Raw genomic sequence first — 70,778 nt, 5'->3', positions numbered from 1 at the left:
CTCTGCAAGGCCTGTGGAAGTGAGTGACATCATAGCACTGTAGTTCTGAGGGTTCTAGATGGATGCAACAATCTCCTGTTGCTTCTATGAAGGCCATAATAGACGACATCACCAAACAGCTCCATAGTCACATACACAGCAAAGGAGAGATGTTGTTTACACCTAGTGATGTCAGTGGTATTGAGTGACATCACAGCACAGTGCTAAGGCTCCTGGGCCTGGACACAGCAGCGGCTGCAATATCTCAACGGAGAATACGTTTATATATATGTGTGTGTGTGCGCGTATATATATATATATATATATATATATATATATATATATATTTCTCCGCCGAAATCACTTTTAAACCCATTTCCACCTTTTTTTCCCTTCTCTTCCTCTTACTTTTTTTTCACGTTTTTTTTACGTTTTTCTCCTTTTCGCCTCTTTTCTGGGCGTATTATTCTTCTTTTTCTTCTTTTTTTTCGTCTAATGCATACCCCATCAGTGCAGCAATGCTTATTCAATACCGCCAGCAGATGGAGACACTGGGGGATAATTTTCTAAGGATTTATACTGATTTTTCCTGTCTGAATTTGTCGCACAGAAAGTTGCAGGCCAAATATGTGTGACATTTCTGCGACTTTAGCTTCTAGAGCATTTTTACAACATTATACATAGGTGCTGAATACATAAAAAGCGACTGTTCAGCGACAGACAAGTCGCATCGGCTGAAAGTAGGCCAGAATGTCAGTCCATGTTGGAGCAGGTTTAGATACAGTCTAAAGTATAGATCTCAAAGTCTGTGCACAGAATTTAGCAAGGGCCTCACACCTTCTGATGCATCAGGTAGGTGCACAATAGCATAGCCTAACCCTCTGTACTTTGGTCTATATTGATGCGGGACATAGACAGCCAGCTGATGACCAATCCATTAGTGCAATGGATGGCTGGAAGCATTTGTCTTTGCCTTTGCAATACCACAGAAGCAATGCATGGTCAATGTACAGCAATGACACACCTGTGTGAACAGCCAGGAGACCCCCCCCCCCCATGTTATGTTACATAGTTACATAGTTAGTACGGTCGAAAAAAGACATATGTCCATCAAGTTCAACCAGGGAATTAAGGGGTAGGGGTGTGGCGCGATATTGGGGAAGGGATGAGATTTTATATTTCTTCATAAGCATTAATCTTATTTTGTCAATTAGGAACATTCAGCACCCACCCGCTATCAAGGCAGCTGCCTATCATGTCATGCCCTACCTGCACAGGTGTGCTGGCTACTCAAATGATCCAATTAAGGAGGCCATTTAGTCAGCAGCAGCAGAAGTCCTGTGCCTGGACGCTCCAACAGCGGCCAGACACAAGCAGAAGCAGAAGCAGCAGAAGCAGCAGCAGCACCACCTTTTGTTTTTTGGCTGCAGCAGCAGCAAGGCCCACAGGGCTGGCTAGCTGGCTAGCCAGCAAGCAGGTAGCAATGAAAGTAGGAATCTTTCTTTTTAACCCTGTAAGGGGGTGGTGCACTGTACCCGAAGATACTGCCATATCGGGTCAATGCATAGGGCGACGGAAGCAAGCTTCGAAATCGGCCCCCGTTCTCAAAAATCCATTTAATATATGGTCCCCAGATAGGGGACGTATCAGATATTAAACTGATAAGAACAGATTTTTTGATTGAAAGAGCTTTATTTTCCGTTCAGTCATTACAAGTCGTACAATAAATTACAGTCACACAAAGCATGATAGTACAATACACAGCAAAGGTTCCCTAAGCTATACATCGCACACCATGCTACTCTAACATTCAGCTCAATCCTGCAATATAAAGGCACAAGAGATCAAACAAAAACCAAATAATACAATCTGTGATCGGGGTAGGGGTGTGGGCGACTATGTGGGGGTAGGGAGGGGGCGGATCACAGGGCCAAACTGTTGGGCTGTATCTTCAGGGAGACATGGGAGAAGGAGAGGGGTCTTCACTCCTCTTCTTCCTCATCAACGGCCGAGCTGTCCAAGATGGAATAGTCTCTAAGCAGGTTCTTGATGAACCTGCGGCAGTCCCGGACGGACATGTTTTCCCTGTTGATCACGAGGCGGTTCCTGGAGAGCCACACTGCGTCCTTAAAACAGTTCATAAGGCGCCAGGCCTCCTGGATGGCCTCCACGTCGTGGGTCCCAGGGAACAGGCCGTAAAGCACCGAATGGTACGATAGGCAGCTCCTGGGCACTGAGTCTCTGAGTTCCTGTTCTAGGGCGTCCAACAGACCCTGTGCAAAGGGGCACTGCCAAAACACGTGGAAAGATGTTTCCTCCACGTAGGGGCAACGGGGGCAGTACCGGGTCTTGCACAGGTTGCGGGCATGCATGAATGACCTGAGAGAGAGACCTCCCATGACGGCCATCCACGACAAGTCCTTGTGTCCATTGGTAAGCCGCTTTGAGGCCACATTGTTCCAAACTGTCTCTGCAGTGGCTGCGGGGAGTCCCGGAACCAGCTCGGTCGAGTCCTTAGCTCGGATGAGCTTGTGGATTGTCTTTGGCTTCCATAGGTCTGGTTTCAGTCCTTCCAGCTGGTGCTCCCTCACAAACCGGACAACATCCCCATAGAACCAGGGAGTGTTCCAGTTGTAAGGGATGGAGCTGTCCCACTTGTCCCAGCCCAGCTGTCTCCAGAGGGGCATGAGAAGCAAGCGAGACATGGACCTGCCCGCTGAGCCAGTCTTTTCTACAAGAGTCCGCTGCACCGTGACACATGCAAAGGAGGCCCTCAGCAGAGCGGGGATGTCGGGTATTCCCTTCCCACCCTTGCGGGGTTCCTTGTACATCACGGTCCTCTTGACTCTGTCCATTTTGCCCCAGACGAAGCCAAATACTGTCCGGGTGATGGCCTTGCAAACGGTGGTATGGGGAGGCCAGGCCTGTGCGGTATATTGGAGCACAGGCAAAACTTCACTCCGCAGGACAAGTGCCTTGCCTTCCATCGTGAGCTTTCTGGAGCTCCACAGTCCGATCTTTGAGTTTATCCTTCCTAGTCGGTCTTGCCAAGACTTAAGGGCCGCTCCTTCCTTCCCGAACCAGACTCCAAGAATTTGAATGAAGTCCGGCTTAATAGTAAAGGGGAAGGGGGCGGAAGAAGCCAGGTGCCACTCCCCGAAGAGCATGGCCTCCGACTTCCCGCAGTTGACTTTTGCCCCCGAAGCTCTGCCGAAGTCCTCGCAGGTCTGGACGAGTGCAGTCACCGAACGCTGGTCAGCGCAGAAGACGGTCACGTCGTCCATGTAGAGCGAGCACTTGACCTCGTGGCGATCTGGTCCTGGTGCGGTGATCCCTCTGATCTCTCCACTCTGCCGGATAGTCTCAGCGAAGAGCTCTATAACACAAACAAAAAGGAGAGGTGAAAGAGGGCAGCCTTGTCTAACCCCTGAAAGAATGGAAAAGGGGTCAGTCTTCCAGCCGTTCACCAACACCGTGCTGTAAATGTCAAAATACATAACGTTAACAAAAGAGCAAAACATCTTCCCCAGACCCAGCCTGCGCAAAACCCTGTCCATGAATGCGTGGGAGACACGGTCGAACGCCTTCTCCTGATCTAAGCTGACCAGGGCGGCGCGGCCCCCGCGGTCCTGGATGTAATGGACCGTGTCTCTCACAAGGGCAAGGCTGTCGGCAATCCTGCGGCCAGGAATGCTGCAGGTCTGGTCCGGATGGACGATCTGCCCCATGACAGGTTTCAGCCTGTTGGCCAGCACCTTGGCGAGGATCTTGTAGTCCACGTTCAGGAGAGAGATGGGACGCCAGTTTTTCAGGTCACATCTCTCCCCCTTCCGCTTATACAAGATCGTGATCATCCCTTCCCTCAACGACGGAGGCATTCTGCCCCCCACCACCATCTCCTCGTACACCTCCAACAGGTCCGGACAGGTCAGGTCACCCAGCGCTACGTAGAGCTCGGCCGGGAGACCGTCACTGCCCGGGGTCCTGCCGGGCTTAAAGGATTTAGCGGCAGAGAGCAGCTCCCCCACCGTCAAGGGATCGTCCATAGCCGCCGCACCTGCGGGATCAACAACGTTAGTGACACCTGACAGGAACCTCTCGGCGGCTTCGGGGTCGGATGACTTGGGGGCGTAGAGGTTGCTGTAGAAGTCGTGGACGACCCCCATCACTTCCTCCTTGCCGCTCCTCATGTGTCCGGTCTCATCTCGTAGCTCAGTCAGGGGCGTGTGGCCGGCATGGAGCTTCCTGAAAAAGAAAGAGTTACATTTCTCACCCTTCTCCAGGTTCTCCACCTTGGAACGAAAGACGATTCGCTTGGATTCCTCCTCAAAGTGCCTTTTCAAGCTCTTTTTGGTCTCCTCCAGCTCCTCCCTGACGTCCCAGCCACACTGGAGCAGGTCCTGCAGGGACCGCAGCTCGCGCTGCAGTTTCCTCAAGTCCCACTTCTTCGCACACGCCTGTTGTCTGCCTTTTGCCTGAAAGAAACAACGGAATTCGACTTTAACATATTCCCACCAGTCGCTGATGCACTTGAACAGACATTTGTCATTTCGCCATACAAGGTACGCATCCCTAAGTTCCTCCATGACCTCCCTCTGCTCCAACAGGGCACAATTCAACTTCCAGGAGCCTGGGCCAGGTGGGAATCCATGGCCCAGAGTCCCCCGGAATCGAATGGCCCTGTGGTCAGAGAAGAAGCAGGGGACCATAGAGTACGACACCTTTCTGACTGCTCTCGAAGTGAAGATGAAGTCTATCCGAGAACGGAGCGAGCCATCGGGGCGGCTCCACGTATAGTTTACGGAGCCGTTCCCGATGGACCCGACAACGTCCTGCAAGGATGCCTCCGTCACCATCTCAATCAGCAGTTTAGACGTCACGTCCAGGTTGGCGGATGTGCCAGAACTGCGCCCGTCCACCTCAATGGGGCAGTTGAAGTCACCACCCAACACTACTGCCCTAGTGGTGGCGAGTTCAGCCCGCAGGGCCTGGAGAACCTCCAGTCGGACATCCCTCTCAGGGGAGGCGTACACGTTGATGAGCCGCACGGGCTCACCCGCCCAGGAACCGTCTGCGACAAGAAGTCTGCCACAGACGAGCTCCCGGACGGAATCAAGTGCAAAGTTACCTCCCCTGATCAGGATGGCCACCCCCGCAGACCTATTGTCGCCCCCACCAGACCAGTAGGAAGGGCCGTGAGGCCACTGCCTGGCCAGATGGTTGTAAGACCTAGAAGCAGACAAAGCACATTCCTGCAACATGTAAACATCACACCTCTGGGAATCTAAGAACGTAAGAACAGTCTGGAATCTAAACCAAGCTCTAATACTCCTCACATTAATGCAGAAGATGTTGAGATCAGCCATGGGAATAAAAAAGAGAGGTTAGTTCTGATACTAGTTACCAGTCTGGTCGGACGGGTCCTCTTCTCTGGCGCCTGTCGGCTCGTGTGGCTTCTCGTAGCGCCCTTCCAAGAACTCGTCGTAGACCGTGTTGGACGGAGTGTCCAGGATTTTCTTAACCTCTGGGTCCTGCAGCAGCTCCTCCATAGATTGAGCTTGGACTGGCTCTGCTTGGACCTGCTCCACTTGGGCCTGCTCCATCACCTCCTCTCCTTCTGAAGCCTCAGGGCTCTCGCAGACCTGCTCCATCTCCTCCTCCTCATCTGAAGCTTGAGGGGTTTCGCAGGTCTCGATTATCTTTCTTTTGTGGGACTCTTCTGATACGTTGTCCCTTCCTTTCCTCTTCCTCTGTATGGTACCTGGGGGAGGAAGCACAGGAAAGTCCTCCGAAGGGCGGGCACCAGCAGCTGGAGGGGGGTTAGGTGCTGCTGGGCCAGGAGAGAAAGGAGGCTGGGTGGGGCGGGGGGCAGGAGAGAGTGCCCGGGCAGGGGAGGACGGGGCAGGGGTGGGCCGGGCAGGGGAGGACGGGGCAGGGGTGGGCCGGGCAGGGGAGGACGGGGCAGGGGTGGGCCGGGGTGGGGTACGGGGGGCAGGGGTGGGCCGGGGTGGGGTACGGGGGGCAGGGGTGGGGCGGGATGGGGCAGGAGGGGTGGGGGTGGGACGGGATGGGGCAGGAGGGGCAGGGGTGGGACGGGATGGGGCAGGAGGGGCAGGGGTGGGACGGGATGGGGCAGGGGTGGGACGGGATGGGGCAGGGGTGGGGCGGGGTGGGGCAGGAGATGGGGCGGGAGGGGCAGGGGATGGGGCGGGAGGTGCAGGGGAGGGGCGGGACGGGGCAGGGGTGGTGGCTTTCGCCTTCTTACCCTCCTTGGTCGGCTTGGCCATCCGTGGTGTTGGCTCCGGAGCTGGGGCTGGCTTCGGTGCTCTCGCTGCCACAGATGCCCATGTTCTCTCCCTCTGGGGGCAGTCCTTGTAGCTGTGGGCTGCCAGTCCGCAGAGGTTGCAGGTCTTGCTCTTGGGGCAGTCCTTGGTCGTGTGACCTGTCACACGGCAATACCTGCAGGCATCCTCCGTACAGTCCTTGCCCTCGTGGCCCATCTTGCCACATCTCCTGCAGGTCTGCGGCATGTCCGGGTAGAAGATAAGTCCTGTGGAGTTGCCCAAGGAAAATGTCGTTGGCAGGTGCTGTAGTCCGTCTGGAGAAGCAGGGTTCTTGTTGAGTCTGACGACCACAGACCACTTGCAGGTCCAGTATCCGAGTGAGTTCAGGATGCGGGTGGGCTCCCTCACCACGGTGCAGAAGCGCTTCAGGAAGGTCGAGATGTCCGTGCCTGGGGTGTGTGGGTTCCGCATTGAGACCGTCACCCGCCTCTCCTCTCTTTGAATAAGGCAGTTGCCCACAAAGCGAGAGAAAGGGGATTCGGGACTCGCCGCTTTCACCACCTCCCAGTATCTTCTACAGGTCCCAATGGTGGCAAAGGTGATGTAGAAGATTCCCGAAAAGAAGGTTGCTATTCCCAGGGTGTCAGCCGTGGGGAAGCCTTGATCCGCCAGCATCTTCTTGCAGAACACGTCGTGGGACATGTCCGGCACCCTTCCGTCCACGGGCTTGAGCTTCAAGGCAACAGTCTGCCTCATCCAGGGCTCCAGGGTTGGAGCTTCCAGGTTAGGAATTCTGCCGCCCTTCTGCCTTGCCGTGGTGGAGGTTGAAGCTTGCTGTGGTTGGGGCTGGACCTCCAGGCCTTGCCCTGCAGCCTCCTGGGTGGACTTGCTGGTTGAGGCCATGGCTTCTTCCAGCAGGCTCTTTTCCGCTTCCTTGCTTGCTTGTGGAGAGAGGCTTCGCAAAGTCTTCTTTCCCGGGTGGGAGGAGCTATGCAGATCCGGTCCCGGTGGGAGGAGCTATGCAAATCCTTCTCCAGAGGCAGCGAGTTTCTTCGAAAAGATTCTGCGCCGCCTTCCTCTTCGCCGCTGTTCCGGAATTCACCGCCGATTCCCTTCTTCCAGGTTCTTCGTCGGCTTCTTCCGGAGCTGCAGTCTTCAAGATCTTCTCCTTCTTCAGATGTTCCGAGGCAGGCAGGAGACGATCTTCAGGTGGTATGCTCTAGAGAAATGCGGTTCTAATAAGAACGAAAAGTACTGCAATCGTACTACGCAAAATCTCTACCACAATGCTTGGAGTTCTTCAGACCGTAGCGATCATGGTATCTCCCCTGCCAGGTAAGTATTAAATATTAAACTGATAAGAACAGATACTACACTTGATCTTAGCCAAAAGGCCGAGAAGCGATAACCGTGAAAGGGGCGGGCCCAACAAGGTGCCCTTCATGGGCACTATCACTGCTTGCTGTCAGGGAGGCTGCCAGACAATTTTCCATGCACACTCTGGGCTGGGGGGCAGTCAACCACCAGTACACACAGCAGAACCTAAACCCATACCATTATTGCTAAGCAGCAAGACAGGGGCCCATTGCACTCCCACGGGGCCTTTTTAAATGCAATCCATAACCCGGATTTGCCAGGAACCCTTCTTACTCCTCCTACTTGCATGTGACACTGGGCTTAGGATCTGCATAGGAAACACACACACAAGCACACACCTACCTTTGTTGCCTGCAGATGCCTCCTTGGCTGTCCCCAAACGGTATCAAACCAACACCCACGGGAAGCTGTAAGCATAGAGGACATGCCTGCACCCCATTGGACTTACCTGTGTGGGTTAAACCCGGGTTATTTGACAACCTATGGCGGTGATGGTTCTGCTCAGGCAGAGCAGTGCTGATGCTCCTCATAAAGCTGTCGCTGCTGTGAAGGTTCTAGGTGACATCACAAATCCCTATGGTTACATACACAACAAAGCTGGGTTGTTGTTGTTTACACTCTGCAAGGCCTGTGGAAGTGAGTGACATCATAGCACTGTAGTTCTGAGGGTTCTAGATGGATGCAACAATCTCCTGTTGCTTCTATGAAGGCCATAATAGACGACATCACCAAACAGCTCCATAGTCACATACACAGCAAAGGAGAGATGTTGTTTACACCTAGTGATGTCAGTGGTATTGAGTGACATCACAGCACAGTGCTAAGGCTCCTGGGCCTGGACACAGCAGCGGCTGCAATATCTCAACGGAGAATACGTTTATATATATGTGTGTGTGTGCGCGTATATATATATATATATATATATATATATTTCTCCGCCGAAATCACTTTTAAACCCATTTCCACCTTTTTTTCCATTCTCTTCCTCTTACTTTTTTTTCACGTTTTTTTACGTTTTTCTCCTTTTCGCCTCTTTTCTGGGCGTATTATTCTTCTTTTTCTTCTTTTTTTTCGTCTAATGCATACCCCATCAGTGCAGCAATGCTTATTCAATACCGCCAGCAGATGGAGACACTGGGGGATAATTTTCTAAGGATTTATACTGATTTTTCCTGTCTGAATTTGTCGCACAGAAAGTTGCAGGCCAAATATGTGTGACATTTCTGCGACTTTAGCTTCTAGAGCATTTTTACAACATTATACATAGGTGCTGAATACATAAAAAGCGACTGTTCAGCGACAGACAAGTCGCATCGGCTGAAAGTAGGCCAGAATGTCAGTCCATGTTGGAGCAGGTTTAGATACAGTCTAAAGTATAGATCTCAAAGTCTGTGCACAGAATTTAGCAAGGGCCTCGCACCTTCTGATGCATCAGGTAGGTGCACAATAGCATAGCCTAACCCTCTGTACTTTGGTCTATATTGATGCGGGACATAGACAGCCAGCTGATGACCAATCCATTAGTGCAATGGATGGCTGGAAGCATTTGTCTTTGCCTTTGCAATACCACAGAAGCAATGCATGGTCAATGTACAGCAATGACACACCTGTGTGAACAGCCAGGAGACCCCCCCCCCCCCATGTTATGTTACATAGTTACATAGTTAGTACGGTCGAAAAAAGACATATGTCCATCAAGTTCAACCAGGGAATTAAGGGGTAGGGGTGTGGCGCGATATTGGGGAAGGGATGAGATTTTATATTTCTTCATAAGCATTAATCTTATTTTGTCAATTAGGAACATTCAGCACCCACCCGCTATCAAGGCAGCTGCCTATCATGTCATGCCCTACCTGCACAGGTGTGCTGGCTACTCAAATGATCCAATTAAGGAGGCCATTTAGTCAGCAGCAGCAGAAGTCCTGTGCCTGGACGCTCCAACAGCGGCCAGACACAAGCAGAAGCAGAAGCAGCAGAAGCAGCAGCAGCACCACCTTTTGTTTTTTGGTTGCAGCAGCAGCAAGGCCCACAGGGCTGGCTAGCTGGCTAGCCAGCAAGCAGGTAGCAATGAAAGTAGGAATCTTTCTTTTTAACCCTGTAAGGGGGTGGTGCACTGTACCCGAAGATACTGCCGTATCGGGTCAATGCATAGGGCGACGGAAGCAAGCTTCGAAATCGGCCCCCGTTCTCAAAAATCCATTTAATATATGGTCCCCAGATAGGGGACGTATCAGATATTAAACTGATAAGAACAGATACTACACTTGATCTTAGCCAAAAGGCCGAGAAGCGATAACCGTGAAAGGGGCGGGCCCAACAAGGTGCCCTTCATGGGCACTATCACTGCTTGCTGTCAGGGAGGCTGCCAGACAATTTTCCATGCACACTCTGGGCTGGGGGGCAGTCAACCACCAGTACACACAGCAGAACCTAAACCCATACCATTATTGCTAAGCAGCAAGACAGGGGCCCATTGCACTCCCACGGGGCCTTTTTAAATGCAATCCATAACCCGGATTTGCCAGGAACCCTTCTTACTCCTCCTACTTGCATGTGACACTGGGCTTAGGATCTGCATAGGAAACACACACACAAGCACACACCTACCTTTGTTGCCTGCAGATGCCTCCTTGGCTGTCCCCAAACGGTATCAAACCAACACCCACGGGAAGCTGTAAGCATAGAGGACATGCCTGCACCCCATTGGACTTACCTGTGTGGGTTAAACCCGGGTTATTTGACAACCTATGGCGGTGATGGTTCTGCTCAGGCAGAGCAGTGCTGATGCTCCTCATAAAGCTGTCGCTGCTGTGAAGGTTCTAGGTGACATCACAAATCCCTATGGTTACATACACAACAAAGCTGGGTTGTTGTTGTTTACACTCTGCAAGGCCTGTGGAAGTGAGTGACATCATAGCCCTGTAGTTCTGAGGGTTCTAGATGGATGCAACAATCTCCTGTTGCTTCTATGAAGGCCATAATAGACGACATCACCAAACAGCTCCATAGTCACATACACAGCAAAGGAGAGATGTTGTTTACACCTAGTGATGTCAGTGGTATTGAGTGACATCACAGCACAGTGCTAAGGCTCCTGGGCCTGGACACAGCAGCGGCTGCAATATCTCAACGGAGAATACGTTTATATATATGTGTGTGTGTGCGCGTATATATATATATATATATATATATATATATATATATATATATATATATTTCTCCGCCGAAATCACTTTTAAACCCATTTCCACCTTTTTTTCCCTTCTCTTCCTCTTACTTTTTTTTCACGTTTTTTTACGTTTTTCTCCTTTTCGCCTCTTTTCTGGGCGTATTATTCTTCTTTTTCTTCTTTTTTTTCGTCTAATGCATACCCCATCAGTGCAGCAATGCTTATTCAATACCGCCAGCAGATGGAGACACTGGGGGATAATTTTCTAAGGATTTATACTGATTTTTCCTGTCTGAATTTGTCGCACAGAAAGTTGCAGGCCAAATATGTGTGACATTTCTGCGACTTTAGCTTCTAGAGCATTTTTTCAACATTATACATAGGTGCTGAATACATAAAAAGCGACTGTTCAGCGACAGACAAGTCGCATCGGCTGAAAGTAGGCCAGAATGTCAGTCCATGTTGGAGCAGGTTTAGATACAGTCTAAAGTATAGATCTCAAAGTCTGTGCACAGAATTTAGCAAGGGCCTCGCACCTTCTGATGCATCAGGTAGGTGCACAATAGCATAGCCTAACCCTCTGTACTTTGGTCTATATTGATGCGGGACATAGACAGCCAGCTGATGACCAATCCATTAGTGCAATGGATGGCTGGAAGCATTTGTCTTTGCCTTTGCAATACCACAGAAGCAATGCATGGTCAATGTACAGCAATGACACACCTGTGTGAACAGCCAGGAGACCCCCCCCCCCCCCATGTTATGTTACATAGTTACATAGTTAGTACGGTCGAAAAAAGACATATGTCCATCAAGTTCAACCAGGGAATTAAGGGGTAGGGGTGTGGCGCGATATTGGGGAAGGGATGAGATTTTATATTTCTTCATAAGCATTAATCTTATTTTGTCAATTAGGAACATTCAGCACCCACCCGCTATCAAGGCAGCTGCCTATCATGTCATGCCCTACCTGCACAGGTGTGCTGGCTACTCAAATGATCCAATTAAGGAGGCCATTTAGTCAGCAGCAGCAGAAGTCCTGTGCCTGGACGCTCCAACAGCGGCCAGACACAAGCAGAAGCAGAAGCAGCAGCAGCACCACCTTTTGTTTTTTGGCTGCAGCAGCAGCAAGGCCCACAGGGCTGGCTAGCTGGCTAGCCAGCAAGCAGGTAGCAATGAAAGTAGGAATCTTTCTTTTTAACCCTGTAAGGGGGTGGTGCACTGTACCCGAAGATACTGCCATATCGGGTCAATGCATAGGGCGACGGAAGCAAGCTTCGAAATCGGCCCCCGTTCTCAAAAATCCATTTAATATATGGTCCCCAGATAGGGGACGTATCAGATATTAAACTGATAAGAACAGATTTTTTTTTTTTTAACTTGACTACCCTTACGGGGGCAACTTTATTAAAAATTAAATAATGTTAACAAAGTTGTGCAAATATGTCAATAAATACAGTTACATATAAATAACATATTTACAACATATTAAAACATAAAATGGGCACTTTGTGGCTTTACAAGATAGAATTCCATTCTTTTAAAAACCATTTTCTAGATAAAAGCGGAAATCTCTTCTTGTCTAAAAGATAGTACTGGTACATTTCATAAAAACAGATAGATAAAATGTCCTTCACAGATAAAACCTCATGCTTGAACAATAAAATATTCCTGGCCTTCCACAGAGCTGCCTTCACACAGTTTATGATCTTCCATGCAATAGTCTCTTGAGTCCGTGTTGGGCATTCCAGGCAACCATAAAAAACCACTGCAATATTTAAGTCTTTTAGTCCAGTTATCCTTTTTACCAGAGGGAGTATCTTTGTCCATATTTTCTGCGAGTAAAAACAAGTCCATATTAGATGGTGCACGGTCTCCTCTTGTCGGCATCCCTCCCTCGGGCAGGTTGCAGAGTTGGATAATCCTCTTCGGTGCTGGAATGCCCGGCATGGAAGACACTCGTGTGCGCAGCTCCAGGCCAGGTCCTTCTGTGAATTAAAAAGATAATTAATACTCAACATCTTCCAAATCTGTATACACTTCTGTTCGTTAAAATTTTTGATGGGAGTCACGGTACTGGTTTCTTTTATTTCCTTTAGTAGTTTTTTGCTATTGCACAGATCCTGAACACTTTTACCTTTAAAATTATATAAGTTTAAAATTTTTCCTAAAATCATGTATTGAGGGGGTAAATTCAAAGAATAAGGGCAACTTAAAACTGTAGAAAACCAGCCGTTCCTCCGCATAAAATAACCAGTATTAAAACGAACAAAATAAGACCAGTAGCTATCTTTAAAAACAGTAGTAAAACACATGCTAAAAAACTTTATTAAAAGGAAAGCTTTAAAATCTGGAAAATCCTTACCGCCCCTGGAGTTCGGTTTTATCACAATTTGTCTCTTTAATTTTTCGCTCTTAGAACTCCAAAAGAAAGTAAAACAAGCTTTTGTTATTTTCTTTAGAACCATTTCGGGGGGTGGGAAAAACCAGACTTAAATACAATAAAATAGGTAAAAGCACCATTTTTGTAATTAAAACCTTCCCTTCCATTGTAAGTTCTCGCATGTTCCACATACATATTTTCTTATTTATTTTTTGAGCCACCAAGTCCCAGCTATTAAAACCATTATTAGACTCGTCAAAGGAGACACCTAAAATCTGCACCGACTCAGACACAGGGACGGGCACATCATACAAAGGCATTCCGCCTATGTTTAAAATGTTACTTTTGTTAAAATTGACTTTAAAACCGGAGGCACAATTAAAATATTGAATCTGTTTTAGCGTCTTCTGAAGCGATGGGGTGTCCCTGCAAAACACCGCAACATCGTCCATGTACCCCACTACCTTCGCCTCTAGTCCCCCTCCTCCTGGCAGGGGGACTCCATGGATCTGCTTATCCTTTCGTATTGTACATAAAAGAGGCTCTATTGCGCAAATGAAGAGTAGTGGGGACAAGGGACACCCCTGCTTCACTCCGGAATTTAAAATCACGCCCTGTGTCTTAAAACCATTTACTAAAATTTTACTAGTACAGTTATCATAAAAAGCTCTAAGAGACAATAAAAAGCCATCAGGTATACCCATTTTCTCTAAAACCTTAAAAAGATAAAAATGTGACACCCTGTCGAAAGCTTTTTCAAAATCTATGGATAAAACCGCCAGCTTTCCTTTTCTTAATTTGGTGTCGCTAATTACATCCTTTAAAAGGTTTAGGTTCTCCCATAAACTCCTCCCAGGCACCCCACAGACTTGGTTTGTATGAATTATTTTATGGATTACGTTCTTTAAGCGGTTAGCACACAGTTTCGCCATTATTTTATAGTCGCAGTTCAGAAGGGTGATTGGTCTCCAGTTTTTGAGTTCCGACCGGTCTCCCTTTTTGAATAGCAGGGAGACATCACCCTTCTTCCATGAGCCTGGGAGGATTTTAGACTTAAAGACTTCGGTAAAAAGGGAGAACAAATCTTCTTTTAAAATACCATAAAAAGTAACATAAAATTCAATGGGTATACCATCCGGCCCAGGCACTTTACCTGTTTTAAAACTCTTGACGGTCTCTAAAATCTCCTGCTCTGAAATATTCTGCAATAAAAAAGACTGTGAGACAGGATCTAAAAAATTGGTGATCTCCTTTAACGAATCATTCATAAAACATTCATCAATGTGTTTTACATTAAAAAGATCCGCATAAAACTCTTGCACCTTTTTTAAAATACCCTGTACATCATTCACTCCTTCAATGTTTTCTATTAACCTTCTATTTTCATGTATTTTCTTAAAAAAATACCTGGAGCAGGTCTCGTTTTCCTCAAGATGCTGTATTCGAGACCTAAAGATAATTTCTTTTCCTTTCTGCTCCAGGCACTTAGTTATTTCTTTTTTAAGATCATGTACCTCCTTCTCCACCTCCATCCCATGTGCTCTGAATTTGTACAGGGTTTGCAGACGAGTATTTAGGATATTATAAAATTCACGTTTTTCTTTAGCTTTCCTAACCCCAACACGGATAAAAAATTCTTTTATTTTTAGTTTCATTTTTTCCCACCAGATACTGGTGGGAGTGTTGGGGTCTTTTACTCGTCTGCATTCCTTGTAAAAGGTGATAAAATCTGATAAAACCTGCGAATCTTCTAAAAGGGACACGTTTAACTTCCAGGCATTCCTACCAGTTCTCCTTTTAAAATCACTTTTAACTTTAAAATACAATAATTTATGGTCAGAAAAAACATTGGTAAAAAGATCACAGTTAAAAGGCAGTACTTGATAAGAACAAAAAATAAAATCTATCCTGGAGCTACAGCTTGCATTGCTCCAGGTAACACCGTCTTCCTCTGGTACGTTAAAATTACATTTTTTAAAAACATCAGTGAGATTAAAATCTAAAATCAAGTTTTTTAACATAAAAGACGTCTTATCATAGTTCCTACTCCCTGCGTTCGAAAAACGGCGTTCTCCCCTTAAAATACAATTAAAATCACCTGATAAAACAAGAGGACTAGAATTGTTAATAAAAAGGGGTAAAATCTCCAACATTTTTATTCTTTCATTCTTATCAGGAGAACCATAAAAATTTAAAAACTGCCATTTAATACCATTAATAAAAGCGCTGACCAATAAAATTCTGCCTGGTAAAATTTCGTTAAAACTCTCAATTAAAACGTTCCCTTTAAAAAGTATGGCGACCCCTGCTGATCTGGACTCATTTGATCCAGACCAGACTGATGGACCGTGCACCCAATCATCTTCATATTCTTTATAATTTAATCTGTGCGGGATGCCACATTCCTGCAGGAAAAGGACGGAAGCAGCAAAAACCGACAAGTAATTAAATAGGGCAACCCTTCTTACTCTGGCGCTCACACTTCTCACGTTCAAGGACAGACCGGACAACTCAGCCATGGGAATGTACAAGAAAACGTCTTACACCTCTGATTCCCCCTCCGAAGCCTCATACCCCCCAAAATCTGACTCAACTGTACGCATAGAGGAAGCAGGAGAGGAGGCACCATCACTCAGCCGACCCCCCTCCTCCATCATGATTGAGGCATAGTTGTTCTCGGGCATCCTGGCAATCAGGGCTCCAGACTCATTGGGTTCTTCCACCTCTTGCCCCTCCATAGGGGTCGGGTGTTCACTTAGTTCCGTCTCTGGTACCTCAGAGACGGTCACCCCTGAAACCTCCTCCTGGCAGGGAGGAGGGGGGGTATCCCCTATGGGGACCTGTGGAGGAACGTCACTTGGGTTCCCTGCATCCGCAGGTACTTCCATCGGCTCCCCCTGGACCGCCTCCGAATAGAGTCTTCTGGAGCCCCTCCGCCTTTTAACCTTCACCTCTCCACCCGGATCATCGCTCTCAGGGGGACCCTGAGCCAGAGGTTGCTGAGGAGCGGATTCGGCCGCCGTCCGCTCCTCTCTTAACCCAGCATGCTCCTGGGGGCCAGTTTTTTCACCACTTGCACGTTTTTTGGCCATCCTCTGCTCTTTAGGGTCCCCTCCTTTTGCCTGAGGGGGGTCTTTCTCCTTCTCCATCTCACCGCTTACCTCTTGTGGGGGGTAATCACTGGCTCTGCTTGCCTCGGCTGGTGTCCCGGTTGCTGTCCTTGCTGCCTCCAGGGTTGCCACTGCTGCTCCGTCCTATGTCTGTGGGGACAAGAGGAGAAAAGGTGACCGAATTGTTGACAGAAATTGCACCTCCCTCCTCTTGTGCATTTCTCTGTCTCGTGCTGTGTGCTACCACATTTTTTGCATGTACTTTCACAGTTTTCTTTTGTGTGTCCATATCTGTGACACTTCCTGCAGTAGCTTGGCATCCCCGCATAAAAGAGGTCGCCATACATATTATTTATTTTAAAACGAGCTGGTGGTAGTTGTATTCCCCCTGGCAATCTGGCATCTTTTTTGCATGTAACCTGAAATCTCCACTTAGATGTCCAGATGCCACAGCTGTTCATTATTTTTCCTCTGCACTCAACCTTACTAAAATAGACTTGTAAAAACAACTCAACATCGTGTAGGTTGGCGAAAGGGGAATACATCTTTACTACCACCAGCTTAATATCGTCTAGAACATGCTCAATAATCCGGACACCCTGAAGCTTTTTGTCTTTACTCGCAGCAGCTCTGGTAACAAAATCTCTGTGGATGCCATTTTGTGTGAACGTCACATCAAAAATTTTACACTTCGGGTAGTCCTGGATTGCCAATATCTCGCCCTTCTGTATTCCGAAAACTCCTCCGAGTACGTCCTCTACTACGAATTTTAAATCGTCCGCCCTTTTGGTATCATCCGTGAGAATGACTCTCACGGTGTTTTTGATCCTTGCGTATGCCGGCACAGAACCTGGATCCGGATCATCATCCATGGTTCTAACCTCTCTCCACCCGAAGGTCTTGAGAGGCGATCGCTACTCGTTACCCTGGGACTAGGCCCTCTCCCCAATAGCAACAAGTGGGTGAAGCCCAGGCAATAAACCTGGGCGATCCCACAAGGCCGAGGAGAGGGGTACCCGAGTACCTTCTGACCAGATCTCCTGTATTACTACACTTGATCTTAGCCAAAAGGCCGAGAAGCGATAACCGTGAAAGGGGCGGGCCCAACAAGGTGCCCTTCATGGGCACTATCACTGCTTGCTGTCAGGGAGGCTGCCAGACAATTTTCCATGCACACTCTGGGCTGGGGGGCAGTCAACCACCAGTACACACAGCAGAACCTAAACCCATACCATTATTGCTAAGCAGCAAGACAGGGGCCCATTGCACTCCCACGGGGCCTTTTTAAATGCAATCCATAACCCGGATTTGCCAGGAACCCTTCTTACTCCTCCTACTTGCATGTGACACTGGGCTTAGGATCTGCATAGGAAACACACACACAAGCACACACCTACCTTTGTTGCCTGCAGATGCCTCCTTGGCTGTCCCCAAACGGTATCAAACCAACACCCACGGGAAGCTGTAAGCATAGAGGACATGCCTGCACCCCATTGGACTTACCTGTGTGGGTTAAACCCGGGTTATTTGACAACCTATGGCGGTGATGGTTCTGCTCAGGCAGAGCAGTGCTGATGCTCCTCATAAAGCTGTCGCTGCTGTGAAGGTTCTAGGTGACATCACAAATCCCTATGGTTACATACACAACAAAGCTGGGTTGTTGTTGTTTACACTCTGCAAGGCCTGTGGAAGTGAGTGACATCATAGCACTGTAGTTCTGAGGGTTCTAGATGGATGCAACAATCTCCTGTTGCTTCTATGAAGGCCATAATAGACGACATCACCAAACAGCTCCATAGTCACATACACAGCAAAGGAGAGATGTTGTTTACACCTAGTGATGTCAGTGGTATTGAGTGACATCACAGCACAGTGCTAAGGCTCCTGGGCCTGGACACAGCAGCGGCTGCAATATCTCAACGGAGAATACGTTTATATATATATGTGTGTGTGTGCGCGTATATATATATATATATATATATATATATATATATATATATATATATTTCTCCGCCGAAATCACTTTTAAACCCATTTCCACCTTTTTTTCCCTTCTCTTCCTCTTACTTTTTTTTCACGTTTTTTTTACGTTTTTCTCCTTTTCGCCTCTTTTCTGGGCGTATTATTCTTCTTTTTCTTCTTTTTTTTCGTCTAATGCATACCCCATCAGTGCAGCAATGCTTATTCAATACCGCCAGCAGATGGAGACACTGGGGGATAATTTTCTAAGGATTTATACAGATTTTTCCTGTCTGAATTTGTCGCACAGAAAGTTGCAGGCCAAATATGTGTGACATTTCTGCGACTTTAGCTTCTAGAGCATTTTTACAACATTATACATAGGTGCTGAATACATAAAAAGCGACTGTTCAGCGACAGACAAGTCGCATCGGCTGAAAGTAGGCCAGAATGTCAGTCCATGTTGGAGCAGGTTTAGATACAGTCTAAAGTATAGATCTCAAAGTCTGTGCACAGAATTTAGCAAGGGCCTCACACCTTCTGATGCATCAGGTAGGTGCACAATAGCATAGCCTAACCCTCTGTACTTTGGTCTATATTGATGCGGGACATAGACAGCCAGCTGATGACCAATCCATTAGTGCAATGGATGGCTGGAAGCATTTGTCTTTGCCTTTGCAATACCACAGAAGCAATGCATGGTCAATGTACAGCAATGACACACCTGTGTGAACAGCCAGGAGACCCCCCCCCCCCATGTTATGTTACATAGTTACATAGTTAGTACGGTCGAAAAAAGACATATGTCCATCAAGTTCAACCAGGGAATTAAGGGGTAGGGGTGTGGCGCGATATTGGGGAAGGGATGAGATTTTATATTTCTTCATAAGCATTAATCTTATTTTGTCAATTAGGAACATTCAGCACCCACCCGCTATCAAGGCAGCTGCCTATCATGTCATGCCCTACCTGCACAGGTGTGCTGGCTACTCAAATGATCCAATTAAGGAGGCCATTTAGTCAGCAGCAGCAGAAGTCCTGTGCCTGGACGCTCCAACAGCGGCCAGACACAAGCAGAAGCAGAAGCAGCAGAAGCAGCAGCAGCACCACCTTTTGTTTTTTGGCTGCAGCAGCAGCAAGGCCCACAGGGCTGGCTAGCTGGCTAGCCAGCAAGCAGGTAGCAATGAAAGTAGGAATCTTTCTTTTTAACCCTGTAAGGGGGTGGTGCACTGTACCCGAAGATACTGCCATATCGGGTCAATGCATAGGGCGACGGAAGCAAGCTTCGAAATCGGCCCCCGTTCTCAAAAATCCATTTAATATATGGTCCCCAGATAGGGGACGTATCAGATATTAAACTGATAAGAACAGATACTACACTTGATCTTAGCCAAAAGGCCGAGAAGCGATAACCGTGAAAGGGGCGGGCCCAACAAGGTGCCCTTCATGGGCACTATCACTGCTTGCTGTCAGGGAGGCTGCCAGACAATTTTCCATGCACACTCTGGGCTGGGGGGGCAGTCAACCACCAGTACACACAGCAGAACCTAAACCCATACCATTATTGCTAAGCAGCAAGACAGGGGCCCATTGCACTCCCACGGGGCCTTTTTAAATGCAATCCATAACCCGGATTTGCCAGGAACCCTTCTTACTCCTCCTACTTGCATGTGACACTGGGCTTAGGATCTGCATAGGAAACACACACACAAGCACACACCTACCTTTGTTGCCTGCAGATGCCTCCTTGGCTGTCCCCAAACGGTATCAAACCAACACCCACGGGAAGCTGTAAGCATAGAGGACATGCCTGCACCCCATTGGACTTACCTGTGTGGGTTAAACCCGGGTTATTTGACAACCTATGGCGGTGATGGTTCTGCTCAGGCAGAGCAGTGCTGATGCTCCTCATAAAGCTGTCGCTGCTGTTAATGTTCTAGGTGACATCACAAATCCCTATGGTTACATACACAACAAAGCTGGGTTGTTGTTGTTTACACTCTGCAAGGCCTGTGGAAGTGAGTGACATCATAGCACTGTAGTTCTGAGGGTTCTAGATGGATGCAACAATCTCCTGTTGCTTCTATGAAGGCCATAATAGACGACATCACCAAACAGCTCCATAGTCACATACACAGCAAAGGAGAGATGTTGTTTACACCTAGTGATGTCAGTGGTATTGAGTGACATCACAGCACAGTGCTAAGGCTCCTGGGCCTGGACACAGCAGCGGCTGCAATATCTCAACGGAGAATACGTTTATATATATGTGTGTGTGTGCGCGTATATATATATATATATATATATATATATATATATATATTTCTCCGCCGAAATCACTTTTAAACCCATTTCCACCTTTTTTTCCCTTCTCTTCCTCTTACTTTTTTTTCACGTTTTTTTACGTTTTTCTCCTTTTCGCCTCTTTTCTGGGCGTATTATTCTTCTTTTTCTTCTTTTTTTTCGTCTAATGCATACCCCATCAGTGCAGCAATGCTTATTCAATACCGCCAGCAGATGGAGACACTGGGGGATAATTTTCTAAGGATTTATACTGATTTTTCCTGTCTGAATTTGTCGCACAGAAAGTTGCAGGCCAAATATGTGTGACATTTCTGCGACTTTAGCTTCTAGAGCATTTTTACAACATTATACATAGGTGCTGAATACATAAAAAGCGACTGTTCAGCGACAGACAAGTCGCATCGGCTGAAAGTAGGCCAGAATGTCAGTCCATGTTGGAGCAGGTTTAGATACAGTCTAAAGTATAGATCTCAAAGTCTGTGCACAGAATTTAGCAAGGGCCTCGCACCTTCTGATGCATCAGGTAGGTGCACAATAGCATAGCCTAACCCTCTGTACTTTGGTCTATATTGATGCGGGACATAGACAGCCAGCTGATGACCAATCCATTAGTGCAATGGATGGCTGGAAGCATTTGTCTTTGCCTTTGCAATACCACAGAAGCAATGCATGGTCAATGTACAGCAATGACACACCTGTGTGAACAGCCAGGAGACCCCCCCCCCCCCCCCATGTTATGTTACATAGTTACATAGTTAGTACGGTCGAAAAAAGACATATGTCCATCAAGTTCAACCAGGGAATTAAGGGGTAGGGGTGTGGCGCGATATTGGGGAAGGGATGAGATTTTATATTTCTTCATAAGCATTAATCTTATTTTGTCAATTAGGAACATTCAGCACCCACCCGCTATCAAGGCAGCTGCCTATCATGTCATGCCCTACCTGCACAGGTGTGCTGGCTACTCAAATGATCCAATTAAGGAGGCCATTTAGTCAGCAGCAGCAGAAGTCCTGTGCCTGGACGCTCCAACAGCGGCCAGACACAAGCAGAAGCAGAAGCAGCAGAAGCAGCAGCAGCACCACCTTTTGTTTTTTGGCTGCAGCAGCAGCAAGGCCCACAGGGCTGGCTAGCTGGCTAGCCAGCAAGCAGGTAGCAATGAAAGTAGGAATCTTTCTTTTTAACCCTGTAAGGGGGTGGTGCACTGTACCCGAAGATACTGCCATATCGGGTCAATGCATAAGGCGACGGAAGCAAGCTTCGAAATCGGCCCCCGTTCTCAAAAATCCATTTAATATATGGTCCCCAGATAGGGGACGTATCAGATATTAAACTGATAAGAACAGATACTACACTTGATCTTAGCCAAAAGGCCGAGAAGCGATAACCGTGAAAGGGGCGGGCCCAACAAGGTGCCCTTCATGGGCACTATCACTGCTTGCTGTCAGGGAGGCTGCCAGACAATTTTCCATGCACACTCTGGGCTGGGGGGCAGTCAACCACCAGTACACACAGCAGAACCTAAACCCATACCATTATTGCTAAGCAGCAAGACAGGGGCCCATTGCACTCCCACGGGGCCTTTTTAAATGCAATCCATAACCCGGATTTGCCAGGAACCCTTCTTACTCCTCCTACTTGCATGTGACACTGGGCTTAGGATCTGCATAGGAAACACACACACAAGCACACACCTACCTTTGTTGCCTGCAGATGCCTCCTTGGCTGTCCCCAAACGGTATCAAACCAACACCCACGGGAAGCTGTAAGCATAGAGGACATGCCTGCACCCCATTGGACTTACCTGTGTGGGTTAAACCCGGGTTATTTGACAACCTATGGCGGTGATGGTTCTGCTCAGGCAGAGCAGTGCTGATGCTCCTCATAAAGCTGTCGCTGCTGTGAAGGTTCTAGGTGACATCACAAATCCCTATGGTTACATACACAACAAAGCTGGGTTGTTGTTGTTTACACTCTGCAAGGCCTGTGGAAGTGAGTGACATCATAGCACTGTAGTTCTGAGGGTTCTAGATGGATGCAACAATCTCCTGTTGCTTCTATGAAGGCCATAATAGACGACATCACCAAACAGCTCCATAGTCACATACACAGCAAAGGAGAGATGTTGTTTACACCTAGTGATGTCAGTGGTATTGAGTGACATCACAGCACAGTGCTAAGGCTCCTGGGCCTGGACACAGCAGCGGCTGCAATATCTCAACGGAGAATACGTTTATATATATGTGTGTGTGTGCGCGTATATATATATATATATATATATATATATATATATATTTCTCCGCCGAAATCACTTTTAAACCCATTTCCACCTTTTTTTCTCTTCTCTTCCTCTTACTTTTTTTTCACGTTTTTTTACGTTTTTCTCCTTTTCGCCTCTTTTCTGGGCGTATTATTCTTCTTTTTCTTCTTTTTTTTCGTCTAATGCATACCCCATCAGTGCAGCAATGCTTATTCAATACCGCCAGCAGATGGAGACACTGGGGGATAATTTTCTAAGGATTTATACTGATTTTTCCTGTCTGAATTTGTCGCACAGAAAGTTGCAGGCCAAATATGTTTGACATTTCTGCGACTTTAGCTTCTAGAGCATTTTTACAACATTATACATAGGTGCTGAATACATAAAAAGCGACTGTTCAGCGACAGACAAGTCGCATCGGCTGAAAGTAGGCCAGAATGTCAGTCCATGTTGGAGCAGGTTTAGATACAGTCTAAAGTATAGATCTCAAAGTCTGTGCACAGAATTTAGCAAGGGCCTCGCACCTTCTGATGCATCAGGTAGGTGCACAATAGCATAGCCTAACCCTCTGTACTTTGGTCTATATTGATGCGGGACATAGACAGCCAGCTGATGACCAATCCATTAGTGCAATGGATGGCTGGAAGCATTTGTCTTTGCCTTTGCAATACCACAGAAGCAATGCATGGTCAATGTACAGCAATGACACACCTGTGTGAACAGCCAGGAGACCCCCCCCCCCCCCATGTTATGTTACATAGTTACATAGTTAGTACGGTCGAAAAAAGACATATGTCCATCAAGTTCAACCAGGGAATTAAGGGGTAGGGGTGTGGCGCGATATTGGGGAAGGGATGAGATTTTATATTTCTTCATAAGCATTAATCTTATTTTGTCAATTAGGAACATTCAGCACCCACCCGCTATCAAGGCAGCTGCCTATCATGTCATGCCCTACCTGCACAGGTGTGCTGGCTACTCAAATGATCCAATTAAGGAGGCCATTTAGTCAGCAGCAGCAGAAGTCCTGTGCCTGGACGCTCCAACAGCGGCCAGACACAAGCAGAAGCAGAAGCAGCAGAAGCAGCAGCAGCACCACCTTTTGTTTTTTGGCTGCAGCAGCAGCAAGGCCCACAGGGCTGGCTAGCTGGCTAGCCAGCAAGCAGGTAGCAATGAAAGTAGGAATCTTTCTTTTTAACCCTGTAAGGGGGTGGTGCACTGTACCCGAAGATACTGCCATATCGGGTCAATGCATAGGGCGACGGAAGCAAGCTTCGAAATCGGCCCCCGTTCTCAAAAATCCATTTAATATATGGTCCCCAGATAGGGGACGTATCAGATATTAAACTGATAAGAACAGATACTACACTTGATCTTAGCCAAAAGGCCGAGAAGCGATAACCGTGAAAGGGGCGGGCCCAACAAGGTGCCCTTCATGGGCACTATCACTGCTTGCTGTCAGGGAGGCTGCCAGACAATTTTCCATGCACACTCTGGGCTGGGGGGCAGTCAACCACCAGTACACACAGCAGAACCTAAACCCATACCATTATTGCTAAGCAGCAAGACAGGGGCCCATTGCACTCCCACGGGGCCTTTTTAAATGCAATCCATAACCCGGATTTGCCAGGAACCCTTCTTACTCCTCCTACTTGCATGTGACACTGGGCTTAGGATCTGCATAGGAAACACACACACAAGCACACACCTACCTTTGTTGCCTGCAGATGCCTCCTTGGCTGTCCCCAAACGGTATCAAACCAACACCCACGGGAAGCTGTAAGCATAGAGGACATGCCTGCACCCCATTGGACTTACCTGTGTGGGTTAAACCCGGGTTATTTGACAACCTATGGCGGTGATGGTTCTGCTCAGGCAGAGCAGTGCTGATGCTCCTCATAAAGCTGTCGCTGCTGTGAAGGTTCTAGGTGACATCACAAATCCCTATGGTTACATACACAACAAAGCTGGGTTGTTGTTGTTTACACTCTGCAAGGCCTGTGGAAGTGAGTGACATCATAGCACTGTAGTTCTGAGGGTTCTAGATGGATGCAACAATCTCCTGTTGCTTCTATGAAGGCCATAATAGACGACATCACCAAACAGCTCCATAGTCACATACACAGCAAAGGAGAGATGTTGTTTACACCTAGTGATGTCAGTGGTATTGAGTGACATCACAGCACAGTGCTAAGGCTCCTGGGCCTGGACACAGCAGCGGCTGCAATATCTCAACGGAGAATACGTTTATATATATGTGTGTGTGTGCGCGTATATATATATATATATATATATATATATATATATATTTCTCCGCCGAAATCACTTTTAAACCCATTTCCACCTTTTTTTCCCTTCTCTTTTTCTTACTTTTTTTTCACGTTTTTTTACGTTTTTCTCCTTTTCGCCTCTTTTCTGGGCGTATTATTCTTCTTTTTCTTCTTTTTTTTCGTCTAATGCATACCCCATCAGTGCAGCAATGCTTATTCAATACAGCCAGCAGATGGAGACACTGGGGGATAATTTTCTAAGGATTTATACTGATTTTTCCTGTCTGAATTTGTCGCACAGAAAGTTGCAGGCCAAATATGTGTGACATTTCTGCGACTTTAGCTTCTAGAGCATTTTTACAACATTATACATAGGTGCTGAATACATAAAAAGCGACTGTTCAGCGACAGACAAGTCGCATCGGCTGAAAGTAGGCCAGAATGTCAGTCCATGTTGGAGCAGGTTTAGATACAGTCTAAAGTATAGATCTCAAAGTCTGTGCACAGAATTTAGCAAGGGCCTCGCACCTTCTGATGCATCAGGTAGGTGCACAATAGCATAGCCTAACCCTCTGTACTTTGGTCTATATTGATGCGGGACATAGACAGCCAGCTGATGACCAATCCATTAGTGCAATGGATGGCTGGAAGCATTTGTCTTTGCCTTTGCAATACCACAGAAGCAATGCATGGTCAATGTACAGCAATGACACACCTGTGTGAACAGCCAGGAGACCCCCCCCCCCCCCATGTTATGTTACATAGTTACATAGTTAGTACGGTCGAAAAAAGACATATGTCCATCAAGTTCAACCAGGGAATTAAGGGGTAGGGGTGTGGCGCGATATTGGGGAAGGGATGAGATTTTATATTTCTTCATAAGCATTAATCTTATTTTGTCAATTAGGAACATTCAGCACCCACCCGCTATCAAGGCAGCTGCCTATCATGTCATGCCCTACCTGCACAGGTGTGCTGGCTACTCAAATGATCCAATTAAGGAGGCCATTTAGTCAGCAGCAGCAGAAGTCCTGTGCCTGGACGCTCCAACAGCGGCCAGACACAAGCAGAAGCAGAAGCAGCAGAAGCAGCAGCAGCACCACCTTTTGTTTTTTGGCTGCAGCAGCAGCAAGGCCCACAGGGCTGGCTAGCTGGCTAGCCAGCAAGCAGGTAGCAATGAAAGTAGGAATCTTTCTTTTTAACCCTGTAAGGGGGTGGTGCACTGTACCCGAAGATACTGCCATATCGGGTCAATGCATAGGGCGACGGAAGCAAGCTTCAAAATCGGCCCCCGTTCTCAAAAATCCATTTAATATATGGTCCCCAGATAGGGGACGTATCAGATATTAAACTGATAAGAACAGATACTACACTTGATCTTAGCCAAAAGGCCGAGAAGCGATAACCGTGAAAGGGGCGGGCCCAACAAGGTGCCCTTCATGGGCACTATCACTGCTTGCTGTCAGGGAGGCTGCCAGACAATTTTCCATGCACACTCTGGGCTGGGGGGCAGTCAACCACCAGTACACACAGCAGAACCTAAACCCATACCATTATTGCTAAGCAGCAAGACAGGGGCCCATTGCACTCCCACGGGGCCTTTTTAAATGCAATCCATAACCCGGATTTGCCAGGAACCCTTCTTACTCCTCCTACTTGCATGTGACACTGGGCTTAGGATCTGCATAGGAAACACACACACAAGCACACACCTACCTTTGTTGCCTGCAGATGCCTCCTTGGCTGTCCCCAAACGGTATCAAACCAACACCCACGGGAAGCTGTAAGCATAGAGGACATGCCTGCACCCCATTGGACTTACCTGTGTGGGTTAAACCCGGGTTATTTGACAACCTATGGCGGTGATGGTTCTGCTCAGGCAGAGCAGTGCTGATGCTCCTCATAAAGCTGTCGCTGCTGTGAAGGTTCTAGGTGACATCACAAATCCCTATGGTTACATACACAACAAAGCTGGGTTGTTGTTGTTTACACTCTGCAAGGCCTGTGGAAGTGAGTGACATCATAGCACTGTAGTTCTGAGGGTTCTAGATGGATGCAACAATCTCCTGTTGCTTCTATGAAGGCCATAATAGACGACATCACCAAACAGCTCCATAGTCACATACACAGCAAAGGAGAGATGTTGTTTACACCTAGTGATGTCAGTGGTATTGAGTGACATCACAGCACAGTGCTAAGGCTCCTGGGCCTGGACACAGCAGCGGCTGCAATATCTCAACGGAGAATACGTTTATATATATATGTGTGTGTGTGCGCGTATATATATATATATATATATATATATATATATATTTCTCCGCCGAAATCACTTTTAAACCCATTTCCACCTTTTTTTCCCTTCTCTTCCTCTTACTTTTTTTTCACGTTTTTTTACGTTTTTCTCCTTTTCGCCTCTTTTCTGGGCGTATTATTCTTCTTTTTCTTCTTTTTTTTCGTCTAATGCATACCCCATCAGTGCAGCAATGCTTATTCAATACCGCCAGCAGATGGAGACACTGGGGGATAATTTTCTAAGGATTTATACTGATTTTTCCTGTCTGAATTTGTCGCACAGAAAGTTGCAGGCCAAATATGTGTGACATTTCTGCGACTTTAGCTTCTAGAGCATTTTTACAACATTATACATAGGTGCTGAATACATAAAAAGCGACTGTTCAGCGACAGACAAGTCGCATCGGCTGAAAGTAGGCCAGAATGTCAGTCCATGTTGGAGCAGGTTTAGATACAGTCTAAAGTATAGATCTCAAAGTCTGTGCACAGAATTTAGCAAGGGCCTCGCACCTTCTGATGCATCAGGTAGGTGCACAATAGCATAGCCTAACCCTCTGTACTTTGGTCTATATTGATGCGGGACATAGACAGCCAGCTGATGACCAATCCATTAGTGCAATGGATGGCTGGAAGCATTTGTCTTTGCCTTTGCAATACCACAGAAGCAATGCATGGTCAATGTACAGCAATGACACACCTGTGTGAACAGCCAGGAGACCCCCCCCCCCCCCCCCCCATGTTATGTTACATAGTTACATAGTTAGTACGGTCGAAAAAAGACATATGTCCATCAAGTTCAACCAGGGAATTAAGGGGTAGGGGTGTGGCGCGATATTGGGGAAGGGATGAGATTTTATATTTCTTCATAAGCATTAATCTTATTTTGTCAATTAGGAACATTCAGCACCCACCCGCTATCAAGGCAGCTGCCTATCATGTCATGCCCTACCTGCACAGGTGTGCTGGCTACTCAAATGATCCAATTAAGGAGGCCATTTAGTCAGCAGCAGCAGAAGTCCTGTGCCTGGACGCTCCAACAGCGGCCAGACACAAGCAGAAGCAGAAGCAGCAGAAGCAGCAGCAGCACCACCTTTTGTTTTTTGGCTGCAGCAGCAGCAAGGCCCACAGGGCTGGCTAGCTGGCTAGCCAGCAAGCAGGTAGCAATGAAAGTAGGAATCTTTCTTTTTAACCCTGTAAGGGGGTGGTGCACTGTACCCGAAGATACTGCCATATCGGGTCAATGCATAGGGCGACGGAAGCAAGCTTCGAAATCGGCCCCCGTTCTCAAAAATCCATTTAATATATGGTCCCCAGATAGGGGACGTATCAGATATTAAACTGATAAGAACAGATACTACACTTGATCTTAGCCAAAAGGCCGAGAAGCGATAACCGTGAAAGGGGCGGGCCCAACAAGGTGCCCTTCATGGGCACTATCACTGCTTGCTGTCAGGGAGGCTGCCAGACAATTTTCCATGCACACTCTGGGCTGGGGGGCAGTCAACCACCAGTACACACAGCAGAACCTAAACCCATACCATTATTGCTAAGCAGCAAGACAGGGGCCCATTGCACTCCCACGGGGCCTTTTTAAATGCAATCCATAACCCGGATTTGCCAGGAACCCTTCTTACTCCTCCTACTTGCATGTGACACTGGGCTTAGGATCTGCATAGGAAACACACACACAAGCACACACCTACCTTTGTTGCCTGCAGATGCCTCCTTGGCTGTCCCCAAACGGTATCAAACCAACACCCACGGGAAGCTGTAAGCATAGAGGACATGCCTGCACCCCATTGGACTTACCTGTGTGGGTTAAACCCGGGTTATTTGACAACCTATGGCGGTGATGGTTCTGCTCAGGCAGAGCAGTGCTGATGCTCCTCATAAAGCTGTCGCTGCTGTGAAGGTTCTAGGTGACATCACAAATCCCTATGGTTACATACACAACAAAGCTGGGTTGTTGTTGTTTACACTCTGCAAGGCCTGTGGAAGTGAGTGACATCATAGCACTGTAGTTCTGAGGGTTCTAGATGGATGCAACAATCTCCTGTTGCTTCTATGAAGGCCATAATAGACGACATCACCAAACAGCTCCATAGTCACATACACAGCAAAGGAGAGATGTTGTTTACACCTAGTGATGTCAGTGGTATTGAGTGACATCACAGCACAGTGCTAAGGCTCCTGGGCCTGGACACAGCAGCGGCTGCAATATCTCAACGGAGAATACGTTTATATATATGTGTGTGTGTGCGCGTATATATATATATATATATATATATATATATATATATATATATATTTCTCCGCCGAAATCACTTTTAAACCCATTTCCACCTTTTTTTCCCTTCTCTTCCTCTTACTTTTTTTTCACGTTTTTTTACGTTTTTCTCCTTTTCGCCTCTTTTCTGGGCGTATTATTCTTCTTTTTCTTCTTTTTTTTCGTCTAATGCATACCCCATCAGTGCAGCAATGCTTATTCAATACCGCCAGCAGATGGAGACACTGGGGGATAATTTTCTAAGGATTTATACTGATTTTTCCTGTCTGAATTTGTCGCACAAAAAGTTGCAGGCCAAATATGTGTGACATTTCTGCGACTTTAGCTTCTAGAGCATTTTTACAACATTATACATAGGTGCTGAATACATAAAAAGAGACTGTTCAGCGACAGACAAGTCGCATCGGCTGAAAGTAGGCCAGAATGTCAGTCCATGTTGGAGCAGGTTTAGATACAGTCTAAAGTATAGATCTCAAAGTCTGTGCACAGAATTTAGCAAGGGCCTCGCACCTTCTGATGCATCAGGTAGGTGCACAATAGCATAGCCTAACCCTCTGTACTTTGGTCTATATTGATGCGGGACATAGACAGCCAGCTGATGACCAATCCATTAGTGCAATGGATGGCTGGAAGCATTTGTCTTTGCCTTTGCAATACCACAGAAGCAATGCATGGTCAATGTACAGCAATGACACACCTGTGTGAACAGCCAGGAGACCCCCCCCCCCCCCCCCCATGTTATGTTACATAGTTACATAGTTAGTACGGTCGAAAAAAGACATATGTCCATCAAGTTCAACCAGGGAATTAAGGGGTAGGGGTGTGGCGCGATATTGGGGAAGGGATGAGATTTTATATTTCTTCATAAGCATTAATCTTATTTTGTCAATTAGGAACATTCAGCACCCACCCGCTATCAAGGCAGCTGCCTATCATGTCATGCCCTACCTGCACAGGTGTGCTGGCTACTCAAATGATCCAATTAAGGAGGCCATTTAGTCAGCAGCAGCAGAAGTCCTGTGCCTGGACGCTCCAACAGCGGCCAGACACAAGCAGAAGCAGAAGCAGCAGAAGCAGCAGAAGCAGCAGCAGCACCACCTTTTGTTTTTTGGCTGCAGCAGCAGCAAGGCCCACAGGGCTGGCTAGCTGGCTAGCCAGCAAGCAGGTAGCAATGAAAGTAGGAATCTTTCTTTTTAACCCTGTAAGGGGGTGGTGCACTGTACCCGAAGATACTGCCATATCGGGTCAATGCATAGGGCGACGGAAGCAAGCTTCGAAATCGGCCCCCGTTCTCAAAAATCCATTTAATATATGGTCCCCAGATAGGGGACGTATCAGATATTAAACTGATAAGAACAGATACTACACTTGATCTTAGCCAAAAGGCCGAGAAGCGATAACCGTGAAAGGGGCGGGCCCAACAAGGTGCCCTTCATGGGCACTATCACTGCTTGCTGTCAGGGAGGCTGCCAGACAATTTTCCATGCACACTCTGGGCTGGGGGGCAGTCAACCACCAGTACACACAGCAGAACCTAAACCCATACCATTATTGCTAAGCAGCAAGACAGGGGCCCATTGCACTCCCACGGGGCCTTTTTAAATGCAATCCATAACCCGGATTTGCCAGGAACCCTTCTTACTCCTCCTACTTGCATGTGACACTGGGCTTAGGATCTGCATAGGAAACACACACACAAGCACACACCTACCTTTGTTGCCTGCAGATGCCTCCTTGGCTGTCCCCAAACGGTATCAAACCAACACCCACGGGAAGCTGTAAGCATAGAGGACATGCCTGCACCCCATTGGACTTACCTGTGTGGGTTAAACCCGGGTTATTTGACAACCTATGGCGGTGATGGTTCTGCTCAGGCAGAGCAGTGCTGATGCTCCTCATAAAGCTGTCGCTGCTGTGAAGGTTCTAGGTGACATCACAAATCCCTATGGTTACATACACAACAAAGCTGGGTTGTTGTTGTTTACACTCTGCAAGGCCTGTGGAAGTGAGTGACATCATAGCACTGTAGTTCTGAGGGTTCTAGATGGATGCAACAATCTCCTGTTGCTTCTATGAAGGCCATAATAGACGACATCACCAAACAGCTCCATAGTCACATACACAGCAAAGGAGAGATGTTGTTTACACCTAGTGATGTCAGTGGTATTGAGTGACATCACAGCACAGTGCTAAGGCTCCTGGGCCTGGACACAGCAGCGGCTGCAATATCTCAACGGAGAATACGTTTATATATATGTGTGTGTGTGCGCGTATATATATATATATATATATATATATATATATATATATATATATATATTTCTCCGCCGAAATCACTTTTAAACCCATTTCCACCTTTTTTTCCCTTCTCTTCCTCTTACTTTTTTTTCACGTTTTTTTACGTTTTTCTCCTTTTCGCCTCTTTTCTGGGCGTATTATTCTTCTTTTTCTTCTTTTTTTTCGTCTAATGCATACCCCATCAGTGCAGCAATGCTTATTCAATACCGCCAGCAGATGGAGACACTGGGGGATAATTTTCTAAGGATTTATACTGATTTTTCCTGTCTGAATTTGTCGCACAAAAAGTTGCAGGCCAAATATGTGTGACATTTCTGCGACTTTAGCTTCTAGAGCATTTTTACAACATTATACATAGGTGCTGAATACATAAAAAGCGACTGTTCAGCGACAGACAAGTCGCATCGGCTGAAAGTAGGCCAGAATGTCAGTCCATGTTGGAGCAGGTTTAGATACAGTCTAAAGTATAGATCTCAAAGTCTGTGCACAGAATTTAGCAAGGGCCTCGCACCTTCTGATGCATCAGGTAGGTGCACAATAGCATAGCCTAACCCTCTGTACTTTGGTCTATATTGATGCGGGACATAGACAGCCAGCTGATGACCAATCCATTAGTGCAATGGATGGCTGGAAGCATTTGTCTTTGCCTTTGCAATACCACAGAAGCAATGCATGGTCAATGTACAGCAATGACACACCTGTGTGAACAGCCAGGAGACCCCCCCCCCCCCCCCCCATGTTATGTTACATAGTTACATAGTTAGTACGGTCGAAAAAAGACATATGTCCATCAAGTTCAACCAGGGAATTAAGGGGTAGGGGTGTGGCGCGATATTGGGGAAGGGATGAGATTTTATATTTCTTCATAAGCATTAATCTTATTTTGTCAATTAGGAACATTCAGCACCCACCCGCTATCAAGGCAGCTGCCTATCATGTCATGCCCTACCTGCACAGGTGTGCTGGCTACTCAAATGATCCAATTAAGGAGGCCATTTAGTCAGCAGCAGCAGAAGTCCTGTGCCTGGACGCTCCAACAGCGGCCAGACACAAGCAGAAGCAGAAGCAGCAGAAGCAGCAGAAGCAGCAGCAGCACCACCTTTTGTTTTTTGGCTGCAGCAGCAGCAAGGCCCACAGGGCTGGCTAGCTGGCTAGCCAGCAAGCAGGTAGCAATGAAAGTAGGAATCTTTCTTTTTAACCCTGTAAGGGGGTGGTGCACTGTACCCGAAGATACTGCCATATCGGGTCAATGCATAGGGCGACGGAAGCAAGCTTCGAAATCGGCCCCCGTTCTCAAAAATCCATTTAATATATGGTCCCCAGATAGGGGACGTATCAGATATTAAACTGATAAGAACAGATACTACACTTGATCTTAGCCAAAAGGCCGAGAAGCGATAACCGTGAAAGGGGCGGGCCCAACAAGGTGCCCTTCATGGGCACTATCACTGCTTGCTGTCAGGGAGGCTGCCAGACAATTTTCCATGCACACTCTGGGCTGGGGGGCAGTCAACCACCAGTACACACAGCAGAACCTAAACCCATACCATTATTGCTAAGCAGCAAGACAGGGGCCCATTGCACTCCCACGGGGCCTTTTTAAATGCAATCCATAACCCGGATTTGCCAGGAACCCTTCTTACTCCTCCTACTTGCATGTGACACTGGGCTTAGGATCTGCATAGGAAACACACACACAAGCACACACCTACCTTTGTTGCCTGCAGATGCCTCCTTGGCTGTCCCCAAACGGTATCAAACCAACACCCACGGGAAGCTGTAAGCATAGAGGACATGCCTGCACCCCATTGGACTTACCTGTGTGGGTTAAACCCGGGTTATTTGACAACCTATGGCGGTGATGGTTCTGCTCAGGCAGAGCAGTGCTGATGCTCCTCATAAAGCTGTCGCTGCTGTGAAGGTTCTAGGTGACATCACAAATCCCTATGGTTACATACACAACAAAGCTGGGTTGTTGTTGTTTACACTCTGCAAGGCCTGTGGAAGTGAGTGACATCATAGCACTGTAGTTCTGAGGGTTCTAGATGGATGCAACAATCTCCTGTTGCTTCTATGAAGGCCATAATAGACGACATCACCAAACAGCTCCATAGTCACATACACAGCAAAGGAGAGATGTTGTTTACACCTAGTGATGTCAGTGGTATTGAGTGACATCACAGCACAGTGCTAAGGCTCCTGGGCCTGGACACAGCAGCGGCTGCAATATCTCAACGGAGAATACGTTTATATATATGTGTGTGTGTGCGCGTATATATATATATATATATATATATATATATATTTCTCCGCCGAAATCACTTTTAACCCCTTAAGGACCGGAGGTTTTTCCGTTTTTGCATTTTCGTTTTTTGCTCCTTGCCTTTAAAAAATCATAACTCTTTCAAATTTACACCTAAAAATCCATATGATGGCTTATTTTTTGCGCCACCAATTCTACTTTGTAATGACGTCAGTCATTTTGCCCAAAAATCTGTGGTGAAGCAGGAAAAAAAATCATTGTGCGACAAAATTGAAAAAAAAACGCTGTTTTGTAACTTTTGGGGGCTTCCGTTTCTACGTAGTACATTTTTCGGTAAAAATGACACCTGATATGTATTCTGTAGGTCCATACGATTAAAATGATACCCTACTTATATAGGTTTGATTTTGTCGGACTTCTGGAAAAAATCATAACTACATGCAGGAAAATTAATACGTTTAAAATTGTCATCTTCTGACCCCTATAACTTTTTTATTTTTCCGTTTATGGGGCGGTATGGGGGCTCATTTTTTGCGCCATGATCTGAAGTTTTTAACGGTACCATTTGTGCATTGATAGGACTTATTGATCACTTTTTATTCATTTTTAAATGATATAAAAAGTGACCAAAAATGCACTATTTTGGACTTTGGAATTTTTTTGCGCGCACGCCATTGACCGAGCGGTTTAATTAATGATATATTTTTATAATTCGGACATTTCCGCACGCGGTGATACCACATATGTTTATTTTTATTTTTATTTACACTGTGTTTTTTTTTTTATTGGAAAAGGGGGGTGATTCAAACTTTTAATAGGGGAGGAGTTAAATGATGTTTATTCACTTTTTTTTTTCACTTTTTTTTTGCAGTGTTATAGGTCCCATAGGGACCTATAACACTGCACACACTGATCTTCTATGTTGATCACTGGTTTCTCATAAGAAACCAGTGATCAACGATTCTGCCGGATGACTGCTCATGCCTGGATCTCAGGCACTGAGCAGTCATTCGGCGATCGGACAGCGAGGAGGCAGGTAGGGGCCCTCCCGCTGTCCTGTCAGCTGTTCGGGATGCCGCGATTTCACCGCGGCTATCCCGAACAGCCCACTGAGCTAGCCGGGATGCTTTCGGTTTCACTTTAGACGCGGCGTTCAACTTTGAACGCCGCGTCTAAAGGGTTAATAGCGCGCGGCACAGCGATCAATGCCGCGCGCTATTAGCCACGGGTCCCGGCCGTTGTTAGAGGCCGGGCCCGACCCGCTATGACGCGGGGCCACGCCGTGGCCCCGCGTTATAGATCGGGAGTGGACACATGACGTTCCAGTACGTCATGTGTCCTTAAGGGGTTAAACCCATTTCCACCTTTTTTTCCCTTCTCTTCCTCTTACTTTTTTTTCACGTTTTTTTACGTTTTTCTCCTTTTCGCCTCTTTTCTGGGCGTATTATTCTTCTTTTTCTTCTTTTTTTTCGTCTAATGCATACCCCATCAGTGCAGCAATGCTTATTCAATACCGCCAGCAGATGGAGACACTGGGGGATAATTTTCTAAGGATTTATACTGATTTTTCCTGTCTGAATTTGTCGCACAGAAAGTTGCAGGCCAAATATGTGTGACATTTCTGCGACTTTAGCTTCTAGAGCATTTTTACAACATTATACATAGGTGCTGAATACATAAAAAGCGACTGTTCAGCGACAGACAAGTCGCATCGGCTGAAAGTAGGCCAGAATGTCAGTCCATGTTGGAGCAGGTTTAGATACAGTCTAAAGTATAGATCTCAAAGTCTGTGCACAGAATTTAGCAAGGGCCTCGCACCCTCTGATGCATCAGGTAGGTGCACAATAGCATAGCCTAACCCTCTGTACTTTGGTCTATATTGATGCGGGACATAGACAGCCAGCTGATGACCAATCCATTAGTGCAATGGATGGCTGGAAGCATTTGTCTTTGCCTTTGCAATACCACAGAAGCAATGCATGGTCAATGTACAGCAATGACACACCTGTGTGAACATCCAGGAGACCCCCCCCCCCCCCCCATGTTATGTTACATAGTTACATAGTTAGTACGGTCGAAAAAAGACATATGTCCATCAAGTTCAACCAGGGAATTAAGGGGTAGGGGTGTGGCGCGATATTGGGGAAGGGATGAGATTTTATATTTCTTCATAAGCATTAATCTTATTTTGTCAATTAGGAACATTCAGCACCCACCCGCTATCAAGGCAGCTGCCTATCATGTCATGCCCTACCTGCACAGGTGTGCTGGCTACTCAAATGATCCAATTAAGGAGGCCATTTAGTCAGCAGCAGCAGAAGTCCTGTGCCTGGACGCTCCAACAGCGGCCAGACACAAGCAGAAGCAGAAGCAGCAGAAGCAGCAGCAGCACCACCTTTTGTTTTTTGGCTGCAGCAGCAGCAAGGCCCACAGGGCTGGCTAGCTGGCTAGCCAGCAAGCAGGTAGCAATGAAAGTAGGAATCTTTCTTTTTAACCCTGTAAGGGGGTGGTGCACTGTACCCGAAGATACTGCCATATCGGGTCAATGCATAGGGCGACGGAAGCAAGCTTCGAAATCGGCCCCCGTTCTCAAAAATCCATTTAATATATGGTCCCCAGATAGGGGACGTATCAGATATTAAACTGATAAGAACAGATACTACACTTGATCTTAGCCAAAAGGCCGAGAAGCGATAACCGTGAAAGGGGCGGGCCCAACAAGGTGCCCTTCATGGGCACTATCACTGCTTGCTGTCAGGGAGGCTGCCAGACAATTTTCCATGCACACTCTGGGCTGGGGGGCAGTCAACCACCAGTACACACAGCAGAACCTAAACCCATACCATTATTGCTAAGCAGCAAGACAGGGGCCCATTGCACTCCCACGGGGCCTTTTTAAATGCAATCCATAACCCGGATTTGCCAGGAACCCTTCTTACTCCTCCTACTTGCATGTGACACTGGGCTTAGGATCTGCATAGGAAACACACACACAAGCACACACCTACCTTTGTTGCCTGCAGATGCCTCCTTGGCTGTCCCCAAACGGTATCAAACCAACACCCATGGGAAGCTGTAAGCATAGAGGACATGCCTGCACCCCATTGGACTTACCTGTGTGGGTTAAACCCGGGTTATTTGACAACCTATGGCGGTGATGGTTCTGCTCAGGCAGAGCAGTGCTGATGCTCCTCATAAAGCTGTCGCTGCTGTGAAGGTTCTAGGTGACATCACAAATCCCTATGGTTACATACACAACAAAGCTGGGTTGTTGTTGTTTACACTCTGCAAGGCCTGTGGAAGTGAGTGACATCATAGCACTGTAGTTCTGAGGGTTCTAGATGGATGCAACAATCTCCTGTTGCTTCTATGAAGGCCATAATAGACGACATCACCAAACAGCTCCATAGTCACATACACAGCAAAGGAGAGATGTTGTTTACACCTAGTGATGTCAGTGGTATTGAGTGACATCACAGCACAGTGCTAAGGCTCCTGGGCCTGGACACAGCAGCGGCTGCAATATCTCAACGGAGAATACGTTTATATATATGTGTGTGTGTGCGCGTATATATATATATATATATATATATATATATATATTTCTCCGCCGAAATCACTTTTAACCCCTTAAGGACCGGAGGTTTTTCCGTTTTAGCATTTTCGTTTTTTGCTCCTTGCCTTTAAAAAATCATAACTCTTTCAAATTTACACCTAAAAATCCATATGATGGCTTATTTTTTGCGCCACCAATTCTACTTTGTAATGACGTCAGTCATTTTGCCCAAAAATCTGTGGTGAAGCAGGAAAAAAAATCATTGTGCGACAAAATTGAAAAAAAAACGCTGTTTTGTAACTTTTGGGGGCTTCCGTTTCTACGTAGTACATTTTTCGGTAAAAATAACACCTGATATGTATTCTGTAGGTCCATACGATTAAAATGATACCCTACTTATATAGGTTTGATTTTGTCGGACTTCTGGAAAAAATCATAACTACATGCAGGAAAATTAATACGTTTAAAATTGTCATCTTCTGACCCCTATAACTTTTTTATTTTTCCGTGTATGGGGCGGTATGAGGGCTCATTTTTTGCGCCATGATCTGAAGTTTTTAACGGTACCATTTGTGCATTGATAGGACTTATTGATCACTTTTTATTCATTTTTAAATGATATAAAAAGTGACCAAAAATGCACTATTTTGGACTTTGGAATTTTTTTGCGCGCACGCCATTGACCGAGCGGTTTAATTAATGATATATTTTTATAATTCGGACATTTCCGCACGCGGTGATACCACATATGTTTATTTTTATTTTTATTTACACTGTGTTTTTTTTTTTATTGGAAAAGGGGGGTGATTCAAACTTTTAATAGGGGAGGAGTTAAATGATGTTTATTCACTTTTTTTTTTCACTTTTTTTTTGCAGTGTTATAGGTCCCATAGGGACCTATAACACTGCACACACTGATCTTCTATGTTGATCACTGGTTTCTCATAAGAAACCAGTGATCAACGATTCTGCCGGATGACTGCTCATGCCTGGATCTCAGGCACTGAGCAGTCATTTGGCGATCGGACAGCGAGGAGGCAGGTAGGGGCCCTCCCGCTGTCCTGTCAGCTGTTCGGGATGCCGCGATTTCACCGCGGCTATCCCGAACAGCCCACTGAGCTAGCCGGGATGCTTTCGGTTTCACTTTAGACGCGGCGTTCAACTTTGAACGCCGCGTCTAAAGGGTTAATAGCGCGCGGCACAGCGATCAATGCCGCGCGCTATTAGCCACGGGTCCCGGCCGTTGTTAGAGGCCGGGCCCGACCCGCTATGACGCGGGGCCACGCCGTGGCCCCGCGTTATAGATCGGGAGTGGACACATGACGTTCCAGTACGTCATGTGTCCTTAAGGGGTTAAACCCATTTCCACCTTTTTTTCCCTTCTCTTCCTCTTACTTTTTTTTCACGTTTTTTTACGTTTTTCTCCTTTTCGCCTCTTTTCTGGGCGTATTATTCTTCTTTTTCTTCTTTTTTTTCGTCTAATGCATACCCCATCAGTGCAGCAATGCTTATTCAATACCGCCAGCAGATGGAGACACTGGGGGATAATTTTCTAAGGATTTATACTGATTTTTCCTGTCTGAATTTGTCGCACAGAAAGTTGCAGGCCAAATATGTGTGACATTTCTGCGACTTTAGCTTCTAGAGCATTTTTACAACATTATACATAGGTGCTGAATACATAAAAAGCGACTGTTCAGCGACAGACAAGTCGCATCGGCTGAAAGTAGGCCAGAATGTCAGTCCATGTTGGAGCAGGTTTAGATACAGTCTAAAGTATAGATCTCAAAGTCTGTGCACAGAATTTAGCAAGGGCCTCGCACCTTCTGATGCATCAGGTAGGTGCACAATAGCATAGCCTAACCCTCTGTACTTTGGTCTATATTGATGCGGGACATAGACAGCCAGCTGATGACCAATCCATTAGTGCAATGGATGGCTGGAAGCATTTGTCTTTGCCTTTGCAATACCACAGAAGCAATGCATGGTCAATGTACAGCAATGACACACCTGTGTGAACAGCCAGGAGACCCCCCCCCCCCCATGTTATGTTACATAGTTACATAGTTAGTACGGTCGAAAAAAGACATATGTCCATCAAGTTCAACCAGGGAATTAAGGGGTAGGGGTGTGGCGCGATATTGGGGAAGGGATGAGATTTTATATTTCTTCATAAGCATTAATCTTATTTTGTCAATTAGGAACATTCAGCACCCACCCGCTATCAAGGCAGCTGCCTATCATGTCATGCCCTACCTGCACAGGTGTGCTGGCTACTCAAATGATCCAATTAAGGAGGCCATTTAGTCAGCAGCAGCAGAAGTCCTGTGCCTGGACGCTCCAACAGCGGCCAGACACAAGCAGAAGCAGAAGCAGCAGAAGCAGCAGCAGCACCACCTTTTGTTTTTTGGCTGCAGCAGCAGCAAGGCCCACAGGGCTGGCTAGCTGGCTAGCCAGCAAGCAGGTAGCAATGAAAGTAGGAATCTTTCTTTTTAACCCTGTAAGGGGGTGGTGCACTGTACCCGAAGATACTGCCATATCGGGTCAATGCATAGGGCGACGGAAGCAAGCTTCGAAATCGGCCCCCGTTCTCAAAAATCCATTTAATATATGGTCCCCAGATAGGGGACGTATCAGATATTAAACTGATAAGAACAGATACTACACTTGATCTTAGCCAAAAGGCCGAGAAGCGATAACCGTGAAAGGGGCGGGCCCAACAAGGTGCCCTTCATGGGCACTATCACTGCTTGCTGTCAGGGAGGCTGCCAGACAATTTTCCATGCACACTCTGGGCTGGGGGGCAGTCAACCACCAGTACACACAGCAGAACCTAAACCCATACCATTATTGCTAAGCAGCAAGACAGGGGCCCATTGCACTCCCACGGGGCCTTTTTAAATGCAATCCATAACCCGGATTTGCCAGGAACCCTTCTTACTCCTCCTACTTGCATGTGACACTGGGCTTAGGATCTGCATAGGAAACACACACACAAGCACACACCTACCTTTGTTGCCTGCAGATGCCTCCTTGGCTGTCCCCAAACGGTATCAAACCAACACCCACGGGAAGCTGTAAGCATAGAGGACATGCCTGCACCCCATTGGACTTACCTGTGTGGGTTAAACCCGGGTTATTTGACAACCTATGGCGGTGATGGTTCTGCTCAGGCAGAGCAGTGCTGATGCTCCTCATAAAGCTGTCGCTGCTGTGAAGGTTCTAGGTGACATCACAAATCCCTATGGTTACATACACAACAAAGCTGGGTTGTTGTTGTTTACACTCTGCAAGGCCTGTGGAAGTGAGTGACATCATAGCACTGTAGTTCTGAGGGTTCTAGATGGATGCAACAATCTCCTGTTGCTTCTATGAAGGCCATAATAGACGACATCACCAAACAGCTCCATAGTCACATACACAGCAAAGGAGAGATGTTGTTTACACCTAGTGATGTCAGTGGTATTGAGTGACATCACAGCACAGTGCTAAGGCTCCTGGGCCTGGACACAGCAGCGGCTGCAATATCTCAACGGAGAATACGTTTATATATATGTGTGTGTGTGCGCGTATATATATATATATATATATATATATATATATATTTCTCCGCCGAAATCACTTTTAAACCCATTTCCACCTTTTTTTCCCTTCTCTTCCTCTTACTTTTTTTTCACGTTTTTTTAAGTTTTTCTCCTTTTCGCCTCTTTTCTGGGCGTATTATTCTTCTTTTTCTTCTTTTTTTTCGTCTAATGCATACCCCATCAGTGCAGCAATGCTTATTCAATACCGCCAGCAGATGGAGACACTGGGGGATAATTTTCTAAGGATTTATACTGATTTTTCCTGTCTGAATTTGTCGCACAGAAAGTTGCAGGCCAAATATGTGTGACATTTCTGCGACTTTAGCTTCTAGAGCATTTTTACAACATTATACATAGGTGCTGAATACATAAAAAGCGACTGTTCAGCGACAGACAAGTCGCATCGGCTGAAAGTAGGCCAGAATGTCAGTCCATGTTGGAGCAGGTTTAGATACAGTCTAAAGTATAGATCTCAAAGTCTGTGCACAGAATTTAGCAAGGGCCTCGCACCTTCTGATGCATCAGGTAGGTGCACAATAGCATAGCCTAACCCTCTGTACTTTGGTCTATATTGATGCGGGACATAGACAGCCAGCTGATGACCAATCCATTAGTGCAATGGATGGCTGGAAGCATTTGTCTTTGCCTTTGCAATACCACAGAAGCAATGCATGGTCAATGTACAGCAATGACACACCTGTGTGAACAGCCAGGAGACCCCCCCCCCCCCATGTTATGTTACATAGTTACATAGTTAGTACGGTCGAAAAAAGACATATGTCCATCAAGTTCAACCAGGGAATTAAGGGGTAGGGGTGTGGCGCGATATTGGGGAAGGGATGAGATTTTATATTTCTTCATAAGCATTAATCTTATTTTGTCAATTAGGAACATTCAGCACCCACCCGCTATCAAGGCAGCTGCCTATCATGTCATGCCCTACCTGCACAGGTGTGCTGGCTACTCAAATGATCCAATTAAGGAGGCCATTTAGTCAGCAGCAGCAGAAGTCCTGTGCCTGGACGCTCCAACAGCGGCCAGACACAAGCAGAAGCAGAAGCAGCAGAAGCAGCAGCAGCACCACCTTTTGTTTTTTGGCTGCAGCAGCAGCAAGGCCCACAGGGCTGGCTAGCTGGCTAGCCAGCAAGCAGGTAGCAATGAAAGTAGGAATCTTTCTTTTTAACCCTGTAAGGGGGTGGTGCACTGTACCCGAAGATACTGCCATATCGGGTCAATGCATAGGGCGACGGAAGCAAGCTTCGAAATCGGCCCCCGTTCTCAAAAATCCATTTAATATATGGTCCCCAGATAGGGGACGTATCAGATATTAAACTGATAAGAACAGATACTACACTTGATCTTAGCCAAAAGGCCGAGAAGCGATAACCGTGAAAGGGGCGGGCCCAACAAGGTGCCCTTCATGGGCACTATCACTGCTTGCTGTCAGGGAGGCTGCCAGACAATTTTCCATGCACACTCTGGGCTGGGGGGCAGTCAACCACCAGTACACACAGCAGAACCTAAACCCATACCATTATTGCTAAGCAGCAAGACAGGGGCCCATTGCACTCCCACGGGGCCTTTTTAAATTCAATCCATAACCCGGATTTGCCAGGAACCCTTCTTACTCCTCCTACTTGCATGTGACACTGGGCTTAGGATCTGCATAGGAAACACACACACAAGCACACACCTACCTTTGTTGCCTGCAGATGCCTCCTTGGCTGTCCCCAAACGGTATCAAACCAACACCCACGGGAAGCTGTAAGCATAGAGGACATGCCTGCACCCCATTGGACTTACCTGTGTGGGTTAAACCCGGGTTATTTGACAACCTATGGCGGTGATGGTTCTGCTCAGGCAGAGCAGTGCTGATGCTCCTCATAAAGCTGTCGCTGCTGTGAAGGTTCTAGGTGACATCACAAATCCCTATGGTTACATACACAACAAAGCTGGGTTGTTGTTGTTTACACTCTGCAAGACCTGTGGAAGTGAGTGACATCATAGCACTGTAGTTCTGAGGGTTCTAGATGGATGCAACAATCTCCTGTTGCTTCTATGAAGGCCATAATAGACGACATCACCAAACAGCTCCATAGTCACATACACAGCAAAGGAGAGATGTTGTTTACACCTAGTGATGTCAGTGGTATTGAGTGACATCACAGCACAGTGCTAAGGCTCCTGGGCCTGGACACAGCAACGGCTGCAATATCTCAACGGAGAATACGTTTATATATATGTGTGTGTGTGCGCGTATATATATATATATATATATATATATATATATATATATATATTTCTCCGCCGAAATCACTTTTAAACCCATTTCCACCTTTTTTTCCCTTCTCTTCCTCTTACTTTTTTTTCACGTTTTTTTACGTTTTTCTCCTTTTCGCCTCTTTTCTGGGCGTATTATTCTTCTTTTTCTTCTTTTTTTTCGTCTAATGCATACCCCATCAGTGCAGCAATGCTTATTCAATACCGCCAGCAGATGGAGACACTGGGGGATAATTTTCTAAGGATTTATACTGATTTTTCCTGTCTGAATTTGTCGCACAGAAAGTTGCAGGCCAAATATGTGTGACATTTCTGCGACTTTAGCTTCTAGAGCATTTTTACAACATTATACATAGGTGCTGAATACATAAAAAGCGACTGTTCAGCGACAGACAAGTCGCATCGGCTGAAAGTAGGCCAGAATGTCAGTCCATGTTGGAGCAGGTTTAGATACAGTCTAAAGTATAGATCTCAAAGTCTGTGCACAGAATTTAGCAAGGGCCTCGCACCTTCTGATGCATCAGGTAGGTGCACAATAGCATAGCCTAACCCTCTGTACTTTGGTCTATATTGATGCGGGACATAGACAGCCAGCTGATGACCAATCCATTAGTGCAATGGATGGCTGGAAGCATTTGTCTTTGCCTTTGCAATACCACAGAAGCAATGCATGGTCAATGTACAGCAATGACACACCTGTGTGAACAGCCAGGAGACCCCCCCCCCCCCTCCATGTTATGTTACATAGTTACATAGTTAGTACGGTCGAAAAAAGACATATGTCCATCAAGTTCAACCAGGGAATTAAGGGGTAGGGGTGTGGCGCGATATTGGGGAAGGGATGAGATTTTATATTTCTTCATAAGCATTAATCTTATTTTGTCAATTAGGAACATTCAGCACCCACCCGCTATCAAGGCAGCTGCCTATCATGTCATGCCCTACCTGCACAGGTGTGCTGGCTACTCAAATGATCCAATTAAGGAGGCCATTTAGTCAGCAGCAGCAGAAGTCCTGTGCCTGGACGCTCCAACAGCGGCCAGACACAAGCAGAAGCAGAAGCAGCAGAAGCAGCAGCAGCACCACCTTTTGTTTTTTGGCTGCAGCAGCAGCAAGACCCACAGGGCTGGCTAGCTGGCTAGCCAGCAAGCAGGTAGCAATGAAAGTAGGAATCTTTCTTTTTAACCCTGTAAGGGGGTGGTGCACTGTACCCGAAGATACTGCCATATCGGGTCAATGCATAGGGCGACGGAAGCAAGCTTCGAAATCGGCCCCCGTTCTCAAAAATCCATTTAATATATGGTCCCCAGATAGGGGACGTATCAGATATTAAACTGATAAGAACAGATACTACACTTGATCTTAGCCAAAAGGCCGAGAAGCGATAACCGTGAAAGGGGCGGGCCCAACAAGGTGCCCTTCATGGGCACTATCACTGCTTGCTGTCAGGGAGGCTGCCAGACAATTTTCCATGCACACTCTGGGCTGGGGGGCAGTCAACCACCAGTACACACAGCAGAACCTAAACCCATACCATTATTGCTAAGCAGCAAGACAGGGGCCCATTGCACTCCCACGGGGCCTTTTTAAATGCAATCCATAACCCGGATTTGCCAGGAACCCTTCTTACTCCTCCTACTTGCATGTGACACTGGGCTTAGGATCTGCATAGGAAACACACACACAAGCACACACCTACCTTTGTTGCCTGCAGATGCCTCCTTGGCTGTCCCCAAACGGTATCAAACCAACACCCACGGGAAGCTGTAAGCATAGAGGACATGCCTGCACCCCATTGGACTTACCTGTGTGGGTTAAACCCGGGTTATTTGACAACCTATGGCGGTGATGGTTCTGCTCAGGCAGAGCAGTGCTGATGCTCCTCATAAAGCTGTCGCTGCTGTGAAGGTTCTAGGTGACATCACAAATCCCTATGGTTACATACACAACAAAGCTGGGTTGTTGTTGTTTACACTCTGCAAGGCCTGTGGAAGTGAGTGACATCATAGCACTGTAGTTCTGAGGGTTCTAGATGGATGCAACAATCTCCTGTTGCTTCTATGAAGGCCATAATAGACGACATCACCAAACAGCTCCATAGTCACATACACAGCAAAGGAGAGATGTTGTTTACACCTAGTGATGTCAGTGGTATTGAGTGACATCACAGCACAGTGCTAAGGCTCCTGGGCCTGGACACAGCAGCGGCTGCAATATCTCAACGGAGAATACGTTTATATATATGTGTGTGTGTGCGCGTATATATATATATATATATATATATATATATATATATATATATATATTTCTCCGCCGAAATCACTTTTAAACCCATTTCCACCTTTTTTTCCCTTCTCTTCCTCTTACTTTTTTTTCACGTTTTTTTACGTTTTTCTCCTTTTCGCCTCTTTTCTGGGCGTATTATTCTTCTTTTTCTTCTTTTTTTTCGTCTAATGCATACCCCATCAGTGCAGCAATGCTTATTCAATACCGCCAGCAGATGGAGACACTGGGGGATAATTTTCTAAGGATTTATACTGATTTTTCCTGTCTGAATTTGTCGCACAGAAAGTTGCAGGCCAAATATGTGTGACATTTCTGCGACTTTAGCTTCTAGAGCATTTTTACAACATTATACATAGGTGCTGAATACATAAAAAGCGACTGTTCAGCGACAGACAAGTCGCATCGGCTGAAAGTAGGCCAGAATGTCAGTCCATGTTGGAGCAGGTTTAGATACAGTCTAAAGTATAGATCTCAAAGTCTGTGCACAGAATTTAGCAAGGGCCTCGCACCTTCTGATGCATCAGGTAGGTGCACAATAGCATAGCCTAACCCTCTGTACTTTGGTCTATATTGATGCGGGACATAGACAGCCAGCTGATGACCAATCCATTAGTGCAATGGATGGCTGGAAGCATTTGTCTTTGCCTTTGCAATACCACAGAAGCAATGCATGGTCAATGTACAGCAATGACACACCTGTGTGAACAGCCAGGAGACCCCCCCCCCCCTCCATGTTATGTTACATAGTTACATAGTTAGTACGGTCGAAAAAAGACATATGTCCATCAAGTTCAACCAGGGAATTAAGGGGTAGGGGTGTGGCGCGATATTGGGGAAGGGATGAGATTTTATATTTCTTCATAAGCATTAATCTTATTTTGTCAATTAGGAACATTCAGCACCCACCCGCTATCAAGGCAGCTGCCTATCATGTCATGCCCTACCTGCACAGGTGTGCTGGCTACTCAAATGATCCAATTAAGGAGGCCATTTAGTCAGCAGCAGCAGAAGTCCTGTGCCTGGACGCTCCAACAGCGGCCAGACACAAGCAGAAGCAGAAGCAGCAGAAGCAGCAGCAGCACCACCTTTTGTTTTTTGGCTGCAGCAGCAGCAAGGCCCACAGGGCTGGCTAGCTGGCTAGCCAGCAAGCAGGTAGCAATGAAAGTAGGAATCTTTCTTTTTAACCCTGTAAGGGGGTGGTGCACTGTACCCGAAGATACTGCCATATCGGGTCAATGCATAGGGCGACGGAAGCAAGCTTCGAAATCGGCCCCCGTTCTCAAAAATCCATTTAATATATGGTCCCCAGATAGGGGACGTATCAGATATTAAACTGATAAGAACAGATACTACACTTGATCTTAGCCAAAAGGCCGAGAAGCGATAACCGTGAAAGGGGCGGGCCCAACAAGGTGCCCTTCATGGGCACTATCACTGCTTGCTGTCAGGGAGGCTGCCAGACAATTTTCCATGCACACTCTGGGCTGGGGGGCAGTCAACCACCAGTACACACAGCAGAACCTAAACCCATACCATTATTGCTAAGCAGCAAGACAGGGGCCCATTGCACTCCCACGGGGCCTTTTTAAATGCAATCCATAACCCGGATTTGCCAGGAACCCTTCTTACTCCTCCTACTTGCATGTGACACTGGGCTTAGGATCTGCATAGGAAACACACACACAAGCACACACCTACCTTTGTTGCCTGCAGATGCCTCCTTGGCTGTCCCCAAACGGTATCAAACCAACACCCACGGGAAGCTGTAAGCATAGAGGACATGCCTGCACCCCATTGGACTTACCTGTGTGGGTTAAACCCGGGTTATTTGACAACCTATGGCGGTGATGGTTCTGCTCAGGCAGAGCAGTGCTGATGCTCCTCATAAAGCTGTCGCTGCTGTGAAGGTTCTAGGTGACATCACAAATCCCTATGGTTACATACACAACAAAGCTGGGTTGTTGTTGTTTACACTCTGCAAGGCCTGTGGAAGTGAGTGACATCATAGCACTGTAGTTCTGAGGGTTCTAGATGGATGCAACAATCTCCTGTTGCTTCTATGAAGGCCATAATAGACGACATCACCAAACAGCTCCATAGTCACATACACAGCAAAGGAGAGATGTTGTTTACACCTAGTGATGTCAGTGGTATTGAGTGACATCACAGCACAGTGCTAAGGCTCCTGGGCCTGGACACAGCAGCGGCTGCAATATCTCAACGAAGAATACGTTTATATATATGTGTGTGTGTGCGCGTATATATATATATATATATATATATATATATATATATATATATATATATATATATTTCTCCGCCGAAATCACTTTTAAACCCATTTCCACCTTTTTTTCCCTTCTCTTCCTCTTACTTTTTTTTCACGTTTTTTTACGTTTTTCTCCTTTTCGCCTCTTTTCTGGGCGTATTATTCTTCTTTTTCTTCTTTTTTTTCGTCTAATGCATACCCCATCAGTGCAGCAATGCTTATTCAATACCGCCAGCAGATGGAGACACTGGGGGATAATTTTCTAAGGATTTATACTGATTTTTCCTGTCTGAATTTGTCGCACAGAAAGTTGCAGGCCAAATATGTGTGACATTTCTGCGACTTTAGCTTCTAGAGCATTTTTACAACATTATACATAGGTGCTGAATACATAAAAAGCGACTGTTCAGCGACAGACAAGTCGCATCGGCTGAAAGTAGGCCAGAATGTCAGTCCATGTTGGAGCAGGTTTAGATACAGTCTAAAGTATAGATCTCAAAGTCTGTGCACAGAATTTAGCAAGGGCCTCGCACCTTCTGATGCATCAGGTAGGTGCACAATAGCATAGCCTAACCCTCTGTACTTTGGTCTATATTGATGCGGGACATAGACAGCCAGCTGATGACCAATCCATTAGTGCAATGGATGGCTGGAAGCATTTGTCTTTGCCTTTGCAATACCACAGAAGCAATGCATGGTCAATGTACAGCAATGACACACCTGTGTGAACAGCCAGGAGACCCCCCCCCCCCATGTTATGTTACATAGTTACATAGTTAGTACGGTCGAAAAAAGACATATGTCCATCAAGTTCAACCAGGGAATTAAGGGGTAGGGGTGTGGCGCGATATTGGGGAAGGGATGAGATTTTATATTTCTTCATAAGCATTAATCTTATTTTGTCAATTAGGAACATTCAGCACCCACCCGCTATCAAGGCAGCTGCCTATCATGTCATGCCCTACCTGCACAGGTGTGCTGGCTACTCAAATGATCCAATTAAGGAGGCCATTTAGTCAGCAGCAGCAGAAGTCCTGTGCCTGGACGCTCCAACAGCGGCCAGACACAAGCAGAAGCAGAAGCAGCAGAAGCAGCAGCAGCACCACCTTTTGTTTTTTGGCTGCAGCAGCAGCAAGGCCCACAGGGCTGGCTAGCTGGCTAGCTGGCTAGCCAGCAAGCAGGTAGCAATGAAAGTAGGAATCTTTCTTTTTAACCCTGTAAGGGGGTGGTGCACTGTACCCGAAGATACTGCCATATCGGGTCAATGCATAGGGCGACGGAAGCAAGCTTCGAAATCGGCCCCCGTTCTCAAAAATCCATTTAATATATGGTCCCCAGATAGGGGACGTATCAGATATTAAACTGATAAGAACAGATACTACACTTGATCTTAGCCAAAAGGCCGAGAAGCGATAACCGTGAAAGGGGCGGGCCCAACAAGGTGCCCTTCATGGGCACTATCACTGCTTGCTGTCAGGGAGGCTGCCAGACAATTTTCCATGCACACTCTGGGCTGGGGGGCAGTCAACCACCAGTACACACAGCAGAACCTAAACCCATACCATTATTGCTAAGCAGCAAGACAGGGGCCCATTGCACTCCCACGGGGCCTTTTTAAATGCAATCCATAACCCGGATTTGCCAGGAACCCTTCTTACTCCTCCTACTTGCATGTGACACTGGGCTTAGGATCTGCATAGGAAACACACACACAAGCACACACCTACCTTTGTTGCCTGCAGATGCCTCCTTGGCTGTCCCCAAACGGTATCAAACCAACACCCACGGGAAGCTGTAAGCATAGAGGACATGCCTGCACCCCATTGGACTTACCTGTGTGGGTTAAACCCGGGTTATTTGACAACCTATGGCGGTGATGGTTCTGCTCAGGCAGAGCAGTGCTGATGCTCCTCATAAAGCTGTCGCTGCTGTGAAGGTTCTAGGTGACATCACAAATCCCTATGGTTACATACACAACAAAGCTGGGTTGTTGTTGTTTACACTCTGCAAGGCCTGTGGAAGTGAGTGACATCATAGCACTGTAGTTCTGAGGGTTCTAGATGGATGCAACAATCTCCTGTTGCTTCTATGAAGGCCATAATAGACGACATCACCAAACAGCTCCATAGTCACATACACAGCAAAGGAGAGATGTTGTTTACACCTAGTGATGTCAGTGGTATTGAGTGACATCACAGCACAGTGCTAAGGCTCCTGGGCCTGGACACAGCAGCGGCTGCAATATCTCAACGGAGAATACGTTTATATATATGTGTGTGTGTGCGCGTATATATATATATATATATATATATATATATATATATATATTTCTCCGCCGAAATCACTTTTAAACCCATTTCCACCTTTTTTTCCCTTCTCTTCCTCTTACTTTTTTTTCACGTTTTTTTACGTTTTTCTCCTTTTCGCCTCTTTTCTGGGCGTATTATTCTTCTTTTTCTTCTTTTTTTTCGTCTAATGCATACCCCATCAGTGCAGCAATGCTTATTCAATACCGCCAGCAGATGGAGACACTGGGGGATAATTTTCTAAGGATTTATACTGATTTTTCCTGTCTGAATTTGTCGCACAGAAAGTTGCAGGCCAAATATGTGTGACATTTCTGCGACTTTAGCTTCTAGAGCATTTTTACAACATTATACATAGGTGCTGAATACATAAAAAGCGGCTGTTCAGCAAAAGACAAGTCGCATCGGCTGAAAGTAGGCCAGAATGTCAGTCCATGTTGGAGCAGGTTTAGATACAGTCTAAAGTATAGATCTCAAAGTCTGTGCACAGAATTTAGCAAGGGCCTCGCACCTTCTGATGCATCAGGTAGGTGCACAATAGCATAGCCTAACCCTCTGTACTTTGGTCTATATTGATGCGGGACATAGACAGCCAGCTGATGACCAATCCATTAGTGCAATGGATGGCTGGAAGCATTTGTCTTTGCCTTTGCAATACCACAGAAGCAATGCATGGTCAATGTACAGCAATGACACACCTGTGTGAACAGCCAGGAGATCCCCCCCCCCCCATGTTATGTTACATAGTTACATAGTTAGTACGGTCGAAAAAAGACATATGTCCATCAAGTTCAACCAGGGAATTAAGGGGTAGGGGTGTGGCGCGATATTGGGGAAGGGATGAGATTTTATATTTCTTCATAAGCATTAATCTTATTTTGTCAATTAGGAACATTCAGCACCCACCCGCTATCAAGGCAGCTGCCTATCATGTCATGCCCTACCTGCACAGGTGTGCTGGCTACTCAAATGATCCAATTAAGGAGGCCATTTAGTCAGCAGCAGCAGAAGTCCTGTGCCTGGACGCTCCAACAGCGGCCAGACACAAGCAGAAGCAGAAGCAGCAGAAGCAGCAGCAGCACCACCTTTTGTTTTTTGGCTGCAGCAGCAGCAAGGCCCACAGGGCTGGCTAGCTGGCTAGCCAGCAAGCAGGTAGCAATGAAAGTAGGAATCTTTCTTTTTAACCCTGTAAGGGGGTGGTGCACTGTACCCGAAGATACTGCCATATCGGGTCAATGCATAGGGCGACGGAAACAAGCTTCGAAATCGGCCCCCGTTCTCAAAAATCCATTTAATATATGGTCCCCAGATAGGGGACGTATCAGATATTAAACTGATAAGAACATATACTACACTTGATCTTAGCCAAAAGGCCGAGAAGCGATAACCGTGAAAGGGGCGGGCCCAACAAGGTGCCCTTCATGGGCACTATCACTGCTTGCTGTCAGGGAGGCTGCCAGACAATTTTCCATGCACACTCTGGGCTGGGGGGCAGTCAACCACCAGTACACACAGCAGAACCTAAACCCATACCATTATTGCTAAGCAGCAAGACAGGGGCCCATTGCACTCCCACGGGGCCTTTTTAAATGCAATCCATAACCCGGATTTGCCAGGAACCCTTCTTACTCCTCCTACTTGCATGTGACACTGGGCTTAGGATCTGCATAGGAAACACACACACAAGCACACACCTACCTTTGTTGCCTGCAGATGCCTCCTTGGCTGTCCCCAAACGGTATCAAACCAACACCCACGGGAAGCTGTAAGCATAGAGGACATGCCTGCACCCCATTGGACTTACCTGTGTGGGTTAAACCCGGGTTATTTGACAACCTATGGCGGTGATGGTTCTGCTCAGGCAGAGCAGTGCTGATGCTCCTCATAAAGCTGTCGCTGCTGTGAAGGTTCTAGGTGACATCACAAATCCCTATGGTTACATACACAACAAAGCTGGGTTGTTGTTGTTTACAAGGCCTGTGGAAGTGAGTGACATCATAGCACTGTAGTTCTGAGGGTTCTAGATGGATGCAACAATCTCCTGTTGCTTCTATGAAGGCCATAATAGACGACATCACCAAACAGCTCCATAGTCACATACACAGCAAAGGAGAGATGTTGTTTACACCTAGTGATGTCAGTGGTATTGAGTGACATCACAGCACAGTGCTAAGGCTCCTGGGCCTGGACACAGCAGCGGCTGCAATATCTCAACGGAGAATACGTTTATATATATGTGTGTGTGTGCGCGTATATATATATATATATATATATATATATATATATATATTTCTCCGTCGAAATCACTTTTAAACCCATTTCCACCTTTTTTTCCCTTCTCTTCCTCTTACTTTTTTTTCAAGTTTTTTTACGTTTTTCTCCTTTTCGCCTCTTTTCTGGGCTTATTATTCTTCTTTTTCTTCTTTTTTTTCGTCTAATGCATACCCCATCAGTGCAGCAATGCTTATTCAATACCGCCAGCAGATGGAGACACTGGGGGATAATTTTCTAAGGATTTATACTGATTTTTCCTGTCTGAATTTGTCGCACAGAAAGTTGCAGGCCAAATATGTGTGACATTTCTGCGACTTTAGCTTCTAGAGCATTTTTACAACATTATACATAGGTGCTGAATACATAAAAAGCGACTGTTCAGCGACAGACAAGTCGCATCGGCTGAAAGTAGGCCAGAATGTCAGTCCATGTTGGAGCAGGTTTAGATACAGTCTAAAGTATAGATCTCAAAGTCTGTGCACAGAATTTAGCAAGGGCCTCGCACCTTCTGATGCATCAGGTAGGTGCACAATAGCATAGCCTAACCCTCTGTACTTTGGTCTATATTGATGCGGGACATAGACAGCCAGCTGATGACCAATCCATTAGTGCAATGGATGGCTGGAAGCATTTGTCTTTGCCTTTGCAATACCACAGAAGCAATGCATGGTCAATGTACAGCAATGACACACCTGTGTGAACAGCCAGGAGCCCCCCCCCCCCATGTTATGTTACATAGTTACATAGTTAGTACGGTCGAAAAAAGACATATGTCCATCAAGTTCAGCCAGGGAATTAAGGGGTAGGGGTGTGGCGCGATATTGGGGAAGGGATGAGATTTTATATTTCTTCATAAGCATTAATCTTATTTTGTCAATTAGGAACATTCAGCACCCACCCGCTATCAAGGCAGCTGCCTATCATGTCATGCCCTACCTGCACAGGTGTGCTGGCTACTCAAATGATCCAATTAAGGAGGCCATTTAGTCAGCAGCAGCAGAAGTCCTGTGCCTGGACGCTCCAACAGCGGCCAGACACAAGCAGAAGCAGAAGCAGCAGAAGCAGCAGCAGCACCACCTTTTGTTTTTTGGCTGCAGCAGCAGCAAGGCCTACAGGGCTGGCTAGCTGGCTAGCCAGCAAGCAGGTAGCAATGAAAGTAGGAATCTTTCTTTTTAACCCTGTAAGGGGGTGGTGCACTGTACCCGAAGATACTGCCATATCGGGTCAATGCATAGGGCGACGGAAGCAAGCTTCGAAATCGGCCCCCGTTCTCAAAAATCCATTTAATATATGGTCCCCAGATAGGGGACGTATCAGATATTAAACTGATAAGAACAGATACTACACTTGATCTTAGCCAAAAGGCCGAGAAGCGATAACCGTGAAAGGGGCGGGCCCAACAAGGTGCCCTTCATGGGCACTATCACTGCTTGCTGTCAGGGAGGCTGCCAGACAATTTTCCATGCACACTCTGGGCTGGGGGGCAGTCAACCACCAGTACACACAGCAGAACCTAAACCCATACCATTATTTCTAAGCAGCAAGACAGGGGCCCATTGCACTCCCACGGGGCCTTTTTAAATGCAATCCATAACCCGGATTTGCCAGGAACCCTTCTTACTCCTCCTACTTGCATGTGACACTGGGCTTAGGATCTGCATAGGAAACACACACACAAGCACACACCTACCTTTGTTGCCTGCAGATGCCTCCTTGGCTGTCCCCAAACGGTATCAAACCAACACCCACGGGAAGCTGTAAGCATAGAGGACATGCCTGCACCCCATTGGACTTACCTGTGTGGGTTAAACCCGGGTTATTTGACAACCTATGGCGGTGATGGTTCTGCTCAGGCAGAGCAGTGCTGATGCTCCTCATAAAGCTGTCGCTGCTGTGAAGGTTCTAGGTGACATCACAAATCCCTATGGTTACATACACAACAAAGCTGGGTTGTTGTTGTTTACACTCTGCAAGGCCTGTGGAAGTGAGTGACATCATAGCACTGTAGTTCTGAGGGTTCTAGATGGATGCAACAATCTCCTGTTGCTTCTATGAAGGCCATAATAGACGACATCACCAAACAGCTCCATAGTCACATACACAGCAAAGGAGAGATGTTGTTTACACCTAGTGATGTCAGTGGTATTGAGTGACATCACAGCACAGTGCTAAGGCTCCTGGGCCTGGACACAGCAGCGGCTGCAATATCTCAACGGAGAATACGTTTATATATATGTGTGTGTGTGCGCGTATATATATATATATATATATATATATATATATATATATATATATATATATATTTCTCCGCCGAAATCACTTTTAAACCCATTTCCACCTTTTTTTCCATTCTCTTCCTCTTACTTTTTTTTCACGTTTTTTTACGTTTTTCTCCTTTTCGCCTCTTTTCTGGGCGTATTATTCTTCTTTTTCTTCTTTTTTTTCGTCTAATGCATACCCCATCAGTGCAGCAATGCTTATTCAATACCGCCAGCAGATGGAGACACTGGGGGATAATTTTCTAAGGATTTATACTGATTTTTCCTGTCTGAATTTGTCGCACAGAAAGTTGCAGGCCAAATATGTGTGACATTTCTGCGACTTTAGCTTCTAGAGCATTTTTACAACATTATACATAGGTGCTGAATACATAAAAAGCGACTGTTCAGCGACAGACAAGTCGCATCGGCTGAAAGTAGGCCAGAATGTCAGTCCATGTTGGAGCAGGTTTAGATACAGTCTAAAGTATAGATCTCAAAGTCTGTGCACAGAATTTAGCAAGGGCCTCGCACCTTCTGATGCATCAGGTAGGTGCACAATAGCATAGCCTAACCCTCTGTACTTTGGTCTATATTGATGCGGGACATAGACAGCCAGCTGATGACCAATCCATTAGTGCAATGGATGGCTGGAAGCATTTGTCTTTGCCTTTGCAATACCACAGAAGCAATGCATGGTCAATGTACAGCAATGACACACCTGTGTGAACAGCCAGGAGACCCCCCCCCCCCCCCATGTTATGTTACATAGTTACATAGTTAGTACGGTCGAAAAAAGACATATGTCCATCAAGTTCAACCAGGGAATTAAGGGGTAGGGGTGTGGCGCGATATTGGGGAAGGGATGAGATTTTATATTTCTTCATAAGCATTAATCTTATTTTGTCAATTAGGAACATTCAGCACCCACCCGCTATCAAGGCAGCTGCCTATCATGTCATGCCCTACCTGCACAGGTGTGCTGGCTACTCAAATGATCCAATTAAGGAGGCCATTTAGTCAGCAGCAGCAGAAGTCCTGTGCCTGGACGCTCCAACAGCGGCCAGACACAAGCAGAAGCAGAAGCAGCAGAAGCAGCAGCAGCACCACCTTTTGTTTTTTGGCTGCAGCAGCAGCAAGGCCCACAGGGCTGGCTAGCTGGCTAGCCAGCAAGCAGGTAGCAATGAAAGTAGGAATCTTTCTTTTTAACCCTGTAAGGGGGTGGTGCACTGTACCCGAAGATACTGCCGTATCGGGTCAATGCATAGGGCGACGGAAGCAAGCTTCGAAATCGGCCCCCGTTCTCAAAAATCCATTTAATATATGGTCCCCAGATAGGGGACGTATCAGATATTAAACTGATAAGAACAGATTTTTTTTTTTTTTTTTTTTTTTTTTTTTTTTTTTATTGAAAAGGAAATATACAATACATAACCAAGTAAATCATTCAAAAAATTACATATTCATCTGAAAACACATGAATAACACATATTTGACATATACAATATATACAGGAAGCATGTCTTTACATGTACATATAACAAAAAGCTTTCCCTTCATGACTTTCCCTCAGAAAAAATAAATTGCAGCGGATTCTGTCCCTCCAACTGTCCCTTCATATCAGGATATAATCTGTAAGAAAAGAAAAAGAAAGACAAATAAGAATACAATCATAACCAGTGCTTCCATTTTTTGTGTTTCCAGATCCCCTCTGCATCATCAGAACCATAGTTTTTCCTATCACATAATACGTAAAGGTAAATTTTACCACGGATCATGCCCAGACACTCCTTCACACTTACTTCAGTTTGATTGAAAATCCTAATATTCCTTACATCCCACAGAACCTCTTTTACACAATTTACTATGAACCATAACACTCTTGCCTTCTCTCTCTCCACTGCACACAAACCAAACATCATCATATTAAAGGATAAGATTTCAATTCCAGTAACATTTTTAATTAGACCAGACATTCTTCTCCACACAGACTTCGCATAACCACACTCCCAAAACACATGTACATAATTCTCACATCCACCGCAACCATCCCTGGGACACACTTCACTGTCTACCAATCTCCTTCTCCTCTGAAATTCCCTTGTTGGCAGACACCCATGAGCTAACATCCAAGACAAGTCCTTTTGTTTATTTGTCAGTTCCTTGTGACTGACATTTTCCCACACTACCTTACAATCCTTCTCAGACAGACCTCCCACACATTCCAGTGTTTCTCTCTGCTCCAACACTTTCATCACCTTCTTACTATCATTCCATTCAGTCACACATTCCAGATTATTTTTCCTGACACACCGCCCTATTCTCTGATAGAACCAAGGAACCTCAAAACTTACAGGTACCCTTAAGTCCCTTTCCATTAGCTTATATTTCAACAACACATTACCAGCCAAATACCTTACCATGCACCCAAACACACATTCCTTCTTACTTACAGCGAGACAAAAACTGACATACTTCACAGCCAGGAACACTTCCACATTCATCATTCCTTTCCCACCATGCATTCTGCTTTTCACCACCTTCCCACGACTCAATTTCTCCATCCTTGAATTCCATAAGAAAACAAAGATCTGCCTGATAATTCTTGCCAGACACCTATCCGGTGGAGGAAACACATAATTAACATAAAGCAAAATAGGAATTATAACAGCTTTAATAACCAGAATCCTTCCCTCAATCGATAAAGTCCTTAAAGACCAGAAGTTTATTTTATTCCCCACCCTCCCCAAAACCCTCTCCCAACTTTCTTTCCCATACAAATCATTATCAAACACCACCCCAAGCACTTCCACACCACCCTCTCTCACAGGCCACTCGCACAACCCACTCTCTCCCCACCCCTCAAAAAATTTACAACCACTCTTCCCAACATTAAGCTTAAACCCACTCATTAAACAGAAACACTCAATCAATAACTTAGCACGCCTTACCCCTGCCATTGACTTACATACAACAGTAACATCATCCATGTAACCAATCACTCGCATATCCTTCCCATGACTACCAGGTATTTCTATACCCCGCATCACCTTATCTCTCCTAATCATCCCCAACAAAGGCTCAATCATACAAATAAAAAGAATTGGCGACAGGGGACACCCCTGCCGCACTCCAGATTTTATACTCACCTCCCTACTCAGAAAACCATTGACCTGAATCTTACTATAAATGTCCCTATACAAACATTCAATCCACTTCACCATTCTGTCCGGCACATTCATCCTCCTCAAAACCCTAAACAATAAATCATGCACCACCCTATCATACGCTTTTTCAAAATCCACCGTAACAACAGCCACACCTTGCTTCCTAGTTTTACAGTCCCACAATACATCCCTCAGACCTAACAGACATTCAGAAATCCTACGGTCAGGCACTGCACACATTTGCTCCTCACCTACCATACAATCAATCACATCCTTTAACCTATTCGCAATAACTTTAGCAATAATTTTGTAATCACAATTCAAGAGCGCTATAGGCCTCCAATTTTTAAGATCCCTCTTATCCCCTTTTTTAAACAATAACACAGTCACACTCTCACTCATACTTTTAGATAACTTCCCTCTCCTAAGTACTTCCTTACACACCTCCCATACATAATCCCCTAACATATCCCAAAACACAAGATAAAATTCCACAGGCAATCCATCACTCCCTGCCACCTTTCCTTTCTTCATCCCATTCACAGCATCCTCCACCTCACTCTTCCTCACATCCTCTTCCATAAAGAACCCATCAATTTCATCCAAACGCTTATCCACATATCCCAAACATTCCTCCTCTAGAGTCACGTCCCGCTCCTTCTCCGTGAATAAATCAGAATAAAACTTCCACACTTCCTCTAACACCTCATCCTTACCAAAGACCTCTACCCCATCATTCTTAAAAACACTCATCATCTCAGTTTTTTTACTGAATGCCTTTTTAAAGAAAAATTTGCTACATTTCTCATCCTTCTCTTTCACTTCAACCCTAGCCTGTGCAATAATCTTCCTTCCATTCCTCTCCAGACACTCATTCACACTTCCACGAGCTTCCTCAATCTCCTTCTCAACACTCATCCCCAAACGCCTCAATTCATACAAATACTCTAACCTTCTTTGCCATCTCTCATACTCTTCTCTATCTTTCCTCCCTTTCTCACACCCTTTTTTAATAAAAAACCTTTTAGTCTCTAACTTCACCCACTCCCACCACTCAACCACACTATAAAATGCATCCTTCCTCAACACCCATCCATCAAAACGCTCCCTATATTCTTGTAATACACATTCATTATCCAATAAAGACACATTCAACTTCCAAACACCCTTTCCATACTCACTTACACCACCACCTTTTACCACACACTCAATCCAGGCATGATCCGTGAACGGTAACCTCCTCCGTCTGAAATTAGAAACAGACATTAGTTTTGAGACAAAAATGAAATCAATACGCGAACTTGTATTGTTAGAAAAATATGTATAACCGATAGTACCATCATTATGGGCAACAAAGGAATCCTTTAACCCAAATAAATTTACAATCTCTTTAAGCTGCTTACTAGTACTGTCTAAACCAGACCCACCACCCACCGTAGTACTACTCCTATCCCCCTCTGTTATTATACAATTGAAATCCCCTATAAGGAACACATCATCCCTCCCACTCAAAAAGAAATATAATTTCTCAAACACCTCCCCTCTTTCCTTCCTCCCAGTTGGAGCATAAACATTAATTACTTTATATGTGAAACCCCTGAAAATAAAATGCACTAATAATACCCTACCCGGAACAATATGGACAACTTTTTTAACAACAAACTCATTACTTTTGAACAAAATCCCCACCCCCGAATTACGTTCCATTGAACCAGACCATACCGATTGCCCATAAGGCCAGGAGATATTTGGCTCCCCATCCAAGCAGCACTCCTGGAGACCTAAAACATCAAAAGAATATCCAGAAAGTAAATCAAAAATGGCGGATCTCCTTTCTAAAGATCTAATACTGCGGACATTTAGAGAACCAATTGTTAAACTCATTCAAACATTTCAAGGAAAAAAAGGAAATACAAAATCAAGCATTATCAAAAGGAGGCCTAGCCTTTCCCCGACCTCTACCCTTATTTTTTGCCTCCCCTTCCTTAAACTTAAGAGTCTTTGTCAATTTTTTGACCTGACATTCCTCCAAATAACCTGTGCCCAGGGAGGATAAAGAGGAGTCAGAATCAATCTGACATGACGACCCTCCACCTGCCTCCTCCCTTCCCGGGCTAGGAAAGTCCTCAATCCTTTGACTCTGAGGAGTCGGACAGTCATCCTCCGATTCTTCCACCGGCATCTTTCTCTTCAAGGATTCTTTGTCCACAGTCATCTCCTCTGGGGGATCAGAGGCCTCCGAAACAGATGCCTCCGAAACAGACTCCGCCTTCTCCCCCTCTGCCACCAAAGCATCCGGAACAGACCTAGAAATGGAAGGAAAAACAGGGGCAGACTCTGCTTCACTGGTCAGCACGCTAACCTCTGCATCGCCTGCCCTGGCAGCATTGGAGTCCTCAGGAACTGTCCCACCTCGAAGAGCCATTGCATATGATCGGGGTGCCCCGGACTGGTAAGTGGGGCAACTCCTAGCCAGGTGATCCGAAGAACCACAGAAATGACACTTGCGTTTCTCGGGACAGTCTGCAGTGCGGTGATCAGGCTTGTGGCAGTTCCTGCAAACTTGCCCGGTTGTACAGTTCTCTCTGGTATGACCAAAGCAAAAACAGTCCCGGCAAAAACTTGGCATCCCCGGGTAGTGCAGAAACCCCCTGTTGTTCCCTATCGCAAAGTTCTGCGGGGGGTGACAAAAACCTTCAGCACCACCCTCGGGGGCAGGCCTAAACTCCACCCAAAAACGTCTCATGCCTGTGAAAGTCCCCAGGATGTTATTTTTCCTCTCCGCACCAGAAACAGACACACAATACCTTCTTAGAAAGGTCTGGATCTCCTCATCCCGCACAAAAGGGTTGTACATATGCACTACCACTGGAATTTTCTTAGGCCGAGCCTCGCAGGAAATGAATCGGATCCCTTGTAGGTCAGGGTGAGAAGCATTCTCCTTACTCCGGTAGAGACAGGTACGGAGATCATCCAGGTTGTAGAAGGTCACGTCAAAGAATCCTTGGCTGGGAAAGACCTGGACACAGAAGATGGAAGCATGCGGCATCCTCAGCACTCCCTCCACGACCTTCTGCTGGACATTCAAAATCCCGTAGGCACTCCTCTTTTCCTCCTCGATAAACAGCCGTACTGTATTAGGAGCGTTCGGCGCATTAGCCATCCTCTCCGGCAGACCCGTCCTCCGATGATCACCTTCCCGTTATCCTGGGACTAAGCCCTCTCCCCAATAGCAGCAGGTGGGTGAAGCCCAGGCAATAAACCTGGGCGATCCCACAAGGCCGAGGAGAGGGGTACCCGAATACCTTAGGGCAAGACACTTGATCTTAGCCAAAAGGCCGAGAAGCGATAACCGTGAAAGGGGCGGGCCCAACAAGGTGCCCTTCATGGGCACTATCACTGCTTGCTGTCAGGGAGGCTGCCAGACAATTTTCCATGCACACTCTGGGCTGGGGGGCAGTCAACCACCAGTACACACAGCAGAACCTAAACCCATACCATTATTGCTAAGCAGCAAGACAGGGGCCCATTGCACTCCCACGGGGCCTTTTTAAATGCAATCCATAACCCGGATTTGCCAGGAACCCTTCTTACTCCTCCTACTTGCATGTGACACTGGGCTTAGGATCTGCATAGGAAACACACACACAAGCACACACCTACCTTTGTTGCCTGCAGATGCCTCCTTGGCTGTCCCCAAACGGTATCAAACCAACACCCACGGGAAGCTGTAAGCATAGAGGACATGCCTGCACCCCATTGGACTTACCTGTGTGGGTTAAACCCGGGTTATTTGACAACCTATGGCGGTGATGGTTCTGCTCAGGCAGAGCAGTGCTGATGCTCCTCATAAAGCTGTCGCTGCTGTGAAGGTTCTAGGTGACATCACAAATCCCTATGGTTACATACACAACAAAGCTGGGTTGTTGTTGTTTACACTCTGCAAGGCCTGTGGAAGTGAGTGACATCATAGCCCTGTAGTTCTGAGGGTTCTAGATGGATGCAACAATCTCCTGTTGCTTCTATGAAGGCCATAATAGACGACATCACCAAACAGCTCCATAGTCACATACACAGCAAAGGAGAGATGTTGTTTACACCTAGTGATGTCAGTGGTATTGAGTGACATCACAGCACAGTGCTAAGGCTCCTGGGCCTGGACACAGCAGCGGCTGCAATATCTCAACGGAGAATACGTTTATATATATGTGTGTGTGTGCGCGTATATATATATATATATATATATATATATATATATATTTCTCCGCCGAAATCACTTTTAAACCCATTTCCACCTTTTTTTCCCTTCTCTTCCTCTTACTTTTTTTTCACGTTTTTTTACGTTTTTCTCCTTTTCGCCTCTTTTCTGGGCGTATTATTCTTCTTTTTCTTCTTTTTTTTCGTCTAATGCATACCCCATCAGTGCAGCAATGCTTATTCAATACCGCCAGCAGATGGAGACACTGGGGGATAATTTTCTAAGGATTTATACTGATTTTTCCTGTCTGAATTTGTCGCACAGAAAGTTGCAGGCCAAATATGTGTGACATTTCTGCGACTTTAGCTTCTAGAGCATTTTTACAACATTATACATAGGTGCTGAATACATAAAAAGCGACTGTTCAGCGACAGACAAGTCGCATCGGCTGAAAGTAGGCCAGAATGTCAGTCCATGTTGGAGCAGGTTTAGATACAGTCTAAAGTATAGATCTCAAAGTCTGTGCACAGAATTTAGCAAGGGCCTCGCACCTTCTGATGCATCAGGTAGGTGCACAATAGCATAGCCTAACCCTCTGTACTTTGGTCTATATTGATGCGGGACATAGACAGCCAGCTGATGACCAATCCATTAGTGCAATGGATGGCTGGAAGCATTTGTCTTTGCCTTTGCAATACCACAGAAGCAATGCATGGTCAATGTACAGCAATGACACACCTGTGTGAACAGCCAGGAGACCCCCCCCCCCCCATGTTATGTTACATAGTTACATAGTTAGTACGGTCGAAAAAAGACATATGTCCATCAAGTTCAACCAGGGAATTAAGGGGTAGGGGTGTGGCGCGATATTGGGGAAGGGATGAGATTTTATATTTCTTCATAAGCATTAATCTTATTTTGTCAATTAGGAACATTCAGCACCCACCCGCTATCAAGGCAGCTGCCTATCATGTCATGCCCTACCTGCACAGGTGTGCTGGCTACTCAAATGATCCAATTAAGGAGGCCATTTAGTCAGCAGCAGCAGAAGTCCTGTGCCTGGACGCTCCAACAGCGGCCAGACACAAGCAGAAGCAGAAGCAGCAGAAGCAGCAGCAGCACCACCTTTTGTTTTTTGGCTGCAGCAGCAGCAAGGCCCACAGGGCTGGCTAGCTGGCTAGCCAGCAAGCAGGTAGCAATGAAAGTAGGAATCTTTCTTTTTAACCCTGTAAGGGGGTGGTGCACTGTACCCGAAGATACTGCCATATCGGGTCAATGCATAGGGCGACGGAAGCAAGCTTCGAAATCGGCCCCCGTTCTCAAAAATCCATTTAATATATGGTCCCCAGATAGGGGACGTATCAGATATTAAACTGATAAGAACAGATACTACACTTGATCTTAGCCAAAAGGCCGAGAAGCGATAACCGTGAAAGGGGCGGGCCCAACAAGGTGCCCTTCATGGGCACTATCACTGCTTGCTGTCAGGGAGGCTGCCAGACAATTTTCCATGCACACTCTGGGCTGGGGGGCAGTCAACCACCAGTACACACAGCAGAACCTAAACCCATACCATTATTGCTAAGCAGCAAGACAGGGGCCCATTGCACTCCCACGGGGCCTTTTTAAATGCAATCCATAACCCGGATTTGCCAGGAACCCTTCTTACTCCTCCTACTTGCATGTGACACTGGGCTTAGGATCTGCATAGGAAACACACACACAAGCACACACCTACCTTTGTTGCCTGCAGATGCCTCCTTGGCTGTCCCCAAACGGTATCAAACCAACACCCACGGGAAGCTGTAAGCATAGAGGACATGCCTGCACCCCATTGGACTTACCTGTGTGGGTTAAACCCGGGTTATTTGACAACCTATGGCGGTGATGGTTCTGCTCAGGCAGAGCAGTGCTGATGCTCCTCATAAAGCTGTCGCTGCTGTGAAGGTTCTAGGTGACATCACAAATCCCTATGGTTACATACACAACAAAGCTGGGTTGTTGTTGTTTACACTCTGCAAGGCCTGTGGAAGTGAGTGACATCATAGCACTGTAGTTCTGAGGGTTCTAGATGGATGCAACAATCTCCTGTTGCTTCTATGAAGGCCATAATAGACGACATCACCAAACAGCTCCATAGTCACATACACAGCAAAGGAGAGATGTTGTTTACACCTAGTGATGTCAGTGGTATTGAGTGACATCACAGCACAGTGCTAAGGCTCCTGGGCCTGGACACAGCAGCGGCTGCAATATCTCAACGGAGAATACGTTTATATATATGTGTGTGTGTGCGCGTATATATATATATATATATATATATTTCTCCGCCGAAATCACTTTTAAACCCATTTCCACCTTTTTTTCCATTCTCTTCCTCTTACTTTTTTTTCACGTTTTTTTACGTTTTTCTCCTTTTCGCCTCTTTTCTGGGCGTATTATTCTTCTTTTTCTTCTTTTTTTTCGTCTAATGCATACCCCATCAGTGCAGCAATGCTTATTCAATACCGCCAGCAGATGGAGACACTGGGGGATAATTTTCTAAGGATTTATACTGATTTTTCCTGTCTGAATTTGTCGCACAGAAAGTTGCAGGCCAAATATGTGTGACATTTCTGCGACTTTAGCTTCTAGAGCATTTTTACAACATTATACATAGGTGCTGAATACATAAAAAGCGACTGTTCAGCGACAGACAAGTCGCATCGGCTGAAAGTAGGCCAGAATGTCAGTCCATGTTGGAGCAGGTTTAGATACAGTCTAAAGTATAGATCTCAAAGTCTGTGCACAGAATTTAGCAAGGGCCTCGCACCTTCTGATGCATCAGGTAGGTGCACAATAGCATAGCCTAACCCTCTGTACTTTGGTCTATATTGATGCGGGACATAGACAGCCAGCTGATGACCAATCCATTAGTGCAATGGATGGCTGGAAGCATTTGTCTTTGCCTTTGCAATACCACAGAAGCAATGCATGGTCAATGTACAGCAATGACACACCTGTGTGAACAGCCAGGAGACCCCCCCCCCCCCCATGTTATGTTACATAGTTACATAGTTAGTACGGTCGAAAAAAGACATATGTCCATCAAGTTCAACCAGGGAATTAAGGGGTAGGGGTGTGGCGCGATATTGGGGAAGGGATGAGATTTTATATTTCTTCATAAGCATTAATCTTATTTTGTCAATTAGGAACATTCAGCACCCACCCGCTATCAAGGCAGCTGCCTATCATGTCATGCCCTACCTGCACAGGTGTGCTGGCTACTCAAATGATCCAATTAAGGAGGCCATTTAGTCAGCAGCAGCAGAAGTCCTGTGCCTGGACGCTCCAACAGCGGCCAGACACAAGCAGAAGCAGAAGCAGCAGAAGCAGCAGCAGCACCACCTTTTGTTTTTTGGTTGCAGCAGCAGCAAGGCCCACAGGGCTGGCTAGCTGGCTAGCCAGCAAGCAGGTAGCAATGAAAGTAGGAATCTTTCTTTTTAACCCTGTAAGGGGGTGGTGCACTGTACCCGAAGATACTGCCGTATCGGGTCAATGCATAGGGCGACGGAAGCAAGCTTCGAAATCGGCCCCCGTTCTCAAAAATCCATTTAATATATGGTCCCCAGATAGGGGACGTATCAGATATTAAACTGATAAGAACAGATACTACACTTGATCTTAGCCAAAAGGCCGAGAAGCGATAACCGTGAAAGGGGCGGGCCCAACAAGGTGCCCTTCATGGGCACTATCACTGCTTGCTGTCAGGGAGGCTGCCAGACAATTTTCCATGCACACTCTGGGCTGGGGGGCAGTCAACCACCAGTACACACAGCAGAACCTAAACCCATACCATTATTGCTAAGCAGCAAGACAGGGGCCCATTGCACTCCCACGGGGCCTTTTTAAATGCAATCCATAACCCGGATTTGCCAGGAACCCTTCTTACTCCTCCTACTTGCATGTGACACTGGGCTTAGGATCTGCATAGGAAACACACACACAAGCACACACCTACCTTTGTTGCCTGCAGATGCCTCCTTGGCTGTCCCCAAACGGTATCAAACCAACACCCACGGGAAGCTGTAAGCATAGAGGACATGCCTGCACCCCATTGGACTTACCTGTGTGGGTTAAACCCGGGTTATTTGACAACCTATGGCGGTGATGGTTCTGCTCAGGCAGAGCAGTGCTGATGCTCCTCATAAAGCTGTCGCTGCTGTGAAGGTTCTAGGTGACATCACAAATCCCTATGGTTACATACACAACAAAGCTGGGTTGTTGTTGTTTACACTCTGCAAGGCCTGTGGAAGTGAGTGACATCATAGCCCTGTAGTTCTGAGGGTTCTAGATGGATGCAACAATCTCCTGTTGCTTCTATGAAGGCCATAATAGACGACATCACCAAACAGCTCCATAGTCACATACACAGCAAAGGAGAGATGTTGTTTACACCTAGTGATGTCAGTGGTATTGAGTGACATCACAGCACAGTGCTAAGGCTCCTGGGCCTGGACACAGCAGCGGCTGCAATATCTCAACGGAGAATACGTTTATATATATGTGTGTGTGTGCGCGTATATATATATATATATATATATATATATATATATATATATATATATTTCTCCGCCGAAATCACTTTTAAACCCATTTCCACCTTTTTTTCCCTTCTCTTCCTCTTACTTTTTTTTCACGTTTTTTTACGTTTTTCTCCTTTTCGCCTCTTTTCTGGGCGTATTATTCTTCTTTTTCTTCTTTTTTTTCGTCTAATGCATACCCCATCAGTGCAGCAATGCTTATTCAATACCGCCAGCAGATGGAGACACTGGGGGATAATTTTCTAAGGATTTATACTGATTTTTCCTGTCTGAATTTGTCGCACAGAAAGTTGCAGGCCAAATATGTGTGACATTTCTGCGACTTTAGCTTCTAGAGCATTTTTACAACATTATACATAGGTGCTGAATACATAAAAAGCGACTGTTCAGCGACAGACAAGTCGCATCGGCTGAAAGTAGGCCAGAATGTCAGTCCATGTTGGAGCAGGTTTAGATACAGTCTAAAGTATAGATCTCAAAGTCTGTGCACAGAATTTAGCAAGGGCCTCGCACCTTCTGATGCATCAGGTAGGTGCACAATAGCATAGCCTAACCCTCTGTACTTTGGTCTATATTGATGCGGGACATAGACAGCCAGCTGATGACCAATCCATTAGTGCAATGGATGGCTGGAAGCATTTGTCTTTGCCTTTGCAATACCACAGAAGCAATGCATGGTCAATGTACAGCAATGACACACCTGTGTGAACAGCCAGGAGACCCCCCCCCCCCCATGTTATGTTACATAGTTACATAGTTAGTACGGTCGAAAAAAGACATATGTCCATCAAGTTCAACCAGGGAATTAAGGGGTAGGGGTGTGGCGCGATATTGGGGAAGGGATGAGATTTTATATTTCTTCATAAGCATTAATCTTATTTTGTCAATTAGGAACATTCAGCACCCACCCGCTATCAAGGCAGCTGCCTATCATGTCATGCCCTACCTGCACAGGTGTGCTGGCTACTCAAATGATCCAATTAAGGAGGCCATTTAGTCAGCAGCAGCAGAAGTCCTGTGCCTGGACGCTCCAACAGCGGCCAGACACAAGCAGAAGCAGAAGCAGCAGCAGCACCACCTTTTGTTTTTTGGCTGCAGCAGCAGCAAGGCCCACAGGGCTGGCTAGCTGGCTAGCCAGCAAGCAGGTAGCAATGAAAGTAGGAATCTTTCTTTTTAACCCTGTAAGGGGGTGGTGCACTGTACCCGAAGATACTGCCATATCGGGTCAATGCATAGGGCGACGGAAGCAAGCTTCGAAATCGGCCCCCGTTCTCAAAAATCCATTTAATATATGGTCCCCAGATAGGGGACGTATCAGATATTAAACTGATAAGAACAGATTTTTTTTTTTTTAACTTGACTACCCTTACGGGGGCAACTTTATTAAAAATTAAATAATGTTAACAAAGTTGTGCAAATATGTCAATAAATACAGTTACATATAAATAACATATTTACAACATATTAAAACATAAAATGGGCACTTTGTGGCTTTACAAGATAGAATTCCATTCTTTTAAAAACCATTTTCTAGATAAAAGCGGAAATCTCTTCTTGTCTAAAAGATAGTACTGGTACATTTCATAAAAACAGATAGATAAAATGTCCTTCACAGATAAAACCTCATGCTTGAACAATAAAATATTCCTGGCCTTCCACAGAGCTGCCTTCACACAGTTTATGATCTTCCATGCAATAGTCTCTTGAGTCCGTGTTGGGCATTCCAGGCAACCATAAAAAACCACTGCAATATTTAAGTCTTTTAGTCCAGTTATCCTTTTTACCAGAGGGAGTATCTTTGTCCATATTTTCTGCGAGTAAAAACAAGTCCATATTAGATGGTGCACGGTCTCCTCTTGTCGGCATCCCTCCCTCGGGCAGGTTGCAGAGTTGGATAATCCTCTTCGGTGCTGGAATGCCCGGCATGGAAGACACTCGTGTGCGCAGCTCCAGGCCAGGTCCTTCTGTGAATTAAAAAGATAATTAATACTCAACATCTTCCAAATCTGTATACACTTCTGTTCGTTAAAATTTTTGATGGGAGTCACGGTACTGGTTTCTTTTATTTCCTTTAGTAGTTTTTTGCTATTGCACAGATCCTGAACACTTTTACCTTTAAAATTATATAAGTTTAAAATTTTTCCTAAAATCATGTATTGAGGGGGTAAATTCAAAGAATAAGGGCAACTTAAAACTGTAGAAAACCAGCCGTTCCTCCGCATAAAATAACCAGTATTAAAACGAACAAAATAAGACCAGTAGCTATCTTTAAAAACAGTAGTAAAACACATGCTAAAAAACTTTATTAAAAGGAAAGCTTTAAAATCTGGAAAATCCTTACCGCCCCTGGAGTTCGGTTTTATCACAATTTGTCTCTTTAATTTTTCGCTCTTAGAACTCCAAAAGAAAGTAAAACAAGCTTTTGTTATTTTCTTTAGAACCATTTCGGGGGGTGGGAAAAACCAGACTTAAATACAATAAAATAGGTAAAAGCACCATTTTTGTAATTAAAACCTTCCCTTCCATTGTAAGTTCTCGCATGTTCCACATACATATTTTCTTATTTATTTTTTGAGCCACCAAGTCCCAGCTATTAAAACCATTATTAGACTCGTCAAAGGAGACACCTAAAATCTGCACCGACTCAGACACAGGGACGGGCACATCATACAAAGGCATTCCGCCTATGTTTAAAATGTTACTTTTGTTAAAATTGACTTTAAAACCGGAGGCACAATTAAAATATTGAATCTGTTTTAGCGTCTTCTGAAGCGATGGGGTGTCCCTGCAAAACACCGCAACATCGTCCATGTACCCCACTACCTTCGCCTCTAGTCCCCCTCCTCCTGGCAGGGGGACTCCATGGATCTGCTTATCCTTTCGTATTGTACATAAAAGAGGCTCTATTGCGCAAATGAAGAGTAGTGGGGACAAGGGACACCCCTGCTTCACTCCGGAATTTAAAATCACGCCCTGTGTCTTAAAACCATTTACTAAAATTTTACTAGTACAGTTATCATAAAAAGCTCTAAGAGACAATAAAAAGCCATCAGGTATACCCATTTTCTCTAAAACCTTAAAAAGATAAAAATGTGACACCCTGTCGAAAGCTTTTTCAAAATCTATGGATAAAACCGCCAGCTTTCCTTTTCTTAATTTGGTGTCGCTAATTACATCCTTTAAAAGGTTTAGGTTCTCCCATAAACTCCTCCCAGGCACCCCACAGACTTGGTTTGTATGAATTATTTTATGGATTACGTTCTTTAAGCGGTTAGCACACAGTTTCGCCATTATTTTATAGTCGCAGTTCAGAAGGGTGATTGGTCTCCAGTTTTTGAGTTCCGACCGGTCTCCCTTTTTGAATAGCAGGGAGACATCACCCTTCTTCCATGAGCCTGGGAGGATTTTAGACTTAAAGACTTCGGTAAAAAGGGAGAACAAATCTTCTTTTAAAATACCATAAAAAGTAACATAAAATTCAATGGGTATACCATCCGGCCCAGGCACTTTACCTGTTTTAAAACTCTTGACGGTCTCTAAAATCTCCTGCTCTGAAATATTCTGCAATAAAAAAGACTGTGAGACAGGATCTAAAAAATTGGTGATCTCCTTTAACGAATCATTCATAAAACATTCATCAATGTGTTTTACATTAAAAAGATCCGCATAAAACTCTTGCACCTTTTTTAAAATACCCTGTACATCATTCACTCCTTCAATGTTTTCTATTAACCTTCTATTTTCATGTATTTTCTTAAAAAAATACCTGGAGCAGGTCTCGT

The 70,778-nt window shown here is 45.9% G+C and overlaps 18 non-coding genes and 6 pseudogenes across 18 annotated transcripts; all 24 read right to left on the bottom strand.

Moving 5' to 3' along the window:
* Positions 1-1,498: 1,498 nt before the first annotated feature.
* Positions 1,499-1,672, bottom strand: LOC130303499 (U2 spliceosomal RNA; annotated as a pseudogene).
* Positions 1,673-7,490: 5,818 nt separating this feature from the next.
* On the bottom strand, positions 7,491-7,669 carry LOC130303504 (U2 spliceosomal RNA; annotated as a pseudogene).
* Positions 7,670-9,743: 2,074 nt separating this feature from the next.
* Positions 9,744-9,934, bottom strand: LOC130303494 (U2 spliceosomal RNA). The gene has a single exon (XR_008853554.1). It is a non-coding gene; the product is annotated as a U2 spliceosomal RNA (small nuclear RNA).
* Positions 9,935-12,020: 2,086 nt separating this feature from the next.
* LOC130303503 (U2 spliceosomal RNA) lies at positions 12,021-12,227 on the bottom strand (annotated as a pseudogene).
* A 5,026-nt stretch (positions 12,228-17,253) lies between these two features.
* Positions 17,254-17,386, bottom strand: LOC130303507 (U2 spliceosomal RNA; annotated as a pseudogene).
* Positions 17,387-19,480: 2,094 nt separating this feature from the next.
* On the bottom strand, positions 19,481-19,671 carry LOC130303481 (U2 spliceosomal RNA). The gene has a single exon (XR_008853542.1). It is a non-coding gene; the product is annotated as a U2 spliceosomal RNA (small nuclear RNA).
* Positions 19,672-21,759: 2,088 nt separating this feature from the next.
* On the bottom strand, positions 21,760-21,950 carry LOC130303496 (U2 spliceosomal RNA). Its single transcript, XR_008853556.1, has one exon. It is a non-coding gene; the product is annotated as a U2 spliceosomal RNA (small nuclear RNA).
* A 2,083-nt stretch (positions 21,951-24,033) lies between these two features.
* On the bottom strand, positions 24,034-24,224 carry LOC130303480 (U2 spliceosomal RNA). Its single transcript, XR_008853541.1, has one exon. It is a non-coding gene; the product is annotated as a U2 spliceosomal RNA (small nuclear RNA).
* Positions 24,225-26,307: 2,083 nt separating this feature from the next.
* LOC130303472 (U2 spliceosomal RNA) lies at positions 26,308-26,498 on the bottom strand. Its single transcript, XR_008853533.1, has one exon. It is a non-coding gene; the product is annotated as a U2 spliceosomal RNA (small nuclear RNA).
* Positions 26,499-28,586: 2,088 nt separating this feature from the next.
* LOC130303479 (U2 spliceosomal RNA) lies at positions 28,587-28,777 on the bottom strand. Its single transcript, XR_008853540.1, has one exon. It is a non-coding gene; the product is annotated as a U2 spliceosomal RNA (small nuclear RNA).
* Positions 28,778-30,881: 2,104 nt separating this feature from the next.
* LOC130303478 (U2 spliceosomal RNA) lies at positions 30,882-31,072 on the bottom strand. Its single transcript, XR_008853539.1, has one exon. It is a non-coding gene; the product is annotated as a U2 spliceosomal RNA (small nuclear RNA).
* Positions 31,073-33,180: 2,108 nt separating this feature from the next.
* Positions 33,181-33,371, bottom strand: LOC130303477 (U2 spliceosomal RNA). The gene has a single exon (XR_008853538.1). It is a non-coding gene; the product is annotated as a U2 spliceosomal RNA (small nuclear RNA).
* Positions 33,372-36,739: 3,368 nt separating this feature from the next.
* LOC130303476 (U2 spliceosomal RNA) lies at positions 36,740-36,930 on the bottom strand. Its single transcript, XR_008853537.1, has one exon. It is a non-coding gene; the product is annotated as a U2 spliceosomal RNA (small nuclear RNA).
* Positions 36,931-40,297: 3,367 nt separating this feature from the next.
* On the bottom strand, positions 40,298-40,488 carry LOC130303475 (U2 spliceosomal RNA). The gene has a single exon (XR_008853536.1). It is a non-coding gene; the product is annotated as a U2 spliceosomal RNA (small nuclear RNA).
* A 2,080-nt stretch (positions 40,489-42,568) lies between these two features.
* LOC130303474 (U2 spliceosomal RNA) lies at positions 42,569-42,759 on the bottom strand. The gene has a single exon (XR_008853535.1). It is a non-coding gene; the product is annotated as a U2 spliceosomal RNA (small nuclear RNA).
* Positions 42,760-44,850: 2,091 nt separating this feature from the next.
* LOC130303473 (U2 spliceosomal RNA) lies at positions 44,851-45,041 on the bottom strand. The gene has a single exon (XR_008853534.1). It is a non-coding gene; the product is annotated as a U2 spliceosomal RNA (small nuclear RNA).
* A 2,094-nt stretch (positions 45,042-47,135) lies between these two features.
* Positions 47,136-47,326, bottom strand: LOC130303508 (U2 spliceosomal RNA). Its single transcript, XR_008853561.1, has one exon. It is a non-coding gene; the product is annotated as a U2 spliceosomal RNA (small nuclear RNA).
* A 2,107-nt stretch (positions 47,327-49,433) lies between these two features.
* LOC130303506 (U2 spliceosomal RNA) lies at positions 49,434-49,624 on the bottom strand. Its single transcript, XR_008853560.1, has one exon. It is a non-coding gene; the product is annotated as a U2 spliceosomal RNA (small nuclear RNA).
* A 2,086-nt stretch (positions 49,625-51,710) lies between these two features.
* On the bottom strand, positions 51,711-51,901 carry LOC130303498 (U2 spliceosomal RNA). Its single transcript, XR_008853558.1, has one exon. It is a non-coding gene; the product is annotated as a U2 spliceosomal RNA (small nuclear RNA).
* Positions 51,902-53,976: 2,075 nt separating this feature from the next.
* Positions 53,977-54,167, bottom strand: LOC130303495 (U2 spliceosomal RNA). Its single transcript, XR_008853555.1, has one exon. It is a non-coding gene; the product is annotated as a U2 spliceosomal RNA (small nuclear RNA).
* A 2,100-nt stretch (positions 54,168-56,267) lies between these two features.
* On the bottom strand, positions 56,268-56,468 carry LOC130303501 (U2 spliceosomal RNA; annotated as a pseudogene).
* A 7,179-nt stretch (positions 56,469-63,647) lies between these two features.
* On the bottom strand, positions 63,648-63,838 carry LOC130303483 (U2 spliceosomal RNA). Its single transcript, XR_008853544.1, has one exon. It is a non-coding gene; the product is annotated as a U2 spliceosomal RNA (small nuclear RNA).
* A 2,071-nt stretch (positions 63,839-65,909) lies between these two features.
* Positions 65,910-66,100, bottom strand: LOC130303492 (U2 spliceosomal RNA). The gene has a single exon (XR_008853553.1). It is a non-coding gene; the product is annotated as a U2 spliceosomal RNA (small nuclear RNA).
* Positions 66,101-68,183: 2,083 nt separating this feature from the next.
* LOC130303502 (U2 spliceosomal RNA) lies at positions 68,184-68,390 on the bottom strand (annotated as a pseudogene).
* Positions 68,391-70,778: the final 2,388 nt, after the last annotated feature.

This window comes from Hyla sarda, unplaced genomic scaffold, assembly GCF_029499605.1.
Source record: "Hyla sarda isolate aHylSar1 unplaced genomic scaffold, aHylSar1.hap1 scaffold_1229, whole genome shotgun sequence".
In the NCBI taxonomy this organism is placed as follows: domain Eukaryota; kingdom Metazoa; phylum Chordata; class Amphibia; order Anura; family Hylidae; genus Hyla; species Hyla sarda.
The sequence above is the reverse complement of the archived record's forward strand: the minus strand, read 5'-3'. Positions and strand labels throughout refer to the sequence as shown.